Source organism: Myotis myotis, unplaced genomic scaffold (genome assembly GCF_014108235.1).
Source record: "Myotis myotis isolate mMyoMyo1 unplaced genomic scaffold, mMyoMyo1.p scaffold_m19_p_16, whole genome shotgun sequence".
Lineage (NCBI taxonomy): Eukaryota > Metazoa > Chordata > Mammalia > Chiroptera > Vespertilionidae > Myotis > Myotis myotis.
In genome coordinates, this window is record NW_023416320.1 from 48,378,459 (window position 1) to 48,444,740 (window position 66,282).

At 48.0% G+C, this 66,282-nt stretch overlaps 3 protein-coding genes across 6 annotated transcripts; all 3 read right to left on the minus strand.

Annotated features, from left to right (window-relative positions):
- Positions 1–15,968: 15,968 nt before the first annotated feature.
- IMPA1 (inositol monophosphatase 1) lies at positions 15,969–30,899 on the minus strand. 2 transcript variants are annotated; one of them, XM_036337410.1, is made up of 9 exons: positions 30,775–30,899; positions 28,239–28,353; positions 27,376–27,509; positions 25,728–25,832; positions 24,111–24,156; positions 21,585–21,693; positions 20,204–20,312; positions 18,080–18,231; positions 15,969–17,303 (listed from the first exon to the last, which is right to left on the minus strand). In XM_036337410.1, exons 2-9 carry the CDS (start codon positions 28,299–28,301, stop codon positions 17,188–17,190), a joined length of 834 nt encoding a protein of 277 aa, XP_036193303.1. In that variant the 5' UTR covers positions 28,302–28,353; positions 30,775–30,899; the 3' UTR covers positions 15,969–17,187. The 2 variants fall into 2 exon arrangements, with proteins under 2 accessions (XP_036193303.1, XP_036193304.1); XM_036337411.1 differs by lacking the exon at positions 28,239–28,353 and having other exon boundaries at positions 30,775–30,868.
- A 3,636-nt stretch (positions 30,900–34,535) lies between these two features.
- SLC10A5 (solute carrier family 10 member 5) lies at positions 34,536–38,545 on the minus strand. Its single transcript, XM_036337412.1, has one exon. It carries the CDS (start codon positions 37,499–37,501, stop codon positions 36,146–36,148), a length of 1,356 nt encoding a protein of 451 aa, XP_036193305.1. The 5' UTR covers positions 37,502–38,545; the 3' UTR covers positions 34,536–36,145.
- A 2,745-nt stretch (positions 38,546–41,290) lies between these two features.
- Positions 41,291–60,249, minus strand: ZFAND1 (zinc finger AN1-type containing 1). 3 transcript variants are annotated; one of them, XM_036337414.1, is made up of 9 exons: positions 60,140–60,249; positions 57,559–57,601; positions 56,225–56,264; positions 53,444–53,571; positions 53,265–53,356; positions 52,139–52,260; positions 42,427–42,582; positions 42,113–42,333; positions 41,291–41,767 (listed from the first exon to the last, which is right to left on the minus strand). In XM_036337414.1, exons 1-8 carry the CDS (start codon positions 60,192–60,194, stop codon positions 42,160–42,162), a joined length of 810 nt encoding a protein of 269 aa, XP_036193307.1. In that variant the 5' UTR covers positions 60,195–60,249; the 3' UTR covers positions 41,291–41,767; positions 42,113–42,159. The 3 variants fall into 3 exon arrangements, with proteins under 3 accessions (XP_036193307.1, XP_036193308.1, XP_036193306.1); XM_036337415.1 differs by having other exon boundaries at positions 41,291–42,330; XM_036337413.1 differs by having other exon boundaries at positions 41,291–42,333.
- Between the last annotated feature and the right edge of the window lie 6,033 nt (positions 60,250–66,282).

A 66,282-nucleotide genomic window follows, 5' to 3' on the forward strand; every position in this document is an offset into this window, starting at 1 on the left:
TTCCGTAGAGCGGGATTTCAGACACAGCGCGACTGCCCAGAGGAAGTCTGCTCACGGGAAGCACTCAGGAACCGCGCGGATGGAACCAACCCCACGGGAGGGAAAGCAGAGGCCCAGGGTGCGGAGCAGCCCTGAGCCACGCTGACTGACCACGAGTGCCAGCAGGTGATGCCCCGCCCCCTACCTGCGCTTCCCAGCCGGTGCCAGCTGCTCCCCACCGCCCGTGGGCACCAAGCCAGCTCCTTCCGACGCCAGGCCTGGCACATGGCACTCCTCCCAGCCACTTCTGCGTGTTCAGGCACATTCACCAGGGTGGTTCACAAAAACTCCTTGTTCCCTTTATGTCTAAAAAATAAAGTCATGTTTAAAAGAAAGGAGGGAAACATCAGAATTCCTACATTTTGCATCTAGAGAGAATAAAAGTGGGAGTTGAACAATTAGCAACGATTTTGAAATAGAAGTGTGTCGCCCTTTGCCAGCTCACAAAGTCCAGATGCCTGGCCGGTAATGTAACATCATGAACATGGAAAAGCATGTCCCCAAGGCGCGCGCGTGCACACACACACACACACACACACACACACACTCCAGCCAACGGGAGGGACCATTCAACAGTGTCTTCTCGCTCCCCTCCCTCCTTAGCACCACGCAATGACCTTTAAGGCCTCTGGGGTTCAAGGGCACTCAAACATGTGATCCAAGTAAGGTCTGGGGCCAGATGAGTTCACTGGATCACATTCCAGTTTCTTCGTTAACGCTGTTTGTTTTAACAAGAGAGAATGCTCTGCTCCAACAGCAGGTGCTCCTCGAGGTTCACACCCACTGTTTCAGCTCTGCCTCGAGGGGCAGTGGGATGCGGGCACCAATAATGCAAACGAGACAGGACCCTCCTCAGGCCCGTTTAATCACTCAGTGCTGTGCCCATCATTTATTGTCCACGTGGTGGGCACTCACTCCCTGCACACGTCACATGCACTGTGTTCCTGCCCAATAGCATTCCTGCCAGAACAGAGAACAGAGAACATGCACGTCTGAAGGGAAGGCAGGTAGCACTTGATGAGCCTCCACTGGGAGCCAAGTGATGTCATCCCCAAACCACCCCCTCAATACAGTCCTGTCACCTCCACTTTACAACTAGGAGAAAGGGTTCAGAGAACTTGTGGGAGACCCTTCACAGCCCACAGCTAAATGTGGTGAAAAGAGCATTTATTCCTCCAAATACGATTGACCACTTACCACATACCTGGAACTGCCTGAGGCACAGCTTTCCCTCCATCTGTGGTCCTCAGCCCTGGCTGAGATGCTAGGATCACCCGACAGCTCCTAAGACACACCAGCACCAACGACCACTCCTGGCCACTAATCCAAACCGCTGGAAGTGAAGCCCAGCTTAAGAGTCTTTAAAGTTTACCGAGTGATTCGGAAGTCCACACAGGATTGAGAATCTTTGCTTTCTTGCTTGCTTGCTTGATTGATTGATTTTTATTTCAGAGAGGAAGGGAGAGGGAGAGAGAGATAGAATGTCAATGATGAGAGAGAATCACTGATCGGCTGCCTCCTGCACACCCCATATTGGGGATCGAGCCCACAACCCGGGCATGTGTCCTGACTGGGAATCGAACCATGACTTCCTGGATATTAGGTTGATGCTCAACCATTGAGCCATCCCAACAGGGCTCTTTGCATGTTTTAGATTACACCGTCTGCAAGGTTGCCATCCTCATGACACTGGCTCTGCGCAGGAGGGGAAGGGAAATGCATACAACATAACACACTGGGAAAACAGAGGGCAATGCCCAAAGAAAGCTGAAATAGTGCCGTGCACGTGTAACGGGCTGGACTTTACAAAAGGAAAACTATTTCTGGAATTGGCTGGTGTTCTGGGCTGAACTGTGTGTCCCCAAAACTCATACGTTGAAACTCTAACCCCCAGTGCTTCAGAATGTGCCTGTATTCGGAGACCGGGCCTTTAAGAGGTAATTAAGTTAAAATGAGATCATGAGTGTGGGCTCCAATCTAATCTGACTGGTGTCCTTGGGAGAGGAAATTTGGACACAAAGAGACACCAGGGCTTCCCACATACGAAGGACGGACAGACCACATGAGGCCACAGTGAGGAGCTGAGGTCTACAAGCCAAAGAGAGCAGCCTCAGGAGAAACCAGGCCTGCCGATACCTTGATCTTGCTCTTCCAGCCTCCAGAACTGAGAGAAAATACATGTCTGCTGTTTAAGCCCTCCTCCCCACCCCCCAGTTGGAAGAACTTTTTATGGCAGACTTAGTAAACTGGTGGATTCCTGGAAAGTATAATTTCTGAAATGAAGGGGACATAAAACACTTAAAGACTGGGCAGGCTTTGGCCTAGAGCAGTGATGGCGAACCTTTTGAGCTCAGCGTGTCAGCATTTTGAAAAACCCTAACTTAACTCTGGTGCCGTATCACATATAGAAATTTTTTGATATTTGCAACCATAGTAAAACAAAGGCTTATATTTTTTATATTTATTTTATATATTTAAATGCCATTTAACAAAGAAAAATCAACCAAAAAAATGAGTTCGCGTGTCACCTCGGACACATGTCATAGGTTCGCCATCACTGGACTGAAGTCATGATTCTCAGACCTGGCTGTGTATCAGAATCCTCCACAACGTGCAGCAAAACACAGACCGCCCTCCTCAACCCCCCGGTCCTTATGCTACTCCCACAAGTTTGGGCCATTCTAGTCTGTTCCGCTCCCGATGACTCTGAGACACACCACGAAGAGATCCATTTGACTAGAGCAAGGCAGCTTGGCGGACAGGATTGCAGGTGAAGAGGTGTTGCAGCTGGGGGACAAGTCGGAGCGAGGGCAAGTATGCTGTGTGTGGAGGGGAGTGATGATGGCAAGGAGAGCTGCACAGTTGGGACAGAAAGAATGATGGTTAATTTTATGTCAACACGACTAGCCAGGCCCAGATAATTGGTCAAATCTTACTCTAGGTGTTTCTGTGAAGGTATTTTTTTAGATGAGAATTAACATTTAAGTTGGTGGACTTTGAGAAAAGTTGATAATGGAGGTGGGCCTCATCCAGCTGGCAGAAGGCCTGAGTAGAACAAAAGCTGATCTCCCTTGAGCAAGGACTTTAAAACTGGGATGGCCACTCTGCCCTGCGTCCCCAGCCTGCTGGCCTAACCTGCAGATTTGAACTTAAGAACTCCCACAATTGCATGAGCCAACTATTTAAGAAAAATAGAGATAGACAAACAGATGATAGATAGATTGGTAGATGATAGGTGATAGATAAATGGATAGATAGGTAGGTAGATAGATAGATAGATAGATAGATAGATAGATAGATAGATAGATAGATAGATATTAGTAGATAGACAGACGATAGATACATAGATGCACACATCCATACACCCTGGTGGCTCCGTTTCTCTGGAAAACCTTGATCAATATGGAAAGAGCAGTTGGAAAGATGAGGATACATTGAAGGAAGGCCTGGATGGGCAAGCTCAGGGTTTGGGTCTGTATCCGGGTGGGAGCCAGGGGAGCCTTCAGAGTTCAGTTTCCCTGTAGCACTCATCGAAACAGCCAACAGCAATGGAGAGCATGGGTTAATCCCTTCTTTTTAAACTGATTCCAGAGAAAGAGTTGCAGCTACTGAACTTGTTAGAGCAGGCTCAAGAAGCTTGCCAAACTGTGAACGTTCCCTTGTGAGGCCCGGAGATCAGCGAGCTGTCAGGGAGATCAAAGGGGAGAAGCGGTGCCTAAGGGCATGTACTGCCAGGCTGTGGAGTTCAAATCCTTCAGGCAGGTACCACGACAGCCCCTGGTCTGCGCCATCCTTGGAGATGCCCAATCTGTGCTCTTTTGATGTAGTCACCCTGAAAACCAGCCCAGAATTTTAAGAAGCAAAACATATTGAAGGATTTCAAAGGAAGAACACCCAGAATTTTATAACTTACAATTCTAACTTCGTTTTCAAAGACTCCCGTTTACACGTTTTGTGTCCCCAAGGCCATTGGAAGGAGGGGGCGGGGGCGGGCAGGGGGTAGAAATGCTGCATGTATTTGTTTTTAAAACGTTGTCAGAATGATCTGTGGTTGTCATATCCTGGTCGTGGCTGTGCAGTTCAGTCTTCTCAGCTCTGTCCTCCTCTCCAGGACCCACCCTGGGCTATGCTGAGATGCACTTAATTTGCATATTCATCCATTCAGCATTCATTAAGTGAATATGGATGAGCACCTGCCCTAAGCTCTACACCGCAGTCCATGTTTGGAATACAGTGTTCAACAAGCACAAAGACACTATCTTATTCTTGTTATAATCCTTTGATCAAACTATTTTTTAAAATAAAAATAAAAAGGAGACATGTCCCAACGGATAACTGACTGACTTAGACACCTGAAGAGACTGCGTGGCTTAGCGAACGTGCCTGGGTTTGCTTTGTGTGTGCTTTGTTTCTAGAAACTTCATGGAGAGAGTTAACAATATAACACTTGACAATGGAAACCTAGTTTTAAATTGAAAATTTTATTCAGTGACTAATAAAACCTCCATGGGAAAGAATCTAGTGGCATAGGGTAATTCTCTTTTAATATTTTTTTTAAAAGTCTTTAATATGTTTAAGGAGATTTATCATCATTTTATTTTGTATTTCTATAAGTATTTTTTAGTACTTAAAATATCAATTCAAGTCTGGCCGGTTGAGCATCATTTGTAAGGCATGTGCAGGAGGCAGCTAATCAATGTTTTTCTCTCATCACTGATGATTCTACCTTTCTCTACCTTCCTCTCTGAAATCAATAAAAATATGTTTTTTAAAAATCAATTCAATAAAAGCAACATCCTATAGTCCAGTGGTTGGCAAACTCATTAGTCAACAGAGCCAAATATCAACAGTACAACAATTGAAATTTCTTTTGAGAGCCAAATTTTTTAAACTTAAACTCTATAGGTGGGTACATTATTATTAACTTAATTAGGGTACTCCTAAGGCTTAGGAAGAGCCACACTCAAGGGGCTGCATGTGGCTCACGAGCCACAGTTTGCCAACCACGGTCCTATACCATAGTTAAAATAAGGAATTCTATTAAATTCCAGATTAGAATACATGTTAAAGTGTATTCTTAATAGAAATTTGTAATAAGAGGAACTGGAGTAAAAGAAAAGTGACTCAGGAAAATAATTTCACCCCTAGAGACACTGGAGAAAGTCAGCTGGAGCGATAAAAGATTCTAGATGTTCTTTATTTTTTAAGATTTTAAAAACTTGATGTTTAGAGAAAAAGAAAGGGGAGAGGGAGAGAGAGAAATATCTATGTGAGAGTGAAACGTCAGTTGGCTGCCTCCTGCCCGCCCCCTACTGGGGATTGAGCCCACAACCCGGGCACATGCCCTTGACCGGGAATCGAACTGGCAACTTTTCAGTGCACAGGAGGATGCCCTACCAACTGAGCCACACAGGCCAAGGCTAATTTTTTTAAGTAAATTTAGATTGTGGAACACTGTTACAATAAATTTTTGAATATTGTTTGTGAGCATATAGGCAGTGAAGTGGTGCTCTCTAAAAAATCAAAGTATCTTAATAACAAATCATACTTTTTAAAAATATATTTTTATTGATTTCAGAGAGGAAGGGCGAGGGAGAGTGAGATAGAAACATCAATGATGAGAATCATTGGCTGCTGCCTCCCGCACGCCCCCTACTGGGGACCAAGCCTGCAACCCCGGCATGTGCCCTTCCGGGAATCAAACCCGGGATCCTCAGTCCACAGGCTGACGAGGCTCTACCCAGTGAGCCACACCAGCTAGGACACAAATCATACTTTTGTGATGAGCAGAACAAAGCCTGCTGCAAACACAATGCCTTGGTGCTCGTAAGCCAGTTCTAACGTCTCTCACAGCATCTGAGCTGGGAGTGTAAGCCCGCATGTGGGATGCCGCAGCGAGCCCGTCCGCTCCCGGCACCCGCATGGCCTGGTGGCGTGATGGAAAGTTGGCAGGAACACGTTGTATCTACTCCTGTCCTGTGAACACTTCCTCCGCGGATCGCAATGAAGATACGGAAGGCACATGACTCCAGGGGCCGCTGCACACAGTTCCGGATGAGAGCTAATGTGCCTGAGAAGAAAGGTGAGAGTGAGACATCTTGACGGACTGGACCCATTGGAAAGGGCCGGCCTGTCGGCCACCGCGACAGGAAACGTTAGCATGGTTAGCATGGCTGCCTCCTCGGGGGCTGAGCGCAGAGCCCAGAACGGATGGACAGCTTTTCACTACAACGCAGTTCAGCAGCTCCGGAGGAAGTCGCTGTCGCAGAAGCAGTAGTTACAACGGTGAATGATAACTAGGTTTGCTGCGATTATTTTCTTCAAGTGAATGAAAGTGTCACCTTTTCGAATAGGAAAAATCCTATAGAAATAACAACTTCACGTTCCTGTGCAGATTCTAGGACATCCTACACGAGCCCAGATATGTGGCTATCAGACCTTCTGTTGAGTTTTTCCTGGCTACATTCCAGTGTTAGGACAATACCTGGAACTTAGCACAACAAATATTTGCAGATTGAACGACTTTAGGGAAAGGAAGCTTTCTTTGGCACTGAATTGTGTTTCTAGAAGATACCAGTGGCTGGGATGATTTTCCTTATGCTGCATCAAACTCATTTTTCTACATCTGCTAGTTATTAGATATAATCATGTGTCGCTGATACAAACAAAATAAACCTAGCTGTCTTCCAAATATTTTAAGACAGCTAACATTTTCCTTTTAGGTATGTGGTATTTTTTTTCCTGGAAGAAGGTAATAAATTCCTGAACCTTCTCGACATAACATGGTTTCCTACCCCTTAACCATTCTCCTCATTTTTCTCTTATGTGCCTACCTTTTCAGATTTGTTTATGAGGTGGCGCCCTGAATGAAACAGTCTGCAGGGGGAAGTCCAGCTGACCCTCACGCGGTGTGATTGTAAGATTGGACTGGCTGTGGGAAAGCGCGCCAGAAGAGTAGCAATGATTCCAGTTTGGTCTGAAACCAATTAAAATCTTGAAGGGTTTTCTCAAACTACAAGGAGGTCTTAGCTGACATCTGGGTTAAATGTGGTGATTTTTTCCCCCAAAAAATAAGATTTTATTTTCCATTTGTTTTCTACAGCAAGTCTTTTATCAGCCAAAAAAGAAAAATAAGACATGTCCTTTGACAAAAAGGGTTGATTCTAAGCTTCATTTAAATTTGGTTTGAAAATCTCACAGAGGCTGAACCAGAGGAAGACAGATTGCCCCCTGCACGCAGTCCTGAGGCCCCAAAGCGACGCCCTGGTCCCCGTGGCCTAGAGCCTCCGTGGGCAGGAAGCCGGGGAGGCCCTGGGTCAGCACGGGGTTCGCTGGGGACAGTCCGAGAGGCCAGTTAGGGGAGAGGCCACTGGGACACAGTGGACCACGGTTGCCCAAGGCCTCTCTGGGCCGAACGGACAGGAGGATTGCATCAACATGAATGGCCCACGGAGAGCCGGTCCCTGGGCAGGCGCCTGCTCCTGCAGCCTGTGCTCTGCGCAGAGGAGCAAGGAGACGTCCAGCCGAGGAGGGAGAGGAGGAGAAAGGCCGCCAGGCCTGCGGGACACAGCGCTCCTCGCACACGGGAGGGGTGGAAAGCGGGTCAGAGGGGAGTCTGTCCTGCGTACCCCTAGGAGCTGCAGTGATTCGAATACGGACTCTGCCCATTCCCGCTCAGGGGCTCGGATGTGGAGCTGTAGCGGCTCTGGGAGGGAGCCGTGGAGCGGGGCAGCCCCGTCTTTACTTCTCTGCACCACAGTGAGCGGGTGGGCCACCCACACTCCCCTCCAGGCTGCCCTGCCCTGAGTCTGTGCACATGAAGGCGACCACAGCTGACCAGGACTTGTCACCCTTGGGACTCACATGGCCAAGGTACTCTGGCCATTTCAGTGGGTGGAGGCTGGGTGAGCTCTCCCGGGGGGGGGGGGGGGGCAGAGAAGGAGGGCCTCTGGTGGCTGGAGAGAGGCGATCATCTGGGAGCCTCTCTCAGGTCCGCACAGTTCCGCTCTGGCTCCAGACTTGCACTTCACTCAGCCAGCACAGGATCGGCTTAAACAGGCCCCTTCTCCGCAGGCGGCAGGTTAGCACACCTTGCCTCCTGGGCACTTTTCTTGGCGGCCCTATCCCGACCCACTCTCCATTCCACACTCCGCAGGAACTCCAGTGATGGGTGCTCACCATCCCGTGACATCCCAGGATGCTCTACGTCCCTTGCGAGTGGTGTCCTGGGGGTGCTCCTGGCCCACGGGCCGAACACGGGGTCAGCTGAGAGGAAGCCTCGTGCTTCCTTCTCTTCATTTCCGGCTCTGACCCCCGTCCTGTTCCTCGGTCAGGATGACAGAGTCTGGTCCCAACAGGTCCACAGTGACGGCTGAGGGGTCCTTGGTCACCTGCCTTGCGAGGCCGCTGCTGGCGCTTGCCAGGTGCCTGGCTTTCTACGGCTATGATGGAGGATGGGGATCCCCGACCTGCCTTCCGAGCCCCCGGGAGGGAAGCCTGGCCTGGTGCAGGCTCTGCTCGGCCCAAGCATCAGCCCGCCTGCTCCCCGCCCTGCGGCGCCTGCAAAGGCAAGAAAAACCCCTTTTTTTTATAGGCCAAAGCTTAGATTTGGGATTCCTCCCAAGAGAAAAAAAATACTTTTAAATTATTTTGGAAACTATAGCGTTTTCCACACATTTCCCCAGACATATACATTCCCTTTCCGTGCAGTGAAAGCATGATGCTGATTTCCCTGTGTTCGTGTAGAATATGGTTTCACTTGTCATCCTTCGTGTCCACAGCGAGTACGATGTCTGTGGGAGTGAGGAGCACCGTGCTGTGCTAATCGATTCTCTCGACCCTCTAAGCCAGCGGTTCTCAACCTGTGGGTCGCGACCCCTTTGGGGGTCAAATGACCCTTTCACAGGGGTCGCCTAAGACCATCGGAAAACACATATATCATTACATATTGTTTTTGTGATTAATCACTATGCTTTAATTATGTTCAATTTGTAACAATGAAAATACATCCTGCATATCAGATATTTACATTACGATTCATAACAGTAGCAACATTACAGTTATGAAGTAGCAACGAAAATAATTTTATGGTTGGGGGTCACCACAACATGAGGAACTGTATTAAAGCGCCGCGGCATTTGGAAGGTTGAGAACCGCTGCTCTAAGCCGTTCACAGAGCCCTCTTTCCTGCCTCCACGGGGTCCCTGGCATCAAGCACGGGTCACGTACCTAACGGCCCCTGAACAGGGAGGAGAGGCCTTTCTGGAGTTTTGTGGGTTACTCTCCAAGGGAGGGTGGACGGGAGGGTGGACGGGAGGGTGGGCCCCCGTCTGCGCAGCACCCGCACCTCCCCAGGCAGCGGAGGAGGCGAGGTTCCAGCACTGCTGAGATGAACCAGAACTGTGTGGACACGTCAGCAAGCCCGCGCCCCGTCCTGGTCCTCCCTAGGGAATGTCGTGTGAAGGTCATTCCTGCCCAAATAGCCACTTTGTCGGGATTTTTATTATAAAACGCTCATTTCTGCATCTTTGTCACAACGGAGTGTCACACCATGATGTCACGTCGTGGGTACAGGACGGAGACACATGGCGGAAATGTGAGCGACACGGGAGGGGGACCAGGCTGCCAGAGCGGAGCCTGGGTCTCACCTCAGGGTCTGTCCGTGGGATCAGCTCCTCTCGGAGCTTCAGAGAATGACCGAGGGTGTCCCCCTGCTCCGCCGGCGGGCTCCTGTCTGAGACCGAACTCCCTGCACGGTGGGCGGGCTTTGGCACCGACGTGACCCCTCAGCCCAGCCTCAGGCCTCCGGGCTGTTGCTCTGGCAGGGCCCACACAGTGCTGACCACCTGGGCCTGGCCCACGGATCTGCAGGCCCCACGCAGTGCTGACCACCTGGGCCTGGCCCATGGATCTGCAGGCCCCACGCAGTGCTGACCGCCCGGGCCTGGCCCGTGAGTCCGCAGGCCCCGCGCAGTGCTGACCGCCCGGGCCTGGCCCGTGAGTCCGCAGGCCCCACGCAGTGCTGACCGCCCGGGCCTGGCCCGTGAGTCCGCAGGCCCCGCGCAGTGCTGACCGCCCCCGGTGGGCCCGCGAGCAGCTGCTTCCCTGTGCTCAGCTGTCCTGCTGGTGAGCTGCCCTCCAGCGACTCGGAGAAGGGAATTGTTCACTGATGAGCATGACCAGCTTCTGGGGCGACGCTCCTGAAATCCTGTGGCTACAGACCTGGCCCAGAGAAGCTCCGAGGCCCAGGGCCCAGCCCCCGAGGAAGCCACGTACAGCGTAAGGAGCTTGCGGCTGGGCTCTGGGCTCCTGGGCACTCAGGGCCACAGCTGGACTCAGAGCTTTGGTTGCTGATCCGAGAGTGAGCAGTGAGCCGTGACTTCCGGGTCACCACCCAGGTGGCAGAGGGGCCAGGCCTGAGGGGTGGAAGGGCACGGAGGGTCACGCTCATCTGACAACAGCGTGACAGCTGAGGGCCCGTCTTCTCCCCTGTGAAGGGGATTTGGAGGCTTAGAGAGACCAGTCAGCTGAACACTGACCAAATCGCAAACGATCTATCCATAGGCGCGCACAGATGGGCACACACGCACACACATGCACACACGCACACATGCCAAGGAGTGCCCAAAAGCTGTGAAACCCCACAGCCCGAATCATGCCTCACCTGACAGTGCCTGTAGCACCGAGGGGACAGGCCGGTCGGCTCCCAGGGAAAGGGGCGCGTCGTCTCTCGGCAGCACCTGCCCTCCCAAGACTATGCTGCGCCTCCACAGCTTCGGCCGCTGGGAGCAAACTGCCCTTTCCAGGAGGGGCGGCCTCTGTCTCCCGAGCCACAGGGCCCTGAGCACACGTTTGGTGTCCCAGGGGCCACTGGCCTGCAGGTCATACCAGCAAGTGGCTTGTGCTCCAAGCTCCGAACTGCAATTCTGAACATGAAGAACTCCATGCAGCATCTATGTTCACACGTGACCAATGGCACGCAGCTCTGCCCAGGATCCCTGCTCCACGCATGCCTCTCGTCCAGCGTCAGCGTGTGCTCAACACGGTGTGATCGTGACCGCTTACACGTTACTAACCCCACCCACGCATGTCAGATACAAAGACGGTTGATTCAGACTATCCGGCTCAAGCATGCAAGAAAATGTGCAAAGAAAGGAAAGTTGGCCAACTTTAATTTCCAAAACAACCACAGAATGACATTTCCAGTGATTTTCAGAGCACCGAGGTTCGAGTGCCCAAAGATTAAAAATGTGCAGACATACTCCCTGTTGGGAACAGATTTAGTTCTTTTGAAGATAATGAAATAAAAATGGTTTCCTTTAATAGTTCTTTGGAAAGACTACATGAATTACAGTTCGGTGATTTATTCTGGCTACCAGTGATTTGATCTGAGCCTTTTAAAAGAACATCTACAAAGCCAGACAGAGAGGGCAGTGGCCCCAGCGGCCTCCCCATGAGCGCAGCCTGGTGAGGCGGGGTGCGCTGGCTGGGGACTGGCTGGTTCACGCGAAGGGACAGGCTCCCTCCAGTGGGGACAGACGGGAACACATCCGACTCCTTCCCTTGAGGATGACAGGATTTCCATTTCTGAGCACCAGCTCTTGGTTTTTGGCTTAGATTCTCACTGCAAAAGCTGCACTTTGTGACGTCCAGTTTACCAAGGCTCCATCCAGCAACCTATGAATCTTTTTGGCCGTTTACGTGTGTCTCCTCTGTGGTCTCCTTTTCCCCATCATGATTCTCTTCATTGTTAAAGCCATTGAGCCAACAAGTGTTTGTCAATGCCTGCCTCGCGTCGGGCATGGCTCCAGGCACTGGGGACACAGCACAGCGTGAACAAAATGATTCAAAACCTTGTCACAAGGAGCTTAAAACACCTTCAGAGACGTGGACTGCGTGTGAGGGATTATGGTTATCATTTAACCGGATCCTCCCAGCACCCTGCCAGCAACCTGAGAAGCGGAGAAACTGGCCGGATCCCACAGGTGGCCCAGGGTACACCACCCCAGACGGCTGCCCGGATAGCCGGACCCCACAGCTCCAAAGCCGGCAGCTCTGCGTGGCGTTTTTTCACTTGCCCGTCTCCTCTGGCGACACGCGTGCACCGTGAGGCGGGGCTGTGTCTGCTTGTCCCTGCTGTGCCCGTACCCAGCACGGGGGCGGGCCTGGGGACGCTCCACAGTAACTCGCCTAAATGCTCCTGAGCAGGAATCAGGGAGAGGTCACTGAAGGCAGGACTCACTGCCTCCAGCCCCTCCTCACCATGTGTCCTGCTCTCCATGAGTTTCCAAAAACAGGAAGCGGCCCGTGCCTGGCGGTGCAGGCGGGTTCTTCCAGCGACAAGTCCTCTCCACTTTCTTACGGAGCGAGGGAAGGAATCGGAGTCTAAAATGACAAGATCTGAATCGTCAGAGGGATCGCGTCAGAGGGCAGACTCATGCTTGCCACCTCTGCTGATACAGCTGGAGGAGGCGGAGGAGAAAGCCACCTCCCCTGGCGTGTCACACGTGGCGGAGAGCGTCACGCGTGGAGGAGAGCATCGCGCGTGGAGGAGAGCGTCACACATGAAGGAGAGCGTCACACATGAAGGAGAGCGTCGCGCGTGGGCGAGAGCGGTGGGCTCGGCGAGCAGCCCCTTCCTCCCCTGCGGCTGCAGACGGAACCTAATGCCTGTGGAAAGGGCCGTTCCCGCGGTGTTATCTGGTGAATTACTTTATAGCAGCTGCTCCCTCGGGGTCGCATGCCCTGTGCCACCAGCCACTCAGCCCGGCTCAGAGCCTGGCGGCCGCCGCTCATACCCAAAGGGCCCACGTGTGTGAGCGGCATGAGCGCCTCGGCCTGAGTCACCGGAGGATCGGTAAATACTGGAGGAGCAATCCCGCCCTGGGAAGTGCTGTCGGCGGAGCACTGTTTGCTCAGCAGCCAGGGGTCACGGGGTCACGTGGCAGGGCCAGGCCCAGGGCTGGGCGAGCGGGAAGCACCACCAGGCCCAGGAACAGCCGCAGGCCCGCGTCTGCTGCTCGCCCCGGGCTGTCAAACACACCACACTGTGAGGAGGCGTCCTCCCTCCCGGGGTGCCTGCTTCTACAGGGGCGAGCTTCCAGGGGACCCCACACCGCTCACCTCGCCCCCTCATTGTTTCTCCCGCTGTCGGGTGGCTTAGGGTTCATAACCCCATCTTACTCTGAGAGGTCGAGAGCCGGTTCCTGGTGGAGTAAACTTGCTCTTGGTCAGTCGCTATTTTCCGCTTATTTCATTCCGGCCGAGCTCCCCGGTGAACCCTCCCGGTGGACGGCCACACTGGGAAGACCTTCCCGGAGCTTTATCTCCATCCGCTCCTTCCGCCTCCTGCGGTGCCCCCTTCGACAGTGTCCGCTGCCACTCTGGGGGGACCCTCCTGGCTGACCAGTCCTCCCTTCCTAAAACCTAGGTGCCCTCCGGCACCTCTGCCTGGACACGCGCCCCCCCCCCCCCCCCGCCCCACTCCTGCTTGGAGCTCTGCAAGTCCAAGGTGAGCTCCTCCCGACCTGCTCCGCTCTCCCTACCTTGGCCCAAGTCCTGAGGAGGACGCCCTCTCTGGGCTTGGACCTGTCCTCCCCGGGCCGCTGCTCACAGCCACACGGCCCACAGGGGTGGCCGTGGTTAGAAAGAAGCTGCAGCCTCGGATTCTAACGCGAACGCTGAGCACGTTGCTGTGGCAAGTCCTCATGCAATCTGGACTCAGTTCTCTAAAAGTGAGTGGGGCTCAACTTTTTCAAGTTCAATTGAGCTCTATGTTAACTGCAGGCCCACGAAGCGCTGGCCCTGTTAGCTCTAAGCACACAGTGTCTGCTCTCTGCACCCGGGACCAGCCAGGCCCCGCAGCGAAGAGCTGGCCCTGTTAGCTCTAAGCACACAGCGTCTGCTGTCTGCACCCCGGGACCAGCCAGGCCCCGCAGCGAAGCACTAGTTCTGTTAGCTCTAAGCACACAGCGTCTGCTGTCTGCACCCCGGGACCAGCCAGGCCCCGCAGCAAAGCACTGGTCCTGTTAGCTCTAAGCACACAGCGTCTGCTGTCTGCACCCCGGGACCAGCCAGGCCCTGCAGCAAAGCACTGGTCCTGTTAGCTCTAAGCACACAGCGCCTGCTGTCTGCACCCCGGGACCAGCCAGGCCCCGCAGCAAAGCACTGGTCCTGTTAGCTCTAAGCACACAGCGCCTGCTGTCTGCACCCGGGACCAGCCAGGCCCCGCAGCGAAGCGCTGGCCCTGTTAGCTCCTTAGTGAGGGCCCAGCAGGTGTGGAGCACGCCCAGCTCACACCTGTGTCAGAGCCGATGCCAGGCTGCGTCACTCGATGGCTCACACCTGGGTCTCCCGGAGCTTCCTCCTGGGAGTGACCAGTGATCCAAGAGGGAAGTCTGGTTGCCGGGCAGACGCACAGGTGCAGCGCCGGGCTCAGCCCTTCTCAGGCGTGTTGGCTGTGGGCAGACAGATGGACAGCGAGGGCATCTTCCCTCCTTGAAACTCTCCCAGACAACCTACGGACCCCTCGCTCCCGTAATCCTGGGAATCGCTCTCCCATGCGCCCAAAAATTAATGCCTTCATGGGGACAGCTAGCGAGGAACAGGAGCAAGGCAGGGATGGAGGAGGGAAGGTCTGGGTGGGTAGGGCAGGGCCCTCAGACGTCCACATCACGGCTTCCCAGGCCAGCCCTCAGCTGGTGCCCAAGCATGAGTCTAATGAAGGGCCACGGAAAGTAGTTGCTTTTTGATAGAAAAATTTAAAAATCATTCACTGATCAACACAAGTGCTTGCATGACTGCATTCATATACTTTTATTACTTTCCTCACATCTCACCACCGCACCTCACCTTTTAACCAGCCCCCAGGAAAGGTGAGCAGGACGTCGGGAATGGCTCTGTGAACGGGTGGTTACTGGACAGGGACACTGGACTCCACTGGAGGAAAGGCGTCCTCAAGTATTACAAGGCCCACACTTGGTTGATGTTTGTGGTTAATGAACCCTGAAAGCTAGAGCTGCACGATGCTGAAGTCTAGGCCACAGGACATGAGTACCTATGGCTTTGCTGAAGGGAAATAAGTTGACCCACAATGCAGCGTATTTCACTTCATGAGAAAACTACCCCGGTTTTGGTGCTATATTATTAAATCGAATACTGGCCAATGAGGTTATTTGAAGGAAGAATAAAATGTTTTCAGTGATGAAAATGCTAATGTGTAAGATGATCCCTATGTGTAGTTTGCCATCTAGTGGTCATTTGTGGAAATAAAAAGGCCGCTACAATCGGGCTCTCACCCATCCGCAAAGGGATGACTCACAACCACATTTCAGTGTTAAGTCGCCCAATCTCACCATGAAGCCCTCCAAGGCGGTGGAGGTGGCAAGGGCGAGTCGCTGAGGCGGCCATTCCTGAGAAGGCAGGAGAGTGTAGCAACCGGTGCTCACTCCTGGCCACCCGCAGAGTCCCCAGGCCCCTTACCAAAGGACAGCCGGCCAGGCCACAGCGCAGACCAAGTAAACCCGATTCCTTCAGGTGGGACCAAGCAATGCCTGTTCAAGAGCCCCAGGCGGCTCTCCTGACAGCCAGGTGAGGACCACTGGGCAGGGTCAGACTGTGGGCTCCGGCTGTCTCGCTCTCTAGGTGAGTTTCCCCGCTCGTTACCTTGAGCAGGGAAAGCGGGCTCAGTAATACCACCATGTGCCTCGTAAAATGAGGACACCAGCTCTCCTGACTATTGTGGGATTAAATAGGATCACGGTGCCAAGTGCTACACGGTGCCTGCTATAGTGCTCGACAAATGCTAAATATTAAGGCTATTTCTTATTTTTAAAATGTATTATGAGTTATTAAAATAAATAAAAAGATAGCTTAAACTATAAACCTTAATAAAAATTTCAATTATGTTTTATTTAAAATGTTATTCATGATTGTCTTAATTAAAATATATTTATTTGCAAGAATACAGTATGAGATGTTTTACTGCACGTGGACAACAGCACAAATGCACAAAGATAACACTCAAGTCTAGTACCACAGTTTAATGTGAGACGCGCACAATAAAATAGCCCTGCCCTGAACACTTCCGTTCCCTCAAACACCAGGCTCGCATAAGCCTATGATTAAACTTAATAGTCTATTCACATGCCAATGAACAATAAATAAATCTTTAAAAGCATCTATGAACTGAAGCAATTTTCTTTTTGAGTTTCATAAACCAAAGACCTTAAGGAATATTTAAAGGCTGAAGAGAAACCGGTCGAAACGAAATGAAACAAGGAGTCTAAGAAGGACCAAGCAGCTCAACATGATCAACTCCATCTATCTGCCCCGTCCAGTCTCCGCCACTCACCCGGGTCTCTGTGAGCACAGGGAGCCACGGCACATGGAAAGCAGGTCCCGGCGATACATTCGCTGCAGAAATGCCCACACTTGGCGGGGTGGCAATGGGAACGTGTGGAATGAAATGCTAATAGGAATGGTAATGTGAAATGTAAAGGGTGGCTAGATAATTCTCACTTCAAAACCTGAAGTGACAACACAGAACGGTGAGCTCTTCACTTACGTATCTGCTATAACCAGGGCCTGCTCCCTCCAGAAGCCTCGTGGTGGCAATGCTTTGCTTTGGACTGCCGAGCGCCTGACAGGTGCTGTGCCAGGTGCTAGCTGCGCACCGGTGCACAAAGCAAGGCCCTCTGCAAAGACAGAAGCCCGGCCCGGGCAGGACTCATCACACTTCTTACAAACTCAATGAAATGTGGCTTTTCAACCTAAAATTATTTTCAATATAAATTCTTTTCCAAAAGGTTGACTTTGTAATTAAGAATGTTTAGGTACATCAGTGGCAAGTCAAAATTTCAGAGGCTCATACAGACTCGGAAACTGAATGCTCACTACTTTGTCTCATCAGCTGCTGAAAGGTACATTCTTACACACAGAATTTTAAAACAATGAAACAACAGTTCAACTACTCGTGCCTACCTAGTCCTAGTAAAATATGGAACAAGTGGCAATTTTTAAATCTGGACATCAAGACCATTTAAGCCAATCAGATTACAGGACTGAAATGATGTCCTAAATTTTGTGACACCATCAGTGTCAGCAAATCTGGGCGAGCAGCCACCGTGGCCGAGTGTGAGGCGGTGAGGCTCAGTCTTCGTCGTCTCTTTGAAAGGGCACGACCTGGATTTCTCTGGCTATTCTCTCCGCTAAGGTTTTACTGCCCGCAGCAATGATTCTCCGCGACATCAAATCGAACGGTCCCCCTGAAATCAATCAAACAAGGAAGACAGTTACGTCTCATACCAAAACCATTCCTACAGAACTCGTCTGGTGACAGGCACTAGGCCAATCGTAACATTTTAATACTTCTAGTCATCTTTTCAAAGAGCTACTCTGTCACGTGACCATACTGGTTAAGCTTTGGCAATACACAAATGAGTTTCTAGGCATCTTATTTTAATACCAGTTTGGGGGTCCTCAATCATACCAGTCTGAACCTGTCACCTTTTTCTATTCTCCCTGAGTCACTGTTATACTCTGACTGCCTCTGTAACGCCTGCGCGTCCGTGGGCAGGGAATCCCCTCCCACTTCCTGACTTCTCCGTTGCCCTTCTCAGACACTGGAGAGTTTTAACCCAGGTTCACCCGACTTTTAAAAACATCATCAACCGTTTGAAGCTGTGAACCGTTCCAGCCCAAGGCAGAAAGTGACGGAGGCGGAGGTCCATCAACAGCTGCCACTCGTTCACCACCCAAAGCGCTGCTGGCACAACCCTCAGGCCCACGGATCCGCCAGACTTTCCCGGCCTCTCCAGAGCTCCTGCTCCTCACGTCTGAAGAGGCTGAGCCACGTAGCGTGAGCAACCCCACACTGCCCTTAGCCTCTTATCCTCGCCTCTACTGCAATGTCTATCTGGAATTCGCAGACCGTTACATGGCTTGTTTTGTCTTTAAGAGCTCAAGTATCAACACAGCACACACTGGAAGACCAAAGTCCAACCGGTGGGGCAGGAAGATGCTTTCCCGCCGCAGCCGCTACCTGTCACGTCCATCAGCACCCCGCCGGCCTCGGTGACGATGACGCCCGCTCCTGCCATGTCCCAGCAGTGGATGCCCATCTCGTAGTACGCATCCGCAGCCCCGCTGGCCACCAGGCACATGTTGACAGCCGCCGTCCCGACTCCTCGGATCCTAGCAGACAGCATTGAGAAAGGAGGTTGGAAAAGGAGTGCTTTCAAAGGAGGTCCTCCTTGGCGTCAGTTCAATTTCAGTGTCAACTGAGACCATCTGAACCCGTCTGGAGGACACATACCTAATTTTAAATTAAATAAAAATACATAAAAACCTAATTACCGTGGTGCACCATAGAAATGACCACTCTCACAAAGTAATTTAATAAGATAAACATTACAGCCATGACATCTTCAGAGGAAAAGGCTGAAGAAATACTAAATTCCACTACATGCGCAGGTGTGTATATAAGCACATTTGTCGAAACCCAGTAAAGGACTGACCACCTTTGTATCACAAAGATTTGACTCTGCTCCCTGCTCAGCTGCTAATAAGCGTGTTGGGACTTTTGTGGCTGATAAAAGTCTCTCCCGAAAAAATCAACAATGAAATGGAAGAAAACTGAAACTGACATCAATCCATCTCAATGAAACATCTCAAAGAAGTAGCTGTAAACATAGACGTTAAATCAGATACAAAACCTACACACAGAAAAGGGGGGGCACAGCCCAGGAGGAAATAAAATGAGAGGCCGAGCCCAGAGAAGTGGTGGGCAAACAAGACACATGACATCGAGGACGACTGCAACTCAGGGAGCCCCTAACCAAGCCGCTGCGAGTGAAAACCGAATCAAGGCCCCAAGGAAAAGCAGGAAAAAACACGAGTGAAAGGGTCAGAGAGAAAGTGGCTGACATGGAGGACACGGATCTCGCCTTTGGTGTCTGAAGAAGAAAAAAAAAACAGACCTGAGCTAATATTTAAAACTATAACTCAAGGAAGCTTGAAAAAAAAGACACAAATCCATGCTGAAGGAGAAAACTCCCCCAGATGTGAAATTCCAAAACAGATCCTTGTAAAACAACCAGACCTCAAAAGTGAAAAGGAAAACAGAATCCCAGCGGCTCCATGTAAATCAAGAAATAGTTTAAATGCCAAGAAAATCAGGCTGGCACCAAGTTCCTCAAAAACAACATGCAAAGCACAGGTGGCTGAAGAGGCAGGACAGCCCAAGGTCAAGCCCGGCCGGCGCCTGGATCCCCCATGGAGGATGGGAACACTGCAAAGGACGGATGTCATTAGATCCCCTGACCACAGCAAACGTCGATGGCAGGTTAGAGAACAAGAACGTTTATAAAGTCAGCAAGGCACTATGGCTACGGGAGAGAATATCCCTGCTCTTAAGAAGTAACAAGCTAAAGTATCCTATATAATAAAAGCCTAATATGCTAAGTGTCTGGTCATCCAGTCGGTCGTTCAACCAATCAAAGCATAATATGATAATGATATGCTAAGGCCACTCAACCACTCGCTATAACGTGCACTGACCACCAGGGGGCAGACGCTCTGACAGGTAGGTGAGCTTGCTGCTGGGGTCCGACTGATCAGGACTGAGTGAGATGGGCCCGGACACACCCTGGAGCCCACCTGCGGTCCCTCCCTGGCTGGCCAACCTCCCACATCCCTCTCTGGCCCCAATCATGCACTGGTGGTGTCCCTCGGCCTGGCCTGCGCCCTCTCGCAATTCGGGACCCCTCGGGGGATGTCGGAGAGCCAGTTTCGACCTGATCCCACAGGCCAGGCCAAGGGCACCCACTGGTGCACGAATTCGTGCACCAGGCCTCTAGTTTAGGGATAAAGACCTATGCTGTAAGTAATTTACCTTAAGACTGTTCAGGGGGAAAAGGTGTGTGTAAAAGGGTAAAACACATGGGGTAACATATTGATAGGTGAACTGGGCAAAGGATATACTGTTGTCTTTTTGCATTATTTTATTTCTGCAAATTTTGTTAAGTTTTAAATTATTTTCAAATAAAAGTTTTTCAAGTTGAATTAGAAAATCAGAATTATGGTACTGATCCCTGTCCAGTATGAACATTTCACAGCTACAAGGAAATCGCTGTGCTGCCCATGGCTGTGAGCACAGCCTACCTACCCGTGGATGGGGAGGCAGAGCAGCTTCTCCATGTTGGCGAGGACGGTCCGCACGGTCTCCGGCGTCCGGGAGGAGCCCAGCTCTGTCACCAGGAGTGCCTTGGTGACATCTAAAGGGAAATGACTTCAAAAATCACTCGTTTAGAAATTAGGAAAAAAAAAATCACTCATTTAATGATAAGAATTCTGATAAAAAAAATTAACACTTGTGATTCAGAGCAAAACAGGACATTCTTAGCCCTCTTCCTAGTTGTATCAAATTTGTTTACTTCTAAGGCTTTAAATATTAAAATACAGATACATTTGTTATCTCTCAGTGGTCATTTTATAAGAGTCTAGCTTCTTAGACCATCCCCCCAAAATGCAGAATATAACCAACTTACCTGTTTACATAATAGCTTTAGTGGGAAATAAGCAAATACCTTAAATATTTAACCACACGGTTTAACTAAATACTATAGAGCAGAATAATTATAAAGAGGGGAAGAGGTGCTGGTAGGAAAGCGACCACTCCTTCAATTCTGAGATGCACATTTTTCACACATTAATGTCTTGACATTCGGGTCTTAGAGTTCAGTAAAAAGATAATGAAATAAATGCTCTCAAATTAAGTGTTTAAGGAGAAAACTTTAAACAATGTGGGAGGATTCTGAACTTAGATGGTTTTGCAAGTATCTTTAAGTTCTTGGTGCACTTAAAAATCTGATGTGTATACCCTAAGCAATTTGGCTCAGTGGATAGAGCATTGGCCTGCGGACTCAAGGGTCTCAGGTTCGATTACGGTCAAGGGCATGTACCTTGGTTGTGGGCACATCCCCAGTAGGGGGTGTGCAGGAGGCAGCTGATCTGTTTCTCTCTCATCAATGTTTCTAACTCTCTATCCCTCTCCCTTCTTCTCTATAAAAAAAATCAATAAAATATATTTTTAAGAAAATCTGATATGCAAACTGAAAAAAGCTGGGCGTGGCTTATGGGGGAAAGGTCCTCAAACCCTCTCAGCTGTCATGCAGAGAGAAGGCTTAACTGTCAATCATCCAGCTCTTACTAAATGTGCATGCGTCAGTTTTAGTGATTCCTAAATTAACACACTTTCCCTGACTTACTGCCTAATAAATGGTACCAACGCTATCAGCTCAGAGCGAGTCTACAAAGAATCCGCGAGGCAGTGGCTGCAGTAAAGCGCCAGAAACTCCGTCCCCAGCCCCGCAGCGCTGTCCCGAAGTGTGGTCTGCTCAATTCCACCAGCTTCCCCGCTTCCACCACCACATTCAAACTCCAGTGCGAGCAGACAGCAGAGAAAATACACACCATTTATGAGTCAGTTAACACTCAAAAGCACAGAACAGGAGCGGATGCTAGCTCCGCCCCCACGGTGAGCCTACCTTCCTGCCGGGAGACCTGCAGCTTCTGGCCGTTACAGAAGGCGCCCCTGCCCCTCCTGCCCGTGTACATCTTGTCCTCCACGCAGCTGTACACAACTCCAAACTCCATCTGCAGGCGGAAACCTGGGTATTGGTGACGCTCACCCTCAGCAACAGGGAAGTCCGGCACACGGACAGATAATGTTTGCAAATGGCCACACGGGGGACACTGAGAAGGCCGAGTTCTAGCCCAGTGATGGCGAACCTTTTGAGCTCGGCGTGTCAGCATTTTGAAATACCCTAACTTAACTCTGGTGCATGTCACATATAGAAATTTTTTGACATTTGCAGCCATAGTAAAACAAAGACTTATATTTTTGATATTTATTTTATATATTTAAATGCCATTTAACAAAGAAAAATCAACCAAAAAAATGAGTTCGCGTGTCACCTCTGACACGCGTGTCATAGGTTCGCTATCACTGTTAGCTTCATGGGAGAGAAGCGGTCGCAGCATCTAGAACCCACGCAGTCCCCACGTGGCCCCGCTCCCTCTCGCCCAGAGGACAGAGCTTGCCTATCTTCCAGGGCCAATCCTTCCTCCTGTGTGGCTGCTCCCCCTCCTACTGCTCCCTGCTGCTCCCTCCTCTGGAATATCGATTCTGCTTCCTCTTCACCAAGCTCTCCCTCCCTACAAAACCTTTAAAATGTTCATTCTTTGCCCTTCCCTCCCAAAGAGCAGTCTATACTCCGCCTCTCCCCTTCCCGTCACACACTACAGTTTGGCCTCTGCCCTGACCACGCATTCTTCTGAAACCCCCGCAGAGAGACGGTTATGAACTCCAGGGCCACCTGCCTTCTCCGAGATGGAGCCAGGAAGCCGGAGGCTCCGCGCTTCCCCAGGACTCAGTCCCCACCTCACTCACTAACCAGTGGGCGTGTCACTTCTCTTAGGACCTTCTTCTCGCTCAACCTTTGAAAGTTGTGTCCAACAGCGTTTTCCATTCTCCGTCCCTTCTAGCTCTCCCCTGTCCTACAGCCCACAAATCAACTACCACTGGCACTATGGCTCCATCCACTCCACCATCACAGGTGAGAGCCTCTCCTAGGAACCGCAACCAAAGAGGCCACACTCAGCACCTGATCACACCTCCATCCTTCCCCATTCTCCTTCAAAATATGTTTTTAATCCTGAGATTTTTTTTTTCTTTATAGAGTGGAAGGGAGGAAGGAAAGGAGGGGAAGGGAGAGGGGGAGGGAGGGGGAGAAAGGGGAGAGAGGCGTCGATGTGACAGACACGCTGATTGGTTGTCTTCCATACATACCCCACCTGGTACGTGCCCTGGGCCAGGAATGGAACCCCAGACCCTGCGGTGCTGGGGCCAACGCTCTACCACTGAGAACACTGGCCAGGGCTCCTCCTCCAGATTCTGTCTTGAGAACTTCCTGGTTTTGGCATTTCCTCAGCTATTCTCACTGCACAGTCTTAGTTCAGAATCCCGACACGGCTGCAAACACCTCTAACTCTGCACTTAGAAACCTCTCCTGACCCCCCCACACACCCCCACACACACACCCGCCCAAGCCAAACCTCAATGCTGTGGTGCAGACAGGCCACAGCCTCACAGACCTCCACGACCAGCCTCTCCCTGGGCCTTCCCGGCCACGCCCAGGGCTTCACACAGCCCCTCACGGCTCCCCCACACCAGGCTCTTCTCCAAGCTGCTCATTCTGATGAAACGCATTCCTTTTCTTCACTTTCCAAGGCCCAAACCGCTCCATCAATGTTAAGACCCTTCTGTTAGGAACCTCCTCAGACCCTCCTGGCAAATGCCTGGACCCACTCACACTCTCGCGGCCGGTTTTCAGCACCCACCACAGGACCCCATCTGCCCCACGTCTAAGTGGCGCTGGCTGGAGTCGAGGGCGGGCCGCACACCGCGCAGGGTGAGCTCGCTCGCTCGCTCGGCTCCTTCGCACGTTCCCACGGCTCACAGCCCGTGGCTCATTTCCTGTGCACTACCTTGTGTTTCATTTCCAGCGACTCTTAACTCTCGTGTCCATGCTGAGCAATCCATCACAAGCCCCGTGAAGACAGGTCCACAGAGGACAGGAACACCACTCACTGTTTATCAATAAGCAGCCACGCAGCGTGGCAATGCCCGAGCTACACTCTGCTCTGCTGGGCTGGCACACAGCGGCTTCGGGTTCGACACTCTGCTCTCCCACCCGGGCCTGGCCTTCCGCCGACACCCACGGACGCGTGCTAGCTGGCATCCCACCCTCCCTGTAACCACCCGACTCTCACATACGCAGCGGTGACTAAATCAGTGTGTGTGTTTCTTCCTTAAAACTCCCGCTGCTCAAGAAACATTAAGTGTTCTTCACTGGAAAAAGTACCATGATGATGTTAATCCTCCTGTAGCTTATTCCACAACAATGCAGCCGTATAAATTGAATAGAGACAAACCTGTACGTACTATGGGCAGTTACTCTTTCTCAGAAAGGACAGCAAGGCATGTTACCAGCCATAATTAAACAGCGTACCTCTTTATTGACAACAAAGCCGATGGAAACAGCCACAAAAGGAAATCTTAAAAAAAAAAACACACACAAATTTACGAAGATGGGACTTATTTTCAATAAATACGTTTTTTCACAATATTGTTGCTTATAACATTTTTCACATAAAGTCCCATTCTGCTGCCCCACAGCGGTGTATACAGTATGCAACCCTCGTGTACATGGGCTGGGGCTCGGGGACACAGATGCAGATGCACAGGGGACTCCTATGGCAGCGAGCAGCTCTGAGAGGAGGCACCTCCAGAGACAGGCCTGAGAAACCGGGGACAGAAATGGGAAGGCCACTTCGCTCTGCATGCCATTTCATATCTTTTGAATGTCGAATACCACAAACATAGTAATGATGTACAATATTTTTTCAAAAAATAAAAACAAAAAAATTTTTAAGAGACTTTACATTGACCACAACTAAAAAGTCTCTTTTCTGTGGTCACTTCTCCTCCAGCCTGGACCTGTAAACACAGGGGTGACCTGCACAGAATACACTGTTACTTGTCTCCCTCGAACCCCACCCAGAGCCTCACACCTGCAAGGTGACTGGTAGCCACATGGTTGCTATGGCTGCATGGCAGTCTGAAGACAGGGGTGGTAATTTCTGACTCAGAAGAGAATCAAGATAAAGAAAAAACACAATGGGTTCAATATAATTATCTATAATAATAAAAGCATAATATGCTAATTAGACTGGACAACCTTCCGGATGAAGCTGGGACTGGGAGGGCCAAGCCCCTTGCACGAATTTTGTGCATCAGGCCTTTAGTTAAAAATAAAAAATTTTGGAAATATGTAATAGCTTTTATTTTGACAAAAATGAGACCATTCTATACACACTGCATTATAATCTTCCCTCGGTTACAACATCCCAGGGGCATCCTTCCACATCCCTATCCATCACCTACAGAGTCTAGGTCTTGGTTTACAACATAAACAATTCTGTGTCCCTGCAGATATGCGCAGCCACAGGGCAACTCCCTGATCCCACCCAGCGAGGCTGCTCATATTCGCTCACCAGCAATGGGCTCTCTCCCATGCACGCCCTGTGTGCCTGGCCCTGTGTGCCAGGCCTGTGTGCCGACCCTGTGTCCCGAGCCCTGTACAGCATCTTTACGTCTGTGTAGCACTCATCGAGTCCCCACAGTTCCATGAGGCAGGCACCAATAATATGTTCATTTCGCAGATAAGCATCTGAGGCTTAGAAAGGTGAAGGAACTTGCCCAGGTCACAAAGCCTATAAAAAGCACCTGCTCAAGCCCAAGAGTGCTGACCCTAAAACCCATGCTCTTTCTAAGCTTCCTCGCCTGGACTGAAGGCAGCACCGACAGCACTGCAGTGGGGCTGCAGAGCCCCCTAGCTGGCCTCAGAGCAGCACGGTGCTGGCTTATATTGCACTTGCTCCCTCAGTGGGAAAAGAAGTGAGCAGACCGCTGGGTTGCACAAGTCCCACCAGCAATATTTCATCACTGCTGCTATACGTGATGAAAAGTCTCCTAACACAGCTTACAAATTACACGATTCTCTAAAGTATGACTGTTCGTGAACGGAGCACTCGAAGGTCCCCTCAGTGCAAACACCCGCTCGTACCTATGCACAAAGTTAGTTGTTCCGTCAATAGGGTCGATGATCCACGTGGGGTTGTCGGTGAGGACACTTTTCTCCCCGGCAGCCACGGATTCCTCACCGATGAAACTAAAAGCAAGAATGACTCTTTACACCAATTTCCACAAGTGCCAGGTTTAACATTCCCTTAGCTACCGTCACAGCAAACACACAAGCCTACACAGCACTTTTCCATCCCGGGCCTCCTTCCTCCAGAGGGACGGAGTGGGCAAGCTTCACTTCCCAGGTCACCCGACAAGCAGTACTGGAACCTGCAACGCGGGGCCGGGTGAGCGAAGGCGTGGGCGTGCACAGGGCGCTGGTACAGGTGAGGACTTACTAGGGCACGTGATGGTTTTAAAAAGACGCCCCCAGGTCTCTCATCCTCCTCTCTTCCAGAGGCAGGCTTAACGCTCACGCCTCGAGTGTGAACGTGGGCTTAGTGACTCATTTCTAAGCAACAGAATGAAGCAGAAGTGCCAATGTGCCACCCTGAGGACCCACTCACAGCACGCACTGTGGTTCGTCTTACCCACTCTACTCCCCGTCCCTGACATGCCCGGGGAAGCAGGCCACCCGTGTCAGCTGCTCTGAGGGGGGCCACGTGGCGAGGAACCGAGGGGAGCTGCCCGCAGACCTGGGGAGGCAGGGAAGTACCCGCAACCACCCAAGTGAATGGATCCTGCGGCCCAGTGCAAGCCTCAGGCGGCTGCGGCCCCAACCCACAGATTCCCAAGTGTCATGAGACCCTGCACTCAGCTACTGCCATATTCTTGAACCTAGAAAACTCTAGAGAAAACTCTGATATAAATGTTTGTTGTCTAGAGCTGCTAATGTTTAGGGTAATTTGCTTTGCAGCAATAGATAAGTAAAACAGAACATGAGATAAGTCAGCAAGGCAAGTTGCCCAGCAAAAGTACCTGTCTTCCCCAAACACGCTGTGTGACAAATCTCGGGATTCCGGAAGTGGAGCCCGAGCTCACTGCTTTCGCTCTTCCCTACTTTCAGTCTTATCTTTTCCCTTATTCGGCAGTGAGCTCTCCTAACCATCACTCCATGATCTTCTGTCTCTTGGCTGTACAGCGCGTTTTGAGAGGAAGTGTACAGGCTTTAACACGCACGACCGGGAAGAGGCAGAGAACGACAGCACTAAGACGTAAGTGGTGACAGTTCCTGCTCTGGCTGTGCCTGCGAGGGCCCTCACTCCGGTGGTTTCGTTCAGGCCCCCAAAGCTACCACGCAGAAGAGTCTGCGATAGAGAACAAAACTGACCTAAATCACGCCTGTGGCAGACCTTTCTCACAACAGCTTCCCTGCACCCAAACACCCCCTTATCCCTCCTGGCTGGTGGCCCTGCCCAGGACCTGTAATCGTAAGCGACGGTGAAATCAGAGTCAAGAGCGAGGCAACCGGTGCCTCAGCAGCCGTGGCTCCTGTGGGGGGTCCAGGTCCCCCTTCCTCCCTGGCTCCTGCCCAGCCTCCCTCCCAGGGCTGCCCGCCCGCCACCCTCCGGAGGCATTCCCTTCCAGGTTAAGGGAACTACAGTCAACTTCTGTCTAGGCCGGCACCGCTGCCTCAGGCACTGACTCTAAGCAGGTCCCTTTCTGTCACCTGGAGTGGCAGTGAGACGCACCTGTGTGACGGGTACTTTTCCTTTATGAAAGAGAGAAGCATCTTTTCAACCTTCTGGTCCGTCACAGTTACCAAGTCGGCTGGAGAGCTTTTAATCATCACGTTCACTTCATTTTTCAGAGCTTCACGAACCACCTGGAAATTTGTTTGGTAAGCAAGTACAAAAGCGTAAGTAAATTTAAATCAAGCTAAAATGAAACAGAGAAACGGTGTAAGACATTCAGTCTGTCTTAAATGATATCCTTAAAATTTTCTTATCACAAGGTTTACAAAATAAACCTTTAGTGGTTATGTCCTTCTAGGTACAAAATCATAGCATCTTACATCCTATTTTAGATCCACAACTGTCATCCCCAAAAGTTAATAACACAAAATTGGAGTATTCTTTCCATGCACAGTGTTTAGTGAAATGAAAAGCAACGCAGGTGCTTAACCCGCAGCATCGGGGACATGGTGGCATCGGGGACATGGCGGCATTGGTGGGTGGCGGCATCGGGGCCATGGCGGCATTGGTGGGTGGCAGCATCGGGGACATGGCGGCATCGGGGACAGGGCGGCATTGGTGGGTGGCAGCATCGGGGACATGGCGGCATTGGTGGGTGGCAGCATCGGGGACATGGCGGCATTGGTGGGTGGCAGCATCGGGGACATGGCGGCATTGGTGGGTGGCAGCATCGGGGACATGGCGGCATCGGGGACAGGGCGGCATCGGGGACATGGCGGCATCGGGGACAGGGCGGCATTGGTGGGTGGCAGCATCGGGGACATGGCGGCATTGGTGGGTGGCAGCATCGGGGACATGGCGGCATCGGGGACAGGGCAGCATTGGTGGGTGGCGGCATCGGGACGCGATGGCAGCCGTACCTCTCCAGCTCGCCTTGCCAGGGTCACGGCGTAGTCCATGCACTCCTCCCAGGGGTCAGCCATCTTCGAACAGGTCTAACGCATATCAGGACAGAGCCGTGCCGAATCTCTGAGTCTGAACCACAGAACAGATAGTTCGCAAGTGCATCTCAATTAGCAACGCCCTTTCATTCAGGATTCTCTCCCCTCCTGAATCTAGAGTTCCATTTTTTTCCAAGACTCACTGGTAAATCCAGTAAAAAAAAAAAAAACAACAAAAAAAAACCACACCATTTTTACCTAAATGACTCCACTTCTATTGCAGAAACATTCTTCATAACAAAAAATACTCTACAAAAGTGTCTCCCAAAGTGCCCATATCTTGTCACATTAAAACAACCCTGGCTTGGAAAATGGAGGAGAAAGGACACAGGGACATTTTCAAAGATAGGGGCTCAGAACAAGTCTCCCCTAAATGTGCACCCTGCACGTGGATCACTTTGAGCTGAAGGCATCAAGGCCACAGACCAGGAGCTCCCACCACCCCTCACTGCCCGTGTTGCTTCGTTTGGAGGCGGCGGCGCAGTTCAGCTCAGAGACCGGTCTGGTCTCTGCTAGCGCAGGGGGTCGCCGAGGGAGCGCCACACGCCCAGAGCACGCGGGACGATCGCTCTTCACAAGCCAAAGAAAGAAATGACGCCCTCCAAGCAGATGGCAGATGAGCCTCACTAGTGATCCCAGCCAGGAGGGCGGGAGGAATGGCGTCCCAACTGGGACGGAGGTGTATCTCTTATACCAGGAGGAGGCCCTCGGCAGGCCCGGAGCGAAAATTCCAGGACTAAAAATGATAATAAAGCAAAAAGGAAACTTCTCTCCCTGAGTTTCAGAGGAAAAACACACAACATATTTGCTGCCCAGCTGTCCACTGACGCTGCAGAGAGGCCCAGGCAGGGTGAGCTCTGCAGTCTGTCCCGGGGCGGGGAGGCCGTCAAGCTCAGACTCAGAAACGCATCACTGACAGAGCAACCGGACTGTGTCACCTTCACAGCGGAAACAACGGCCAGAGCTTCCCCCCGAGGGCCGCGGGGACCCTGCACAGTGCTCAGGGGAGGGAAGGGCAGGCAGACCCCAGCTGCTTCCGCTAGGGGCTCTCTTCCCGGAAAAGCAGTTTAAAAGTTTACAATTTTACAGTAACTGCTGAGGGGCTCCAGGAGCTGTCTGCAAACCCTTTTTCTTCCTTTCCTATTTACCCCCCTTCCTGTCCTCCAGCCACCCTCTCCCCGTGCAATGGCACTGACCATGCAGTCAGTCCTCCTGCCCCCCAAATCTGCCATTTCTTCTGGGGGCCCTCCCCCAGAAAGGACCCCCAGAAGTCATGGTTTGTTTACCACCCCCAACTACTTCTGAATACGGTATGCTGTGCCCTGCATGGCGGTTCCCACGGGCTGCCTAGTGGGGACTCAGATAGGGACCAAACCATCGCCATCGGGCTACCTGCACCGTCATGGATGAGACAAGGTGAGGCGCCATGAGAAGCAGGGAACAGGGGGCTCTGACCAGCTCCCGGTCTCGGATGGCGTTTCCCTGAGGACGTGACGAGTGAACAGGCATTACCAGTGACTAGCACAGCGCAGGGCACCGGGAAGGGACAGCTGCATCCAGGGGAAGGGAGGGCGGAGGCGGGAGAGCAGGGGCCGGTGCAGGCCTGGAGGACGGATGTGAGCACCCACCGATCCTCCTGCAGGGCAGGATGGGGGGGGGGGGGGGCGGTGGAGAGGGGCCGATCAGCTCCAGATTTACGTTTCAAGTTTCAACCCAAGACCCAGGGCCCCTGGCGGTTGGCTGACACCTTGCAGTGGTTCTCAACCTTCCTCTTGCCGCGACCCTTTAATACAGTTCATGTTGTGGTGAGCCCCAACCACAAATCTTCGTTGCTACTTCATAACTGTAATGTTGCTCCAGTTATGAATCGTAATGTAAATATCTGATATGCAGGATGTATTTTCAGGGGTCGCGACCCACAGGTTGAGAACCGCTGCAGGCTTTGGGGTAGGGGCGTGGGGCTGAGGTGCAGGAGGCACTTGCTGGGGGCGGAGAAGCCGGGGCACCGGGCGACAGGCTGGGCGGGGTCCGGGAGGACGGGAGGCGCTGAGGGTGCCCAGGTCTCCCCGCGGCAACTGAACGGGTGGTGCCTGGACCGCAACAGGGCGCAGCGGAAAGGAGTCCGAGTCGGGCGGGAGGCGGGGGAGCCAGGCCCTCCGGAGGCCAGGCGGACGCAGGGAGCCTGAGCTCGCGGAGGGGTGTGGCCGGCAGGGAGAAACGGCCACCGGAGCAGGGGACAGGCCCGCGCCTGGACGGCCCTCCGTGCAGCTCCGCCCCGCGGGCGCCTGCCTCGCCGCCCCAGCCTCTCGCCCAGCTCCAGGCGGACCGGCCACACCCGACTCACCGCAGCCCCGAAGGCCCGCCCGGCCCGCCCGGCCCCCAGCCCCGCAGCCCCTCCCGGCGCCGCCCGCCCCTCCTGGCCTCCAGCTCCGGGGCCGCGGGGGGCCGGTCTCACCTCAGCCGCAGGCACCCGGCTCGCTGGCTGCTAGCGGGACCGCTAGGTTCTTCCGGGGGCAAAGGGAAGGTCCCGGACCGGAAGTCCCCGCCCCGCCCCGCCCGGCCACTGGGGCGCGGCTGTCTCGGCCCCGCCCATCTCCGCCCCGCCCCGCCCCTCCCGCCCTGTCAGGGCGGGGCCTCAGGCTTCCCCTCCTTCCTGGCTCAGCTCTCATCTCTGGTTCTGATTCAAAGCGTCCTGCCTGCACTTTCTTTTGGGGTTTTTTTTAATTCCTTTCCTCTTTATGCTGCACTGCCCTTCTTCCATTCCTTCCCTTCCCCATTTCTCTTTTTTACCCCTTTCTCTTATTCCAGACTATTTCTGACAAAACACAAATTGCAGGTACCTTGCAACTTGTTAAACCTATACTAGGGAGTAAATATAAATAAATACACCAGTATATGATATGAATTACTTATACAGCATATAAATTATATGTAAACCATGTAAATTATATACACCATACAAATTACAAATATATACAGATAGGAAGACTGGTGAGTGATGGCCACACCAACTGCCCCTATTCTCAATAATTCACTTGGCGACACGCTGACCTGAGAGCTCAGGGAAGGCCTGCATGGCCGTCTTGCAAACTCAGACCTACAGTCACCACAAAGGATGTTCTGAAATTAAAATTCAACTAAAAGCAGTGATGGTGGGTAGTTACGTCCTAGGCCGGTATCTTCACTGACAAGGTCAACCTTTACCGTAACTGAGCCTGTCTGTCTTTTAGCATCTGTGATAACACACCCTTGAAATGTCTGGGTAACTTGTAACCTCCCTTTTTCAGGACCCCTTGGGGCACAACCTAATGTGCTGGGCGCCAGGACAGATACCAAAAATTCCTTCATTATCTTGTTAATTGATCCTGCACCCACCTAAGCATGTGTCTATCATTTTACTTTTTATCCAATCCCAGGGGTTCCCCCCAGCCCCTGCTTTGCTTTGTCCCGCCTTTCTAATCTATCACCAGTGGATTTCATGTAACCCACCTACCTCCCTCCTTTGATTGCAATGTATAAATATAGATGAGAAACCGCCATTCTCCGGAGCATTATCTCAAACTGTTAAGGTTCTGCTTCCTAGCAATTGTCAACAGTTTGGCTCAAATAAACTCACAAAAATTCTTTACAGGTTTGAATGTTTTTTTGTTAACATTACCACTTAGTGAGGACTTACCATGCTTCAGACAATTGCATTTTTCTATGCATTCTTTTACTCAAACATCGCAACAGTTTCAGGACGAAGATATGACTTCCATACAGATGAGGAAATGTAGGCCCAGAGAAGTCACCTGTCCTCAGGTCACACAGCAAAGGCAGAGTGGGACACACGGGCCCAGAGTCCACACTCCGGGACTCCCTGGCACGGCGAGGCCGCGCTCTGTGAGACACAAGACTAGTCTGGGATCCTTGAGGTCCTCAAATAACAGGTCTGGCCGTGTGGGACATACAGTCTCCCGTTGTAGAGGGAAAAGCAGTGCACAGATCTGAGACATCCTAGCCACACCAGGACCAAGAAAGTAGGTTACCTGGCTCCTTGCTTGTGAAGAGCTTGCTTGCTTTCTTTCACCGGAAGGCAAGGTGTTGTCACCACACGCTGCAGATGCAGGAGCTCTCAGACGAGTGACCAATTCTCAAACCTCACACAGAGCCAGAACTTTGTTTTTATTCTTCTGAAAATGCCTTGAGTATCTGCATTGGATACCCCGATTTGTCTAGTAAAACATGCTTATATGTTCTTAATAAAAGAGAAGAAAACCTCAGAAATCAGCTTTTTTGGTTCTTTGTTGTCAGACACCTTAAAACAAACTTGTCAACTGCATGGTGACGAGTTGATTCATAAACCAGCAAAATGTTCCAGGCATTTGCAGAAATGTCATCAGCATCCTCTTTAAACCTCCTTTAAGCGAACCTGGTCCCGCTCATAGGTAGAAGATCAATATCTTATTCTCTCAAATTAAATTCACGCTTCCTACCTCAAATGAGTAGGAGGTCCACCCTTTTCCTAGGAGCCTCCGCTGCTGCCTCTCAGTTGTTCACAAGTCACTGCGGGTTTTCAGTCCAGAGAGGCTGTTCTGCTCCCAAAGGCCCGCCTGAAAGCAAATGAAGAGTCCTCCAGCGCAAAGGGCAGTCCAGCGGCTCTCGCTTGGGGTGTATTGCAAACTGGTTCCACAAAACCAAGATTTTTGTCTGAGTCCAGGTGGCTGCAGGGCCCTCAGTGCCTGGTGCATAGCTCCTGAGTTCTCAAAGGGGCAATTTTTAAACTGCATTTGCAGTCCTTGCTCCCAATCACGCCAAGGTGGTTGGGAGATAGGGAGGGGCCAGGCTCAGCCTGAGCCACACAGGGTGAGCATAAACGCCGCGCCCCCCCCCCCCTCCCCCTGTGCAGCCCAGGTCAAAGGCCCACATTTCACTAATGGGGAGTCCCTCAGGGGACTTCATCCCTGAGAGAGGTGCTAATGATGCTAATCTCCAAATGGAAGAGAGGAGAGATCTGAAGCCCTGGCTCCTCCCCAGACACCTGACTGTACGCCCACCCAAGAGGCTTCTGGGGAGGATGGCCTCTGTCAGCCAGAGCTCAGATCGGGCTTCCACAAGGGCAAAAGGGGCCCAACTGCCCTGTATTTGCATTTGGGTATCTTGCTAAGCCTACTTACTCCCAAGAGATGACTGCTTGTAAATGGCAACTCCTCTCACTAAAAAAAAAAAAAAAAAAAAAAAAAAAAAAAAAAAAAAAAAAAAAAAAAAAATCAGGTTCACATCATAAGACTTTCTTGGGTAAGAGTTGTTTAGGGGACTGATTTTTTTTAAAAAGTACATGGCGCCCTCACCTGTTTGGCTCACTAGATAGAGCGTCGGCCTGGGGACTGAAGAGTCCCGGGTTCGATTCCGGTCAAGGGCATGTACCTTGGTTGCAGGCACATCCCCAGTACGGGGTGTGCAGGAGGCAGCTGATCAATGTTTCTCTCTCATCGATGTTTCTAACTCTCTATCCCTCTCCCTTCCTCTCTGTAAAAAAAATCAATAAAATATATTTAAAAAAAAAAAGTACACAGCAATGTGCAGGTTTTCGGGGTAGAGTCTCCTGGGTAGCTGACAGCACTTACTGATTTGACATAAAATAGTTTGGAGCTGCGGATATCGGTTAAGGCCTGATGTGCCCTGTAATGCCAACAACTTTCCCAGATCTGAGAATCCTATATAATAAAAGCCTAATATGCAAATTGCCCCCTCGACTGGGAGTTCGACCACTCACTATGACGTGCGCTGACCACCAGGGGGCGGCACGGAACATGGCCGGAGTTGGCAACGCGGCGCTGGCAGCAGGCAGCAGTGGAGGTGCTGCCAGCACCAATGGGCCCCCGATGAGAGCAGTATCGTGGTGGCTGGTGGAGCAGGTGAGCAGGCAGTGCCAGGCCAAGGCGGGTGCAAGCAGGGGGGCCTGATTGCCCTGCAGATGGTGACCAGCAGCAGCGGCAGCTGCCCGGCTCCCAGGTGCTAAGAAAGCCGGGCAGGGGCCCAATCACCCTGCCTATCGCTCTGCAGATGGTGACCAGTGGCGGCTCTGACACTTCCATTACAGAGAAAAGGCAAATAGCAATATTAAAATATTTCTTCTAATTATTTTCTTTTCAATGTGCACAAATCCGTGCACCAGGCCACTAGTATATATCATAGACATTTATGCTTGGACAATGTATCGCAGAATCATCCCTCTTAAGGGATGAAACTTAAAAAAAGGAATTTCATCCCAATCCAAATTAGATAAATTTTAATATATAAATTGTTTTCCACAATACATCTATAAGAGAAATAAAATAGATTCCAAGTCCAAGTACAGAGAGTGCATTTTCGACATGGAAGACCAATCAGATACGCCTAAAGTAACAGTACTGAGGAGTTCCCTGTGTGTTGGGCTCCGAGAACCCTGCTCCTATTAACTCATTCAATCCTCACAAGAACAGCATGAGGTAGGTATGATCATCACCCCCACATTCCACATGAATTTAGGCAAAGAGAGATCAAGTAATTTGACCAACGTCATCCAGTTGACGGATGACAGAGCTGAAATGGCAGACCCAGGCACAGTCTGGCTTGGAGCATATGACCTTGACCGTTATAGATGTTACTGATTAATTAATCCAATAAATGTTTAATGAGCATCTACTCTATCCAAGGCATTATGCTAAACACTGTAGGGATTCAGAGAATGCAGGGTCCCTGCACTCGAGAAGCCCAATGCTGATTGCTGCCTCCACTACAGCGGCCGGGTGTGGTTACTTCCATCAGCCCGAACCTTCTCTCCGCCCATCACCCTGCTGTGCTGCGAGGTCCTGGAGTTTCATGCCCCAACCACAAACTCAGGAGTTGAGCAAAATCTTAAACCTCAGTTGATCTTTTCATTTTACAGATGTGAAAACTGAAGTACAGAGAGTGTCTTGCTAGCTCTCAAGGTAAATGATAAAGTGCAACTAGGATGCAGGTCTCTCATCTCCCAATCACTAGAATATGTTCATAGAAATGCATATGAGTGAAACTGGTGCAAGTTCAATTATATTTTCTACTCCTAAATGGAGGTTTCTGTTGAAAGGACTCAGCAGTAAAAGATTCCATGAGGGCAATTATCTATATACATAAAAGGCTAAGTGTCCCCTCAGGAATTCAACCGGGAGAACGGGAGTTCGATTGCTTGCTATGATGTGTGCTGACCACGAGGGGGCGATGTGGAACATGGTGGGCAACCAGCGGCAGTGGGATGCTGAGGGAGCAAGGGAAGGAGGAGACGGGGAGGAGGGAACCTGACCTGCCCTGATCGCTGGCCAGGCCTAGGGACCCTACCAGTGCACGAAATTCATGCACCAGGCCACTAGTCATTTTATAAAGGGAATAATAATGAGCCACCACCAGGCTGAAGCCCATCTTTTATAAATCCTGGTATTTGTATACTGAATTTGGTAAAATTAGAAAAAAAGAACTTTGGTTATCTTATCAGCTGGCAAACTAAGTAACTAATACTATGAGACTGTAGGGAGTGCCCCTCCTGTAAAAAGTGGGATAGTCTCAGAAGCACTACAGGAGGTGTTTTTTAATTGCTCTTTCCCACTTAAGAGGCCGTAATGAAGTGTCATAATCAAATCCCACTTTATAAAGCATTTCCAGACCAACACAGGCAGTGGCCTCCTCCCGAGCCCCTGTGTGAGAATGTATGCTATGATGATGGATATATTATAACGCGTACGCCTCCCCCTAGTGCCAAGTTTTCAATCAGATTGGAAGGGGGCTGAGAGCAGCATCGCTGTAGATACCCTCCGACGCCCCACAGGGCCTCAGAGCGGGCGTGCTGCCGTGCTTTGGTTGCTAGAGCGGGAAGGATGTTTCCTTTCCTCTCTTGTGATAAGGATACACCTCTTCTTTGCCTTGTACAACAGGAGAATCAGCAGCATTTCACACCCAGAGCACAGCGCCACTGTGAAGGGAGCCACGGAAGCTGCGTCGGCCTGGGACTGGGGGAGGGCGAGCTGGATGATGGCCAGAGCCAAGAAGCTGTTCAGTGCCCCGCTTTCGATAGCCACAGTCTTGCACACAGCGGGAGGCAGCCTGCAGCTTTTAGCAGAGCAGTACCCGAACAGCAAACCCAGAGCAGGAACTAAGACACCCAACAGAAGCACCTCTGGGCTATCTGTTCTTAGAAACACCAATCCCATCCGGAACATCAAATAAATCCCCACAGACATTAAAATAAAACTCAGAGGTCTAATGATTCTCTCCAGGATGCTTGCTTTTTCAGGTGTTCTATGCTTGATGACTATTCCAGCTGATATAGGTACAAGTATGAAGAGGAGTGTTGACATAATTTTCGAAACAGGAACATGGAATGTACCGGAGAGCCCTAAGATCCTACTGTACAGGTAGGAATTGGCAGGCATCATTACCAGGGCCAATACCGTTGATGTGCAGGTCATCAAAATGGCCAAAGTGATGTCTCCTTCTAGAAGCAGAGCAAAGAGATAGCCCCCACCCCCTCCTGGGCACGTGCAGGTCATTACAAACCCAAAAGCCAGTGCCTCGGGCAATGCCAAAACCTGAGTCAAAAGAAATCCACAAAACGGCATCAGAAAAAACTGTGTAGCTGCTACCAAAATTACTGGCAAAGGTCTCTTCCATACTACGCGGAACACCTGCACTTCAATCTTGCAGCCAAATGCGCACTTATTTAACAGGATCATTGGCAGAATCAGCAGAAGCATATTTCTATCCATGTGCATGGATGTCTGGAAAAGGCTGTCTGGCCTCTGTTTGAGCACTTTGACTCTGACATTCTTTATTTCTTCAATGAGTCTCTCTGGCCTACCTTCAGAGCCCCACAGTTGAATGGTCAAGTTGGTCTCTCCTTCTTCCTCCGCCACTAGTTTTATGATGAAGGTTGTAGCACCGGAGGTGGCCCTGGTCACGTTCACCACCTGCAGCATTTCAGGGTCTTGGAGCCGCACAGAGAGGAAGCTGGCGTTGGGCCGCTTATCTCTGTAAGTGGATCCGACGAGGACGGTTTCTTCGGTCTTTGTGAAGAGCAGTATTTCAGTCCTCGCTGTACTCAGAAAACTGAGAAATGGTTTCCTTGCTTCTCCCAGCGTCACAAAAAGCAAGACAATAAAAAGTCGTCTAATCATTTTGAAATCAATCATATATGCTTAAATCAATCATATATGCGAACGCATCAAAGACAACGAGAGAACATTCCTGGGAGAGGCGTCCCGATGCCGGGCGGAGGCTGAGGCAAGAGCTGTTTTGCTGGATCAAAGTCCAGGAGGAGGGCCTGTATTTTCAAACAAAACCTGGCTACCTCGTGAGTGACACAACCTGCCCAACCTGTAGTTACGAAAATGCCCAAGCCCCGGCATTCTACAGCTTCAGCGGCTCACAGCAGAAACCCGATCTCTTCCTCATTTTCTGGTTTCTGCCAAGGAAAAAACAGCCTCCTCTTCCCTTGCATTTAAAAACTTACACCTTTTTTAGTTTTCTTTCTTCCTAAGGAAAATCTACACTAGAAACAGTCATGACCCCAAAATATAAAATAGATATTGAGGGGGCCTGCAGGTGGGTGAGCCACGTCAAAATCAAACGAGTATTTATTGGCCACGTTTGCTGGGCACTGGGCCTGGAGCAGGCGGAGCAGAGCAATCCAGCCAGTCACAGGCTCCACCCTCTCCCCCTGCGGCTCACCCCAGCAGCCCCTGAGCAAGACTTAGACAACCGCAGAGCCCAGAAACTAGCCTGCCATAACCTGAGGCGGCTAATAGATTTCCTACAACTCTGGAGAGTGCATCAGTTAGGCAAAATCTGAAACTGGTTTTGGAATCCGTAAGTAGAAAAACAATCCCTGGATGGTGACCGGGGAGCTTGGGAACCGAGGGAAAGTGGGTGGCCAGATGTATGGCCAAAGGGACAGCCTGTCCCTGCTGCTGGACACCATGGGACACTGGGAGGCCCCGGGCACTAACTCTGTAACACCCCTGCCTCGTCACAGCTAAGGGCATGTCATCCCACTGCCCACCCGAGGTCAGAGGCCTGTGCCTTGCCCACCGGGAATAAGGAAAAGTATTGGGGTTTTTCTAGTGAGGATTTACACCCCACATACTCCCATAATGATGTATTCCCAAACAAGAGGGTGCTCAGATTCTAAGCAGAAAAAAGGAAAGAAAAGAACAAAAATCCACTGTGACTGTCTATTATAGGGTGTCCCCAAAAAACATACCTATACTTTAACAGCTGATAACTCACTTAATTTTCACTTCTTTTCAGGTTTAACTGATTTGAAATAATGGGTGAAACCAGGCTAAGCTTTGAACAAAGAAAACATCCTTAAGTGCCACTAGACTTTTTTTTTATGGGGATACATAAAATATAAAGTTTAAGGTACAAAACTGGCAACAGTTGACGAATTGAGGGCGCACAAATATCGAACGAAATGATTCTTGATGTTTGCGATTCCATTGCTTCCAGTTATCAGCAGTGCCTGGACCAGAATGGTCATCAGTTTGAAAACAGACACTGACAAAAAAATTATTCATTTCTGTAGATTCGTTTAAATATTTTTGTATTGATTTTTAGAGAGAGAGGAAGTAAGAGGGATAGAGATAGAAACATCAATGACAGCCCTAGCCGGTATGGCTCTGTGGATAGAGCCTCAGCCCTAGGACTGAAGGGTCATGGGTTCAAGTCCAGTCAAGGGCACAAACCTCAGTTGCAGGCCAGATCCCCCGCCCTGGTTGGGGAGCATGTGGAGGCAACCAATTGATGTGCCTCTCTCACATTGATGTTTCTCTCTCCTTCTCCCTTCCATTCTCTCTAAAAATCAACGGAAAAATATCCTCCAGTGAGATTAACAACAAAAAGAAACATCGATGAGAGAGAAACATTATCGATCAGCTGCCTCCTGCACGCCCCCTACTGGGGATTGAGCCTGCAACCCAGGTATGTGCCCTGACCAGGAATGGAACCATGACCTCTTGGTTCCTGGGTCAACACTCAACCACTGAGTCACACTGGCCAGGCATTTCTGTAGATTCTTTTTAAATTTTGAAGATGAACTGTTTGTTAATAAACACTGCTTTTATAATCATTCAAAGTGCGTATACATTTTTTTGGACACCCTGTATTAAACCTACAGACCTGGTAGTCTCTGAATCTATTCCCACTTCAGCAGATCCTTCATGAATCAAGGCAGAATCTGTGTTCAACGCAAGAAGGACAGTTTGGAGTAAGTATTTTTGCACCATAACATTTGCTCCTCAAAAACTGTTAAAGCAATTTTACTGGACATTTTGTAAGTTTTTAAAAATTCTACTGCCAAAACCGGTTTGGCTCAGTGGATAGAGCGTCGGCCTGCGGACTGGAGGGTCCCGGGTTCGATTCCGGTCAAGGGCATGTACCTGGGTTGCGGGCACATCCCCAGTAGAGGGTGTGCAGGAGGCAGCTGATCGATGTTTCTCTCTTATTGATGTTTCTAACTCTCTATCTCTATCTCTCTCCCTTCCTCTCTGTAAAAAATCAATAAAATATATTTAAAAAAAAAAAATTCTACTTATGTAGATTAGTTTTTCAAATGCAGTAGACTTTATACCTAAAACTAATATAATAGTGAATGTCAACTGTAATTAAAAAATAAAAGTTTACACGTTTAAAAAATGCAATGGAACTTGTAGTTTATAAATTGTATTTGCATGTACCACATCAAGACATGGGCTGATGCTGAAAATAAAGAACAGAACTAATGTTTCTGATATCTCAGTTAAATTCCCAGAGAACGTTCCTAGTTTAAAAAGACAAAAGTAAAACAGAAACTTCATAAAACCAAAGCCATCTGTACAGTATGTGAGCAAGTATTTTAGCTCCCAATTTTAGGTCCCCAGGTCACAGGTGTGAGGAAGGGACGTTTTGTCTTCCTGATTGCTATCTGCACCCTCTCCCGTCACCAGGCCCTCTGGCCCTCCCCTTGCCGAAGATCTGTGGGGAATAAAACAGACACACCCAGAAAAGCGTAATGATCTACCCGCCACACGCCTTTACTGGCTAATGACATTTCAGCTGGAGCTCATTTGTACCCTTCTGTTGTTACAGCGACAGTATCGGAATTTAAAGCTGTTTGTGGGTTTCCTACTTATAATTCTAGTCGTCTGCAAGAGGTGGACAGATACTAGGGTCGGGTGCGAACAGTCAAAACCTAACGTTTCATTGCGCACACTCCACGGAGAGCCCCACAACAACGCCCGAGAAAGCTGTCTCGTCAGTCATTTGAAATGCGGGCTTCTCTCGCCCACAACCCGTGTCTTTAGGGGCTCATGCTGGAGCTGTCCCTGGAGCCTCTGAGGAGGCTGGTACCTGTGCCTTCCAGAAGCTGGCCTGCTATCTGGAAACTGACCTCCCTCACCAGAGGCGGATGCCGACTGACATCAATCCTTCCCTCGGCGCCCTGGCTCCCCTTCCCGTCTGATCACTGACAGCTCTGCCTTCGCCTCCACGCGACTCAGTTCCTGCTGCCTTCCCTGCCCTCTGCTCAGCCCCACTGGGACCTTCTCTCCCATGTTTAGCCTCAGCTGAGTCATGAGACGTGTGCTGATCCCCTGGCACGTGCGAGTAATTGTGGCACATGCTAAGGCATTCGTCTGTATGAAAACTTTCTGGTGTCTGGGAATAGATTTAAGGATTATTTCTACTTCTGGTCATAGTTTGTGAAAAAGAGCTGTTGGAACACAGGTATACTTACTATCCATCTGTTCATTTGGTACCTGTTACACTGCTTAGCACTGTAGTTACCATGGAAACTAGAATCAAATCCTTATCCTTAGTAGGTACTCAAATAATCAGACTAATAAATGAGTATATAAGCAGCTGATGAAAGTCAGAAGCTATCTCCATTCTTTGCATGAAAATTATACGACGAAAAATTAGAGATGAAATGTTAGTTGCCCAGGTCACAGGTGTGCAGAATTCATTCCTTTAATTAAACCTAAAGCCACTCTGCAAGTCCATGACAATTAAAATAGAAAAGGGACAAAGAACAAACAGAAATAATTTCTGTTCCCTCCATACAGTAGTCCTTTGTTGAGGGTACACTGTAGTCACTCTTGGCGTGCACTTTGCTTTGGTGGGTAGAAGAGACTGCCATCGAGTTGAGCTGCGCCATCTTTCTTCTCATTTGAATCCATTCCCACAAACACACACAGGTGGTGACGCCCAGGAAGAGAGCCTTGGTCAGAGCCGTGCCCCACAGCAGGCAGGTGACAGCAGGGAAAGCGCTTCTCCTCCCCAGGCCCGAGGATCCTCATCGGAAGAGTGACTGAGACAAGCCCTCAGTCCCGAGTCACGGACACACATCAGTGCATACGCCATGGTGCAGGCACACGGAACAGCTCCACTCCCAGCACCAGAGTGCTACGCTTGCATGTTACCTGCTCAAAGCAAAAGAGATACATGTATCCTTCAGAGCATCTTCCTCTGCCACAGAACGGCAACGTCCCAAAAGGGACATCGAAACACTCAGTGTGGGTCCTGGAGTCAAGGTGACGCGGAGCATCGCAGTCAAACAACAGCTCACAGCCCCACGAGCAACACACCTAACCAAAGCTCATTAAACACGGTAACGTGCTGATAACTGTCAGCTCATAGTTAAACTTTGAAACAAAAAATTTAAATTCAATTTATAGAAAACTGATCATGGACATTACGACATAATGAAAAAAATGTAAGAGCAACTTAAAAAAATACTTATAGTATTTGTAGTAAAAGAAACTGACTCCACAGAGACTTTTCCTCATGCTTCCTGGATTGGGTCCTTGAATGACTATTCCAAGTAAGAGTTGACATTCTCTAAAAACTGTTCTTCCTCACTAAGATACTCCAGGACAACATTCCCGCCGTTGTATAAGGGACAGTCCTCCCTGGCCATCCAGGCTTCCAGCGTGTGGTCCAAGGGCAACGCTTCTCCAGAAGTCATGTGACAGAGCCTTAACTTCTGCTGAGAGAGAAACGAGGCACAAGGTAGCGTAACAAACATGCGTGTGTGGCACAGCCTAAGCCCCCAGGCAGAGCTGTTACGACCCGCGGGTACCTTGGCTGCGGACTTGTTGTTGTCGTTTCTGAGACTGGCTGAAGAAGCTGCAAAGTCGATGACCTTCCCAACACTCCAGCGCTGGCAGAAGAACATGGGTTTGCTCTTCTCTTTGCTCCCCTGGGGTAAGAAAACCTGCAAGTAGACTCTTTCCGTCTGTAGGAACAAAATAGTTACAATAGATTACATACATGAATAAGACATCCGTTTTTGTCACTTCCACTCTTCTCCTGGTCAGCGAGGGACTGCCCTCTGATGGTAAAACTGGTGGTGGGAGTAGCAGTCAGAGTCGCCCAGCAGCCACCTGAATGCATGGGTAGAGGGCCTGGCCAGGGTGACCTGTGCAAAGACGGGTTATGTGACCCCAGGTAAATCAACTAAGGTCTTTCCCGGGATTTTACATTTACATTCAAACGCTGGGGTGGAAAGGGCAGCTCTTTCTCCTGAGATTTTAGGGCTTATTGAATTAGACCTGGACTTGCCTACAGCTATCGCCCAGGCCCCTCAGCCATTCCTGAACCACAGTGGAAAAACTCCCGTGGGATGGGAAAGAATGGGCCCAACACAGAGGGAAGTCAGGACACAATGGGCCCTTTCTAATGCATCTGGGCCCTGGAACTCAGTCATCCCGGTGACCAGATCAACGCCACTCCCATCGCATGAGGGGAAAACTGTTTTCATTAAGCTAGTTGGTATCAAGTTTCTGTCGTTTGCAAATGAAAGATCCCTGAAACATGAAACACATCTTCCTACATGAAAGACAATGTTTTAGAGATAGCAGGGCTTTTGAGAATAAAGAAGCTAGAAAAAAAGAAAGAAAAAATAGACAAGTTTCATAGAAGATTTGAATGGTCCCTCCAGGATTCTATACCCTATATGTTTCCTCATATTGTATTTTCATGCTAAGTTAATAAATGCAGAGGGAAAAAAGAGTAAAAGCAAAGGTGTTCCTTGATTCCTAAAAATTGCCTTAACAAGAGTTGGCTTTTCAGACCAATTCCTGTCACAATGGAATTGTTGGCATAAGAGGAGCATCTCTAAGTCATAGAGGAAAGATTACAATTATTTTAGGAAACATTAGATTCAAGACCATTCCCAGCACCAAAGAACTTAGATTTGTTGAAGACCAGTGGAGTGTGTTATTACAGATAACAATAATTAAAAGAAAAAATAAGAAATCATTGGAAGTTCAAACTCTGGGCCAACTCTATAAAATCAAAGTAATCAGAGTATAAATATGAAAAGAGAATATTAAAAAAAATATAGACTCACCTAAAAAAAAGATAAATATGCTTGAAGATCACAAATGGAACAGAAATGCAGAAAGGTGAGTGGGCAGAGAGAGAGACCAGAAGGGAGTTCCTATTCAAGACCAACATGCACAATCTGTAAACTGAAATTTCATAGCAAATCAAGGATAAAAATAAGTGTGAAAAAGACATTTAAAAAAGAGACAAATTAAGGGATAATATCCATAAAAAAGGAACAAGAAGTTGTGAAACCAAAACAGGCAGAAATAAAATAAGAAGCTATAAATAGCTAATAAGAAATATAAACATAAAAAAAAAACCAGTTTCTGAAATTAAAAGTTCAAACAGGATAAAATTTCTCTAACCTTCCATAAAAAGGCTTACTTGATAGGGAGATGGATGAGGAAGTCATCTAGAACGTAGCACAAGGAGACAGCAAGACAGAAACTATATGTCCCCAAATAGGTCTGAAACTAACAAGAGTTTCAGAAGAGAAGTAATGATGGAGGAGCAATAGTCAGCGAAAAATGACATAATCGTCTAAAAGTGAAGACGTAAGTTAAAATTTAAATGTGTCTCAAGGGCCAAGATGGGCAATTAAAATAAATTCATGCCCAGAAACATTGCACTGAAATTGAAAAATACCACAGGTAAAGTCTTAAAAGCCACTAAAAAAGACAGTTACCCATATAGCAATGAAAATCAAGAGACAGCAAATATTTCCCCTATAACAGATCAGAGGCCACTGTACGTAGATCCAAGGAAGTGAGAGTCTAATAGACAAGCAGCTCGAGCGAAGGTAAAATAGGGCACTCTCAGACAAGAAAGGCTAAAAGAGTTTACCTGCACAGACTCTGAATGAATCACTAAAGAATGGAATTCAGAAAAATAAATGTAAGTCCTAAGGAAAGAAGAAACTAAAAAAAATGTGTAGATTTACATAGGTATTGATGACAATAATCTTTATGTGTGAACAAAGATGATGGATGGGAGACATTCGAGTGGGTAGGCATGTCAAGCTCCTCGTGCTATTTGAGAGGACATAATACCAAGTAACTTTAAAGAGGAAAATTGGTTTTTACTTTTATACATAAAAAATAAAAATATAAACACAAGCCTGTTATCACCATTACTATAATACATTATATTGGAGATTCTAGATCAGTAGTTCTCAACCTTCTGGCCCTTTAAATACAGTTCCTCACATTGTGACCCAACCATAAAATTATTTTCGTTGCTACTTCATAACTGTAATGTTGCTACTGTTATGAAACGTAATGTAAATATCTGATATGCAGGATGGGCTTAGGCGACCCCTGTGAAAGGGTCATTCGACTGCCAAAGGGGTCGCGACCCACAGGTTGAAAGCTGCTGTTCTAGATAATGTAGAATAAGAAAATGAAATAACTAATATAATTATCTCTATATATAAAGCCTAAGCAACCATTACGACAGGTCGCTGTGACGCACGCACGCACACTGACCACCAGGGGACAGACGCTCAACGCAGGAGCTGCCCCCTGGTGGTCAGTGAGCTTCCACAGCCAACCTCCCACAGTCCCTTCCCCCAGCCAGCCGGCCCCGATCGAGACTGGGCAAGATGGCCCCAATGGCCCCGATCGCTGGCCAGGCCAAGGGACCCCACCAGTGCATGAATTCGTGTACTGGGCCTCTAGTTATAAAATAAAAGCTATCCTGCTAATGGGGTGTGACTGCATATCTAGGAAATCAAAGGCACTAATGGTAAAAAAGAAACTTCTAAAATTAATCATAAGAGTTTGATGATGTGGCTGAATCAGATGAATATACAGAAATCAAGACTATTTTCTCTATATTAGCAGTAAGTACCTGAAAATAGAGGTGGACACAAATATTTTGTTCACAACAGAAATAAACCCCAAAAATAATTGGAAATGAAAATAAATAAGGAATGAGACTTAAATGAAGACAAGCATGTTACACAAGACAAGAAATATGATCTGAATAACTGGAAGGACACATAAGGCTCCTGGATAGGAAGGCCACATAATAAAAACATTATTTCTCTCAAATCTGGTAAATAACATGTAATGCAAATCCAGTATGAATCCTAAAGAAGTTTGATTTTTTTCCTTTACACATTTCTTAATAGTTACTCTTGCTAAAAGTGTGTACTACCTTTGCAAATTTAAAAACATTAAAGAAAGATTTTTAAAAAGAAAAATACTAAGGATAATCACTAAAAGAAGAATACAATCAATGGTTTCTAAAAGAAAGAAACTCTTTCTATTCTAAAAGAGTAGAATACTAGAAAATCCAATCAATACAAAAGAAGACAGGAAAGAGAAATAAGGATGATGAGCAAAAATCATAAGATGGAAGAAATACATTCAAATGTATCAGTGATCACAATATATATAAATGGATTCAACTCACCTATAAAAGAGGAATACTATCAAACTGGATTAAAAAAAGAAAGTCCAGCTATATGCTGCTTACAAGAGACACCCTAAAACAAAACAACACAGAAAAGTTGAACATAACATGATGAAAAAAGACATAATAGTTAAATCTTAACCAAAAGAAAACTAGTGAAACAATCTATATATACTAGTGGTCCAGTGCACAAAAATTTGTGCACTCGAGGGGGAGGGGTCCCTCAGCCCGGCCTGCGCCCATTCACAGTCCAGGACCCCTTGGGGGATGTCCACCTGTCAACTTAGGCCCACTCCCCGGGGGATCAGGCCTAAGCTTGCAGTCAGACATCCTTCTGGCAGCCAGGGAGCCCTCGGGGGATGTCCGACTAAAGGCTTAGGCCCCCAAGGGATCAGGTCTAAACCGTTAGTTGGACATTCTTTGTGCTGCCACGGAGGTGGGAGAGGCTCCTGCCACCACCTCTGCGCTGGCCAGCCATGAGCCAGCTTCTGGCTGAGTGGCACTCCCCATATGGAAGTGCACTGACCACCAGGGGGCAGTTCCTGCATTGAGCATCTGCCCCCTGGTGGCCAGTGCACATCATAGCAACCGGTCATTCTGCCGTTCAGTCAATGGGCATATTAGCCTTTTATTATTATTATATAGGATGTCCTTATTTCCCCCCTTCTGTCCCCTCTACCCAGCTCTTGCCCCCTTCTCTCTGGTCATCACCATACTGTTGTCTGTGTCCATGGGTTGTGCATATATTTTCTTTGACTAATCCCTTCTTTAAATTCACTTCTTTAAATGTTTATTTTCAGATAAGTGCTTATAACTGCATTATTATATATTTTCTATTATATCATTTAGAATTAAGATATTTTTTAATTGAACCCTTGTAAATTTTAGCACAATTTAATAAATTATGCTAGAAGCAATTAGGAGATTTTTCATGTAATGCATACACATTTCAATTAATATTTTATTAATTTTCAATTTTTAATATTTTAATATGAAATAATCTCATACATGTAAAAAAACCCTATAAAATACTACAGCATATTATATGTACCCTTCACCCAATTTCTTAGGTGTTAATAATTTAAACATAATCATTATACAACTAACAAAATTTGGAATATATTTTTCTTATAATCTCTTTAATGTTAATCTTCACCCAAGGATATTTTTCCATTGAATTTTAGAGAGTGAAGGGAAAGGGAGAGACACATTGATTGGTTGCCTCCTGCACATGCTTTGATAAGGGACTGGGTATCAAGCCAGCAACTGAGGTGCATGCCCTTGACTGGAATTGAACCTGGGACCCTTCAGTCCACGGGCTAATGCTCTATCCACTGAGAAAAACAGGCTGCAGCTTAATTCATTTACTTTTAATCTATAGGTGTCTTTATATTTAAAGTGGGTTTTGTTTTTGATTCACCCTCATAATCTGTCTTTTAATTGGTGCATTTATGCCACTGACTTTCAAAGTGCTTACTGATAGAGTTACTGCCATATCAGGCAGCTTCTGGGTCTTCTGGGGCCAGCCTGCCTTGCTGCCCGGGACCCGCCGATTGGGTCCCCGGCAGCAAGGCAGGCTGGCTGCTGGGGCTTCTGGGGCAGGCCTGCCCTGGATGGCAGCACACGCTGTCCCGCCCTGCCTACAGTATGCAAATTAGCCGCCATATTTGTTGGTGGCTAATTTGCATATCATGCTGATTAGCCAATGGGAGGTGTAGCAAAGGTACAGTCAATTACCATGTCTGTCTATTATTAGATAGGATAAAACCCTAATATGCAAATAGACCAAACAGCGGCACAACTGAACAACCGGTCACTATGATGTGCACTGACCACCAGGGGGCACATGTGGAACATGGTGGGCGTTGGCAGCAGGTGGGAAAGCACGGAATATGGCAGGCATTGGTCGCGGCGGGATGGTGGAGCAGGTAAGTGGGGGCACCAGACCAAGGCGGGGCACCAGTCGCTGTCATCGGGGCAAGCCTCTGGTGGTTACTGAAAATTCTTTACTCCCATGCACTGTGGTCCTGCCGGGAGCTCACACCTGCTGCTGGCACCAGCCCCACTAGCACATGCAACTGGCAGCAGAGCCTCCGCTCACACCTGCTGCCGGCACCCAGCGCCAGTCCTGATCACTCGGTGCTGTCAGTGGGTGCAAGCGGTGGCTGCTAGCCCTGATCGCCCGTGAGGTCTTCTCCACCTCCCCCTGCTCCTGAGGGGCGATCGGGGCAGCAGCCGCCGCTCGCACCCGCTGATGGCACTGGCCCCAATTGCTCTGTGCCATCAGCGGATGGGAGTGGCGGCGGCGGGAGCGAGGCTTCCTGCAGACAGGGGACCGTGGCCGCGGTGGGAGGGGCCAGGCGGGAGCACGGAGGATGGGCCGAGACCCACCCCTGTGCCCGCCACAGCCTCGCATCCCACAGTTCCTTTCAAGGTGCACGAATTTGTGCACTGGGCCCCTAGTACTATTATAATTCAAAATAGCATTAAAGGCAAAATTCATAAAGGCGATATAATAATGGAGAATTCCACACATCTGATAATATGCAACTCAGCAAAACCATTAGAATTATAAGAAAAACCCTGACAAAACCACAGCTCCAGGAGATTTTAACACACCTGCCTCAGAAACTAATACATAAGCAAACCAAAAATTAGTATGCACACACATACAAACACAGGTACACATGTGTAGACATATGTACAAAGAGAGAGACTGCAAATGATAAAGCAAGTAAGGGCAAAATGTAATTAACTGGTATATTTGGGTAAAAAATATGGAAAATTTCTTTGTACTATTCTTGCTACTATTTTGTGTTTGCAACTATATCAAATTAAAGTTACCTGAAAAACACACCCAAACAAGTAGGTTGAAAACAGATAAGTTCACCATTGAGTGAGAAAAGATGAAAAAAGAACATCAGAAAAAATATGAACAAAGAAAAAAGGACACCCAGAGTCTGGTGAAAAAGAAAGCAAAGCAACAACACAGAGGACAATAAAACTAAAATATGGTTCTTTGAAAAGACTAAAATATAAATAAATAAAATAAACACAAACATCTAGGAAGACTGGCCAAGGAGAAAACAAAGAGATGCAAATGAAAAAATATTAAGAATGAAATGGAATGACTAAAGACACAGTAGAGATTCTGGAATTCTCTTAGTTAAGAGAATAAGTTGAACAACTTTATAATAATAAACAGGAAAATCTACACCAGGAATTTTAAGAAAAATATTATTTACCAACATTTATTTCAGAAGCAACAGATTATCCAAATAAACCAAGAACTATTTAACATTTTGAAATCATGTTAGATATTCTCCGCTTTTTCAAAAAGGCTATAATAGCCATTACCAAAGCTTCAACAACAAAGAATCCCACCTTCTACAACTATTTCAAAGAATAGAAGAGAGAAAGCTACTCAACTAATTTTATAAGTATAATCTGGCTACTAGTGGCACAAAATACTACTAAGTAACATATTAGAAAATCAATGTAATAGTGCATTTTAAAAGAATTATATACCAAAGTCAAGTGGTTTATCCCAGAAAATGTGGGTGATTCAACAACAGAAAATCAATCAACATAATTTATCACACTGATAAGGAAAAAAAAAAATACATCAACATGATCATCTTATTAGATGTAGGGGAAAAACCCACAGAAAAATTTAATAAGTATTCATGACATAAATTTCTAGTAAGCTAGGAATAGAAAGAAATATTGTTAACCTGATAAAGGCAACTATGAACAACCTACAATAAAGATAATATTTAATGTTGAAACTTCAGACTCATTTGGATTAAAGTCAGAACTGTGATGAAGATGCCTGCTGTCACCCATATTATTCAGTCCTGTTCTGTAGAGATCAACCCATGCATTAAGACAAATAATGATGAAAAGCAGGAGTAAGAGGAAAGAAAATTTGAGGAAAAGGAATACCAAAATACAAAACTGTCATTTGCAGAAAATATAACTGCATGAAAACATCCCAGAAAGCCTATAAATCATGGGAACAATGAGAGGTTTCTTTGCAGGACAGAAGGACAACAAACAACAACCAGCATAACCAATTAAGGAAGCGTTAAGCTTTTAAAAGTTATTTACAATGGCAGCAAAAATTATGAAGAACCTAAGAATATAATTAAGAAAAGACATATAGATATGAATGATAAGCATTACATATGTTATTTAAAGACAGAAAAGAAGACCTAAAAAAAAATTGGAACAATAGACCACAAACATGGATGGGTTGAGAAGAGTCAAAATTCTAAAGAGATAAACCGTTCTAATAGAAAATTCAGTATAATTCCTATCAAGCACAATTTCATAGAACAGGACAAAGTGATCCTACAATTTTTACAAAAGAATAAAGAGCCAAGAATAGATACAGCTGAAAGCAAAACGTACGGTGAAGACACGTGTCCTACTTCTTACACAGCTATGATAATAAGCCAGTTTGATATTGATGCAAAGATGGACAGTCCCAAACTAGTCCCATGTGTACTATGTGGTAGGTGACAGAGGTGTAATTACAAGGATGAACTCTCAGTACCTTATGTTATGACCATAGGTAATCCATTCAGATATGTGTATGTCTGTAAATCTTTACTTCTACTTATAATTAAATGGAATAAAGAGCTACACAAAATAAGCAAATAAAATAAAGCTTTTAAAGGAAAATGTAAGAAAATGTCTTAAACAATTTATTTTGAAAAGTACAAATCTTAGAGAAATCACTAATAAATTTGAACATATTAAAATTTTAAAAGTCTGGACCACTCATAAAAAACAAAGAGAAGACAAACCACAAATTGAGAGAGGAAATGTGCAACACATGTAGTAAAAAAATGCAGAACATCTAGAGCATCGATCTCAACCTGTGGGTCGCGACCCCTTTGGGGGTCAAACGACCCTTTCACAGGGGTCACCATCAGAAAACACATATATAATTACGATTCATAACAGGAGCAAAATTACAGTTATGAAGTAGCAACGAAAATAATTTTATGGTTGGGGGTCACCACAACATGAGGACCTGTATTAAAGGGTTGCGGCATTGGGAAGGTTGAGAACCACTGCTCTAGAGTAAAAAAAGTGCAACAACCCAACAGAAAAAATTGGCAAAGGATATGAACAAATCATTCACAGAAGAAAGTCAATAGCCAACAAACTCATGCAAAATAACTGAGCCTTAACTGTCAAAAGGGAGATTTAACTGTAAACCTCAGCGAGACCTAACTTCATGTCCATCAGTTCGGTAACAGTGAGTAACACCCAGTGTTGGCAAGAACCCTGAGACCCTCAGACGGGTAGAAGAAAAATTAGCACAACCACTGAGCACAAAGCTGACAGCATCCAGGAAACCTGAGGATAAGCAAAGCCCAGGACCCAGCTTTTCTATTTCTCCGTATCTTCCCTAGGGGAGCATTTTTCAATCTGAGGGCCTCAATCCTTCAGGGGTTATAAAATCAGTACTCTTTAAAACAAAATAGAATTAGAAAATACCAGTGTAAGGTTAGGTGACACTGTGTTAAGGTATGTATTCATGAATGTATGTATGTACTGGGTTGCTGTAGAAAATGCAATTGACATTATGGCTTTTTAAAGGAACTGCCCTAGTGAGACATTCCCATATACACACAAGGACAGTCACTGTTGAACAGTTTATAATAGCAAAAAACTCGGAAAAATGCTGAATATTGTTCACCACGAGAATGAATAAATGTGGTATATTCATATTATGGGATTTGCAGTTATCACAATGAACAGACTAGACTAAATGTGTCAACATGGATAAACGCTAAAAACATGATGCCAAGTGAAAAAAAAAGAACTGAGGAAAGGTACGTATGACTCCCTACCATTTCTATAAAGTGAAAATCTCACAAAACAACGTACCATTTTTTATGTAGCTACACGCCTGTAACACTAGGAAAGATACACATCAGGTTCAGGTTAGTTGTTACTAGGTGGGAGGGAGGAGCAGAGAGGGGTTTCAACCACATGTAAACATTTCGTTTTTCAAAGTCTCCAAGACCAACCTGGGGCAGTGACTTATCCCCATCAGCATGCATCTTTAATTTCATCAGTGCTACCTTGGCAGCTGTTGCGCTATTTTTTGCACCCTTCCGTCGCTTATTCACTGTCTCTCCTGTCTTGGAATCTAAGAAATAAAAATAACCATATAAACACATAATGTTTACATTATATTTTCTAGACTTTTATTAACTACTAGGGGCCCAGTGCACGAATTCGTGCACCTTGAAAGGAAATGTGGGCTGCAAGGCTGCGGTGGGCACAGGGGCGGAGAATGGTCTCGGCCCATCCTCTGTGATTAATTTTTTATGGCTCTGAAACATCAAAAACTACACACAACAGAGCTCTACAGAGACAACATATTGTGTAGGTATATTTAAAATATTGACAATCTCCACATCAAAACCCTTAGTATGGTGCTTCTTTCTAACTTAAGCTGATTTACTCTAATCACTAACACTTCCACAGAGATCTTTAAGATTTGTTTATAGAAGATTTATTAAAGATAGCGTCCTTACAAAGAATGAAAATTCTGCTGAACTAACATGTTGGCAGAGACTGGTTTAGTTTATAGATATACTAGAGGCCCAATGCACGAATTTCGTGCACGAGTGGGCTTTCCTTCTCCAGGCTGCCGACACCAGCTTCTCTCTGGCACCCTGGACCCAGGCTTCCCTCCGGCCACCGGCAGGCACCTGGGACCCGGGCTTCCCTTGCAGACAAGACTTCATCCGGAAGGTCGACCGGAAGGACGTCCGGTCTAATTAGCATGTTATGCTTTTATTATTATAGATTCTTTCCTGGTATCTCAGATTGTAACAGCATTCTTAGGACAGCAGACTAGGCTTAATGTTTAGTCTTTAGAGACTACAAACCACTACTTTAGTTCCGTGAAACTATTTCTAGCTGTGATGGTTAACCAGCTGATCTGAGTGGCCAAGCAGGAAAACATCTGGCTTTGTGAGAAATACTGTTGCAAGAGTATCATCAAAATAGATTGCAAGTTTCAGCCCACTGGGGCTGTTAACAATGCCTTCCATACTGAGAAGCAGACATAAGCAGCAGGAGCTTTGGAACTAATAGGTAGACAGCAACACAGAAAGCAATGAAACCAGTTTCCTTGGTACTTGCCAATAATGTCTCTAACAAGTTTCTGAGTGGCAGCCATGCGAGGCTTAGGGAGTTCCAGTTTTTCACATTCATGATCTGACTGGTGACGGTGTCTGTGAGCAACAGAAGAGTGACGCCAGTTCAAGTATTTGTATACAAGTTAAGCAGATACACAGGGTGTGGGGGATCTGAGTGATCACCTCAGGCAAAAGTTCTTCTCACAGTGAGGACAGGTCACTGGTACAAGCTCTTTCTCAGCACAGCCCTTGAACGCACATGGGTAAGACGCATGTGTATCTGACTTCAGCCTCTCCTTGACTACAGTCACCTGAAAATGTGAAAAGGAGAAATTGGTGTATTTCACATGGAGAATAAGTCAACAAATCTATTTTGGAAGGCAGCATTCATTTTACTGCTGCTTAAACTTATAAGAGCAACTTCAATGCTCCCACAAAACAGATTATAGTAAATATTTGTGTGAGAAATGATTATTGTGTTGACTGTTCTACATTTTCATAATCTTCCTACTGTGGAAGATTTATCTTCTAAGTCAAGTTACCGTGACTATTGAGTTACTCTTTACAATTTTAGTCTTCTACTTTGTAAACGGTCCAACACAAAGATGCCCCCATACTAACATGCTCAGGTAGTCATCTCAACATCAGTCCTTAATGGCAAGTCTACCAATTTTCTACACCAATTTTAAGTAGTTAAGTATAAATAAATGAACACTTAAAATTATGTTTATCCATCATACAGAGGGTTAAAGATAGTTTTCCTAATGATATACTGTTCATGATGGTGTGTGTAGTATTGTATTTCCAGCAAATATTACATCAGAAAAAGATGAGATTTTTTTTTTAATTGCTTAAAGTATTACAAAGGGTATTACATATGTGTCCTTTTTTCCCCCCGCCCTTGACAGTCCCCTAGCCTCCCCGCCCCCAGTGTCTTATGTCCATTGGTTATGCTTATATGCATGCAGAAAAAGATGAGATTTTATAAGATTAAAAAAAAAATCCAGATCAACCAGGCTCTTTTGACTACAGGTGTCTCCCACTATCCGAAAGTAGCTGAGCATTCCTGCCTATGAAACTTTTCATAAACCGAAATGGCACAATTACCATTAATTTACATGGAAAATTTTTCTCTGTTCCCAGACCCCAAAATGGGTCTCCCAGATGCTCAGACACAATCCAAAGCCAGGGAGCCCTAATGCCGAGATGCTGAGCATGATTCCGGGGGAAGGAGCTTGCTGGGCCGTCCTCACAGCTCGGGGTGCACTGCCTGTGTAGAGAATGGCTCACTGCAAAACAAGTGTTAAATGCTATTTTCCCTCCTCCCCTTTTTTTGTAAAAGTGAACATCCTTTTTGGGTTTCTTTAGGTTAGCACAAACAGGTACTAATGTGGGTCTTTCATACAAGTGAAGGGGCTTAAAGTGAACTTTCGAAAACAGAGGGGGGGTGTATTAAGTAACTACGTTTCTAGAGTTGAATGAATTTAGAGAAATAATTGCTTGAAATACACAATCAAAGACACTCCTCCATATAAATGATAGTTGCATCTTGTTGGAATTGACTTAACTATTTTTCCAAACTTGCCTACAGTCTCAAGGTAAGTGATTTTTCTTCACTATTTAATTGAGATCCAATTGAGAGACATTCTGTGAGAGACATTAAAAGAAAAGCAAGTGGTAGCATAAGAAAAAGGAAAGCACGGGGCAGATTTACAAGGTGCATAAGAAACATCAGCATGTTTCTGTGACTCTAAATGAGATTTTCCTCCCAGTTAACCCTGCGCAATGCCAGTAAGTTCATTAATTTTTAGTACCCTCAAATAAATCACCTAAACTTCGCAGGGCCAGACTTTGAAGCCATTTAACCTGAATTTTCTATAACTGACAGAACAGATGTAAAATCCTCGTGCTTGGCAAACAGTGGGCAGGAATAAGTGTCCCCTGCAAAGTGTGAGGCAAACGCTTCCTTCCAAATGGAGAGAATCCAGTTTAACTTCCCGCCTCTCCGGACTGGAGGGAGGCAGGGCCACTTGTCTGCCTGTCAGATGTGAGACAGTGGGCCCAGCTTTCTCTTTTTCCTCTTGGAACTGAACCTGGGAGTCAAGGAGGAGGCCTGGGGGGTCCAGCACGGCTGGGACGGGCAGGCAGTGTGCCCAGTCCTGGCGTTCTCTGCAGACCTACTGGGCTCTCCTCGCTGAGCCTTACCATCCTCCTTATCCTTTATCAGTAACACAGACGACATTTTGGTTTCTGTCTGCCAGCCGCTTTTTAAGCTCTCCATGTGGTCAGAATTAGAAAGGGACTTTGTGCAACCACAGGTTTGTTCCGGGTGGTCTAAGGCTGACTGAGTCAGAACCATATATTGTCACCAAATCCTAACACCAGGCACCGTGCAAACGAACAAGTGGAGGAAACTGGCAGGGGCGCATGAGGGCGGCAATTCCATTTCAGATCTGCAAACAGGGAGCCTAGAGCTGCAAGCGGCCACCCAAACAGAACTGGAGTGTAAAGAACTAAGAATTATGAGACTAAAAAGGTAAAAATACCAAGTAGACCAATTTTTTAAAAAACAAACTGAGAAAAATAATATAAATAAGGCAAAAACAATAATTTGCATAATTAGCTTAGTATGCCAAATTTTAATCTGCTGTACACTGGCTGGTTTGAAACCTCTTCAAAATTGGAAGAAAGCCCAGCTGGCATTGCTCAGTGGTTGAGTGTTGATCTATGAACCAGGAAATCACAGTTCAATTCCCTGGTCAGGGCACATGCCAGGGTTGAGGGCTTGATCCCCAGTAGGGGACATGCAGGAGGCAGCCAATCAATGATTCTCTCTCATCATTGATGCTTCTATCTCTCCCTTTCCCTTCCCCTCTGAAATCAATAAAAATACATTTTTAAAAATTGGAAGAAAAGTACATAAATACAAATGTGAGTTATTAGAGAGGAGAACTATTAACATACCTCAGGACAGCTGTGCGACTCTCTGCTTCTGTGCTCAAGGCTTAAATAATTAAAAAAAAATAGTGTTTATTTAAATGCAATCAAATAATGTAAGGATAACATAATCTGAGACATTTCAGTTGTTAGCATCCTTAAGATTAATTACATTTATGCTACATTAAGAACTCTACAAGTAAGGATAAGCTGAAATACCTTATCTTGTAAAAATAGAGCATCTATTGCCTCAAACACAATTGTTCAACTTCCATATGAGAAAAAAAAAATTCGCCACTCTAAATTACCTCCTTTACTCTGAGTGCTTTCTGGTGTGTGAAAAGACCAAAACATGGGGCGGGGAGGAGAAGGGGGGTCTGCCGCTGCTAGGGCGGGGCCCGAGGCTCAGGCAGCCCCGGTGGCTGGCAGTGGCAGCAGCAGCTGCATCGCCTTCCCGTGATCGGCTGAGTTGCCTCCTGCAGAGGAAGGCCAGAGGCAGCAGCAGCAGCGAGGGGGTGATGGGGGCAGTGCCTTCCTGATTGGCCAGTCGCTTCCCGCAGAGGGAGGCCAGACTGCGGCTTAGGTCCGCTCCCCATGGGGAACGGGCCTAAGCCCTCAGTAGGACATCCCCAAGGGCTCCTGGACTGTGAGAGGAGACAGGCCAGGCTGAGGGACTTCCCCCCGCCCTCCCCGGTGCACGAATGCACTGGGCCTCTAGTCAATAATAAAAGGTCAAAAATGTGCTCTAGCTCTGATTTTAAAATATGCATTACTTTCATTTTATTAATTAAAATAAAGAGTATGATCATTAACTGAATTTTTCCCATATTCTTTATATTGTGGACATGTTCTCTCCTTGTGATTAAAAGCCACAAATACAACTTTTACATACAAAATCACACACAGCCCAGCCAGTGTGGCTCAGTGGTTGAGTGTCGATGTATAAACCAGGAGGTCCCAGTTTGATTCTGGTCCTGGCACATGCCAGGGTTTAGGCTCAATCCCTTGGGGGGTAGTGGTGGGGGGTGCAGGAGGCAGCCAGTCAATGATTCTCTCTCATCATTGATATTTCTATCTCTTTCCCTCTCCCTTCCTCTCTGAAATCAATAAAAATATATTTAAAAAAAGAAAAATCACACAGATAATGCCATCTATGAAGTTTAAAGATTAGCTAAATATATGCACAAGTAATCAGAGCCTATGACTAACCTATTTCTTTCAAGTGTTCATTTTACTATAATGAACATTAAATATCAATGACTAAAGTAAGAGCTATTTTACATCATTTTGCTGTTTAGAAGTAAACCTCATATTACAAACACCAAAGTTACTTTCAAATCCTGTACAAACAAATAACTTACCAAAATATTCCTGAACAACCATCACATACAAATGGAAGAAAATCTAAAATTGAAGGAAAATGTTATATGTACTGGTCAGTATTTGATTTTGATTTAGTTTTTTTAAGCATAAAGAATCTGCAAGTACTGAGCCACCTCCATCGGAAAACTTTCCTTTTTTGGCGAATATCCTAATGCAGCAAGTAAACAAAAGCCATCACAACCTCAAGTCCTCTGGGAGAAAGTTACTAGGTTATCAGGAGACAAATGTTAACTTAGAGTAGCATGTTAAATCCAGAAAAATGTTCTGTTTTTGTTTCCCAGTTAGTAGGTGTTGTTTTCGAGGACTGCATTTTGCAAATTTCCTGCATTTTAAGTGAAAAGCCTGGTTTCAATTCTGATTCCACTATTTACTAATTTAGCAATTAGTAATGCTAAGCAAGTTACTTAACAGTAGAGCTTTGGAGATTTATATATAAATATATTTTATAGTATATATACACAAAACCAGAGCTATTATTAAGTATGTATATAGATCTGTATGTATATGTGTGTGTATATGTATCTATACTATATGCTATATCTACTTCACAGGGTAATTATAAAAACCAAATGATATACATAAAAGGTATGAATAGTTAGAAAGCAACTATAATTCCTAAGATAATTACAACAATTAATTTGTCTTGAATATGTTCTGAGAAAAATACTGTGATGACTAGGTGGAGATATCTTTAAAGAAAGTCCAGAAATTCAATAGATTGGTGGATTGATACTGCAAAATATAATCCTGAATTGTGTTTTTCCTTGCTGTTGAGGAACAACTAAGTTAGTATTAACTAACTAACTAACTAACTAGACAAATAACTACATTAGGAACAGAATTTTTGCAAAGCACATGGAAGTACCCATTCCCAGATGTGACAACTATTAACCACCGACACAATCAGTTACTCTCTAGAATGTTTTCAATGTACCTCATATTAAATCACAGCTAACGTAAGGCTGGCTATATCTAATCACGCCACTTTTACAAAGTGAAAACAGAAAATACTGCCCTTTAGAGAAAGCTACAATTTCCCCCCAAAGATCGCATCCTGCAGGCTATCTAAACTTGAAGCAGAAAGAAAGGATCTTATAACCGAAGAGACCCTGGGTAATTCTGCTGTGGGCCGAGAGGACCCGGTTGGTTCTTCCTTCCCCTGAGAACAGTCCCTGTAGTTCTGGCTGCACGATTCCAGGGCGTTTCATACCAAGAAAGTGCGCATACATTTGTCAATGCGACAGAAACAGAAAATTCTGATGTCTTTCTCAACTTGGAAGAACTGTACCTGTTTGCTATTTTGAGACTTTTAGTGACCACATAAACATTAGATACAAACCAAGAGGACTCAGGGGAAGAGTGAAATCAGGGTAATTTCCTGGTACCGGACACCATCTTTCTATCCATCGGGAAGCTAACAAGTTTTAGGATACGCACACTCCAAATTTAACTGCTGTCCTCTAGTCCAAGAGCTAGACCTCGGCCTCGTTTCAGACGTTTGCACTTTAGAAGACACCGGGAGTGGGCAAGGAAGCCGACCATCTCACACATGGCAGGTGAGGTGGACTTACAGGGTGAGCCGGGCACAGCAGCGATACAGACTCACCGGCAAAGCCCGGCTAGGCTTCCCATGCAAGACGTGCGAGGGGGCTGCGAGGGGCTGGCGGCGCAGCAGTGAGACACCGAGAGCATAAGCAGCAAGGACCCGGCGGGAGCTGTCCTCCGCCCACGGCCCACCGGGGCACACTAATCAGGGGTGGCACTCCCACTAATCGGGCCGACCCTCGGAGCCCTCTCCACAGTGACTCGGGTACCTGCACCAGTGCCTGGAGCCGCCACGAGCGATGCAACCTACTTGCCACCCTCCCGCAGTGGGAGCCCCAGGCGATGGCGCACGGGTGAAACCCCGGCCCGGGACGGCGCCTGCTGTGCTGTCCGCTTCAGGAACGCCTGCCGGGGACGGGAAACCCTAACGCCGGCCGCACTGCCCGCGCTGCTGCCGGACGGGCTGTGCGGTCAGGGTCTCTGGCTCAGGGGGCAGAGCTCACACTGTTAATGCTCTAAATGCCGCTAACGAGTCTGGGCGCTGTCCTAACTCCCGACTGCCTGGTAGGTGTCGGTTGCCTGGCGACAATCGGAGTCCCAGCGAGACTGAGCTGGAGAGCACCCCCGGCGGAGCAGCCTGGGGGTCAGACCCCCCGAGGAGCTGGTAAAGCCAAGCGCCTCCGCCTAGAGCTCTCTCGGGAGGGACCCGGAACCCAGGTTAGCACTGATCTCCCGCTGCCTTCGCCGACAGTAGCAGCTTAAACTGAAGTTAGGGGAAGAGAAGCGGCGGCCCCGGGGGCGCAGTGCCAGGGCCAGAGCGGAGCTGCAGTGCTCCCGGGGCGCGACTTCCCGGCGAGCGCCCCTGAACACCCAGGTGCACGCCAGGTGTTTCCAGCAGCTCCCGGGCTCCATGCCACGGAGGCTACGCGTTTCCCTCCCGCAGAGAAGCTCCGCCCAGGCCCCCCTCCCGCCGCCACTGTCCGTGGGGCAGAGCTGGGCCGACTCCGCCATCACCTCGCTGCCGGCAGTGCTCCACCTGGCAGTGCTGCCCCACGTCCAGCTCCGCCATCTCTCCCCGCCGCTGGGGCGGGGTGGGGCCACGGCGCGCGCGGCGCCTGCTGGGAACGTGGGGAACCCATGGGCGGAGCCTGCAGGTGGGGCGTGACCAGGGCCGGAGGGGCGGGGCCACGGCGCGCGCGGCGCCTGCTGGGGAGGTGGGGAACCCAGGGCGGAGCCTGCAGCTGGGGCGGGGCCAGGGCCGGAAGCGGCGAAGCTGCTGCGTTGAGAGTGTCCTGAAGGTTTTCGGCTTGCCCTCTTTTTCCTGGACTGGAGGCGTCACGATGGCGCTGGAAGGTTCGCGCTGCCGCCGGCGCCGCGGAAGGTCTCACTAGGATTGTGTTGTGATCTGTGTAACGGGACTAGCACGGTGCCTGGCACAGGGATTTGCCAGAGTCCAGTGACTTGTGCGATTCCTCATTTCCCCTACACCAGCGCTACTTGATTATATAGTTTAAAGTAAATGCCCTTTGTAAGGAAGACATTAGGCTCTTTTATAAATAAAGGTTTCTTTTTTCCTTTTTCTTGCCTTTTTAAAAATCCTGGTAGAAAAAAGTCTCTGGCTCCCGAGTGCGTAGGGGACCGTAAAGGCCCTCATTAGAGAGCCCAGACGCACTGCAGACGGGGTTCCTTTGGGCCTTTGGGGTGCGGGAGTCCGCGTGCCTGGTGAGCCACTTCACAGGTTCAGAGGAAGGAGCGGTTGGCTGGGCGAGGCACAAATGGATGCCATTCCCAGTGACCCAGTGATGTGACACCCGGCGCCAGTCAGAGCGCATAAGTGACAAATCAAACTACTCATGATGGGGACTGGAAAGGTAGCCAGCGCCCCCTTCATGACCTTGGGCATTCCAGTGCCCGCTCTGTGACCTTGTACTGTCCCTAGTCAGTCCCCATTGAGGAAGGGGGAAGCGTAGGCTTAGGAAATAGGTACCATTACTTCAGGATTTGCTCTTGAATAACTCTATTTAGTAAATCCATCTCTGAGTTTCTTGGATCTCCGGAAACACTTTAAAGCTGGAAGCAAGCTATGATATCATCTAGCTATCTCAGCCTCCTTACCTGGACTTGGTATGTTTATTTTAGCTGATTGGGTCAATCAATCAATAGGTTTTCTAAAATTTTACTGTTCACTCGAATTTACTAAGTAAATTCTAATTTACTAGAATGTTCTAGATAGGTGGCAAATATATATGTTATCTGTCCTATCATAATGAAAATATTTTTTATTTTTTCAGTTCACTGAGCCTGGGGGTATAGGTATTAAAGAATTAGAACAGCCAAGATTGCAGTTGCTAGCTTTTCCATCTCTACTTAGTCTCCTTTACTGACTTCTCTAGGTGCTACTTAAACATGCCTGTTTCCCCACAATTTTGTCCTTGGTCCCGTTATCAGCTTGCGTCCTCATATGAGGAAAGTTCCCATGCTTCTGTGGTAGGCGGTTAGAGAGACATGAGCAGAGCCAGGGTGATGGGCGCGGTAGAAGGTCACCGGGTGGAAAGCCCCTGGCACCTAGCAATGTGTGAAACTGGGAAACAAGGACCTCGCCCCCTACGTAACCTTTCCTCCCCTGAGCATATTGCTGGTCACGCGGTTCGGACCCTCGCCTCACCTTTCCTCCCCTGGCATGCTGCTGGTCATGTGGGTTAGAACCCCCCTTAAAGGGGGAATGAAAAAGGGATCCAAAGAGTAGCCCTTACGCATTAAGCCCCAGGACAATGAGGTTCTGACCCGCATCGATGCATCTAGGCCTCAGTTGTGTTTCAGCTCAGGCCCAGAAAAGCAGCAAAACCAGACAAGCCTGACCAAGGACCAGCTGCATTGACTAAGGACCCCTGCCCTGGTGCTGACCAATCAGTGGAGACCGAGATCCTGAAAGGACACACCTGGAAAGCTGTGACATGGTCTGTGGCAGTGGTTCTCAACCTTCTGTCCCTTTAAACACAGTTCCTCATGTTGTGGTGACCCCCAACCATAAAATTATTTTCGTGGCTACTTCATAACTGTAATGTTGCTACTGTGATGAATTGTAATGTAAATATCTGATATGCAGGATGGTCTTAGGCGACCCCTGTGAAAGGGTCGTTTGACCCCCAAAAGGGTTGCGACCCACAGGTTGAGAACCGCTGGTCTATGGAGATGCTCCCCGGGGACCTCTCCTAAAATATCCACCTTGAAACCGTTAGGATGGAGGGCCCAGCGCTCTCCCTCCCAGGAGCACACCCACCCATGCCTTTCCCATTCCTCTCTCCTTCCCCTTCCTCTCCTCCCTCCCCCCCACCCCTGCCCAGGCCTATTACCATGACCTTCCTCTCTCCTAAGCCCCAAGGCCTCTTCCTTTGCCTCTGTAACTTGTTTCCCGAGCCCATTTCTCCTACCACTCATGTCTACCTCTGCGACTTTCTAAATAAACTTTCTCTTATAGTTTGAGTTTTGGCTCTGAGTTCTTTCTAGCCAGAACTCAAGTACCAAGGTTGCCGAACCCAGCCCGGTCTGACCCCACAAGCCTAACACCGTGTGCCCTTCTCCCTGTTGCCAACAGTTCCAGTGACTCCCATGCCCATATTCCCAGCCCCAATAACCTCCCAACCTGGAGGTCTGTGTTTCCATTCCTAGGAGAGGTTGGGCTAAGTGAGGTGCGTGGTGTCACTTGTCATGTAAAACTCCAGTGGGAAAAGGAATGCCTCCCTGCCCTATGACTCCCCCTGAGGAGAGCAGTCTCCACTCTCCTTTCTTACTTCTCCCAGGGAAGCACCCACTGAACTGTCAGTTGTGCCACGGAACTGTCTCTCATGCCTGCACGCTTCGATTCTCCCGTTATTTCCCCCAAAGAGCTCACTTCCTCCCTCCACTGGTTCCCATTATTCATAGGATTCCTTAGCTTGGTAAGGACCTGCTTTAGTGGTAACACTCCTCACAGGCTCCAGCACTCACTTCCCACCTCCAACTACTTCCTGAACCTACCTTCCAGCTCTTTCGTTTGTCCATTGAGTGTTCTCTTTGCCATAATTTCCCAAACTTCTTGAGCATGACAGTCAGGTGGAGTGTTTGTTGATACAGCTGCCTATGCCTGACTCCGGGTCTGATGTAGAGGGTCTGCGATGGGTCCTGGCAAGCTAAATTTAAAAATTCAACTTTAAATTCCTTCTTATCATCATATCAGTTTGGAACCAGATTTTCCTCTTGTCCCTCCTTCAGAGTGTGATTTTGTTATCCTTTCATCTGGAAAGTCCTGATGCATCAGCAAAATATCAGGCACCGGCTCTGGTAGCACTCCCAACGTCCTTTTCTTGCCAGCACTACCCAGAGAGTACAGTTGACCTGACCAAAAGCCTCCAGTGGCTTCCATTAGCCGTATGATAACATCTGCGCTGGCGCCAATGCAGCCAGTGTTCAGGCATCTGTTGCATATCAGGTAGTGCTCTAGGCCTGATACAGAAGACATGACCCCCAACCTCAAAGAGCTCTCATAGTCTACAGAACAATGTCTCTACTTGGCATTTAAAGTCTTTCAAATCTTGGCCCAGCCTACCTTTCTTTCACTCATTATCTCTCACATGCCTCCTCTATGCTGTGCTCCCCATGGCCACAGGCCCTTTACACCTGCTGTTCCTTCTACCTGGAATGCTCTTCCCCCGTTCACTCTAGTTTGTTTCTGCTTTCCCTTAGCTGCCACCTCAAGTATCTTTTCCTTAGCAAAGCCTTTGTTCTCCCTTTACTTGCACAGTCTGCTGTTACTTGTTCACTTCATATCTCCTTCAAGCATTTCTCCCAGACTGGACTTGGTATTTGTTTGTATGATTTTTTTAAGTCTGTTTCCCCCTCTAAGATGTAAGCTCCATGAGGACAAGGACCAAGTCTGCTTTTGCTGTCAATTGTAGTATAATTGGCCTGAGTCTACTTGTTAGATATCCAACTTTTATTGGATAAATAAATGACTTTTCTTAATTCTTCTATGCATGAGCCAAGTTGAATCAGTACAGGTTTACTATACATGCCCTCGACTTTCCCACCTTTGGGTCTTGTGCTGCCTCCCCAGCCATGGAATGTCCTTCCTTCCATCTACTAGTACACAAATCAAATTCCTACCCAAGCTGAGGGCCAAATTCAAACTTCACCTCCTCTCCAAGGCTTTGCCTTACTCCTCCCACTGTGAAGTAGTCACTCCTTCTTTTGGACTCTCCTGATGGTTTATCAGTACTTGTCTGTTAAGCCTAGTAATTTCTAAATTTTATTATAATTGTTATTATGCATTTCTCCTCCCTTACTGGCTATAGCGCTTTGGTGGCTGGACCAATGTTTCATTTATCATCGTAATTCTTCCAATCTATAGTGACACCATTCAGCCTGGTCCCAGAATGAACACAGATGGAATAGACCTAAACCCCACCCAAACATGGAGCCAAGCTCAGTCAAACCACGGTCTGAAGAAGAGCTACCCAGGCAAGCCTTTCCTAGCCCAGCCGATTTCAATAAGCTCGCCGGTCTGTGAGCTTGAGTATAAACGCTTATGGCTGTAAATCGTGGAGATTTGGGGTGTTTTATAACACAGTAGCTGTTAGGTCTGATCAAATAATAGAGTAGATACCCCCTCCCCTGGGAAACTGACTTTTAGGTCATTTCACAACTGACATTCCCTTTCGCTTTTAGACCCTTTGCTATCATCTATCCATTTGCTAAGACCACTACCTTTCCCCTCTGGACCCACCCAGAGAACTCTCCACCCAGGAAAAGCCCACCTAAAGGCCTTTAAAATCTCTGCCTCCCCGTCGCTGGATGCTGGCACCATTTGGGGGCTCATCCCATCTGGTTTCCAGATGACCTAATAAATTCATAATCTCTTTCCACTTTGGCCTCGTGCGTTCCTCCTTTGGTAGTCCTAACAGCATCCCCATGGCAATAGCTCACTAATGTACAGAGAATAAATAAAACAAAGGTAAGATAATCCACAATTCACATGACAAATAAAAGTTTCCCCTCGCTGAGTATCAGTTTATCGTGCATCCCCCGTCCTAACTCCAAGCTTCCCCAGGAGTGAGCAGAACAGTGTCTGGGTCGGGCTTCCAGGCAGCAGAGCAGCCAATGCAGAGGCTCTGCAGTGAGAACGTGCCTGGTGAGTTCCAGCCCAGGCGGTGTGAGGCCAGGGCAGCTGGAGCAGAGTGGACCAGTGGGGGTTGGTCAGGGAGGGACTGGTGATGTTGTAACTGGACAACCAAGGGGTCTGGGCCGCCTGTCACTACTCCAGCCGATTAAGCAGAGGCAGGGTTGGATCATATATGAGCGTTTATTCCAATCCTGCTGGCAGCGTGGGAGAGCAGCAGGTCATCCACACAAATCTGCTCTGCCCTCCCCATAAGCCAGCTGTTTAAATTGGGTAGAAGGACAAAGATTACGTGGGAAAGTAAGAATTACAGGCCTGGGAAAGTAGGCACGGGACAATCATCATGCAAGCTTGCAGCGGGGTGGGGAGGTGGCGGGGGAGGGAGGAGTTTGCAGGAGGGTGGTCACCTCTGGGCACCCCAGGACCAGACTACAGGTAATAGGGGTTTGGGATTGTAAAGAGCAGTGCCTCCTGGACTTGATTGTTTCAGCCATGAGGTTGTAAATCTTCCCATGATGATAGGCAGTTCTCGGAAGGAGGACGGACTGCATTGCGATGTTAGTTCCCATGTCCCAGGGTGTACAACTCTCAGCGAGGTTAGAATGTGCTTTCTCTATTCAGAACAATCATGGTTAACAGGGCAGGATTAATACTTCTTATACTTGTAGTTAGTTTCCAATATTCTATTTCTGCCCCTAACATTCACTCCTGCTTTTCCTATCATCTCATAGGTATTAGATTAGTTTTAGATGAAAAATCTCATCCTGCTGGACTGCGTTTGCTTTTTGCCTTGAAAGCAGTTGCCAGGGATGGAACACAGTGAATGCAGGATCTTGGGAGATGGTTTCCCTAATTTGTTGAATGTTGTTGTCTATCAATTGAGAATTGTCAGAAAGATTAAAACAGCACATTCCTTTAAATTCCTCACAGCTGTGGTTATGCCACAACAATAAATAATCTGCTGCTGCCTAGATTCCCTAGAACTGCCTTCCTGACCTGGCTC

Excerpts from the sequence above, each read along its gene's own strand:
- SLC10A5 (XM_036337412.1), bottom strand. The coding sequence starts at position 37,501 with ATGATTGATTTCAAAATGATTAGACGACTTTTTATTGTCTTGCTTTTT.
- IMPA1 (XM_036337410.1), bottom strand. The coding sequence starts at position 28,301 with ATGGCTGACCCCTGGGAGGAGTGCATGGACTACGCCGTGACCCTGGCA. Across the intron at positions 24,157-25,727 it reads ACAACTAACTTTGTGCATAG|ATTTCCTTTTGTGGCTGTTT; the intron begins GTACGAGCGGGT and ends TTTTTTTTTAAG. Across the intron at positions 21,694-24,110 it reads GCTTTGTTGTCAATAAAGAG|ATGGAGTTTGGAGTTGTGTA; the intron begins GTACGCTGTTTA and ends TTCCGCCTGCAG.
- ZFAND1 (XM_036337414.1), bottom strand. The coding sequence starts at position 60,194 with ATGGCGGAGCTGGACGTGGGGCAGCACTGCCAGGTGGAGCACTGCCGG. Across the intron at positions 53,357-53,443 it reads GAGAAGAACTTTTGCCTGAG|ACACCGTCACCAGTCAGATC; the intron begins GTGATCACTCAG and ends TGTTGCTCACAG. Across the intron at positions 42,334-42,426 it reads ACAACAAGTCCGCAGCCAAG|CAGAAGTTAAGGCTCTGTCA; the intron begins GTACCCGCGGGT and ends TTTCTCTCTCAG.